At 39.4% G+C, this 66,244-nt stretch overlaps 3 protein-coding genes across 7 annotated transcripts in view; 1 reads left to right on the top strand and 2 right to left on the bottom strand.

The window, feature by feature from the left end:
- The window catches only part of SLC10A7 (solute carrier family 10 member 7), a 183,361-nt gene extending 177,734 nt beyond the window's left edge, over positions 1–5,627 (top strand). For both annotated transcript variants that reach the window (XM_073001590.2, XM_020783017.3), the window contains one exon: positions 2,353–5,627. In XM_073001590.2, coding sequence (XP_072857691.2) covers positions 2,353–2,397 — 45 coding nt within the window. In that variant the 3' untranslated portion in view covers positions 2,398–5,627. The remainder of the gene's footprint in view (positions 1–2,352) is intronic.
- A 19,504-nt stretch (positions 5,628–25,131) lies between these two features.
- Positions 25,132–44,714, bottom strand: REELD1 (reeler domain containing 1). Of its 3 annotated transcripts, none has more exons than XM_020782990.3 (7): positions 42,988–44,714; positions 41,728–41,944; positions 38,542–38,764; positions 34,557–34,729; positions 33,012–33,330; positions 32,348–32,411; positions 25,132–27,661 (listed from the first exon to the last, which is right to left on the bottom strand). In XM_020782990.3, exons 1-7 carry the CDS (start codon positions 42,997–42,999, stop codon positions 27,014–27,016), a joined length of 1,656 nt encoding a protein of 551 aa, XP_020638649.3. In that variant the 5' UTR covers positions 43,000–44,714; the 3' UTR covers positions 25,132–27,013. The 3 variants fall into 3 exon arrangements, with proteins under 3 accessions (XP_020638649.3, XP_072857699.2, XP_078250875.1); XM_073001598.2 differs by having other exon boundaries at positions 41,728–41,865; positions 42,988–44,487; XM_078394749.1 differs by lacking the exon at positions 42,988–44,714 and having other exon boundaries at positions 41,735–41,871.
- Positions 44,715–46,433: 1,719 nt separating this feature from the next.
- On the bottom strand, positions 46,434–57,334 carry LSM6 (LSM6 homolog, U6 small nuclear RNA and mRNA degradation associated). 2 transcript variants are annotated; one of them, XM_020782987.3, is made up of 4 exons: positions 57,198–57,334; positions 49,076–49,187; positions 48,636–48,749; positions 46,434–46,693 (listed from the first exon to the last, which is right to left on the bottom strand). In XM_020782987.3, exons 2-4 carry the CDS (start codon positions 49,167–49,169, stop codon positions 46,659–46,661), a joined length of 243 nt encoding a protein of 80 aa, XP_020638646.1. In that variant the 5' UTR covers positions 49,170–49,187; positions 57,198–57,334; the 3' UTR covers positions 46,434–46,658. The 2 variants fall into 2 exon arrangements, with proteins under 2 accessions (XP_020638646.1, XP_020638647.1); XM_020782988.3 differs by lacking the exon at positions 57,198–57,334 and adding an exon at positions 56,625–56,753.
- Positions 57,335–66,244: the final 8,910 nt, after the last annotated feature.

Raw genomic sequence — 66,244 nt, 5'->3', positions numbered from 1 at the left:
TCGGAAAGATTGTCTTTTTTTGTTCCATAGCAATAATTACAATAGATTTTGATGTTGTGCCTGGATAATGGTCTCCTGCTTTGAAAGTAAACATGTCATCTTCACCTTGATGTTTGTTTTCTATCAACACCTTGGCTTCCTTTTGGCATTTCTCTCATGGTGGAAAACTGTTATCCAGTCACTGTACTTCGCTCTGGTGACAACCTTGCTTAATTATGATACCAACATGTGATCTCTTCATGAAATCAAATTTAAATATTTAGAGGTTCCTTGACAAGAGGTAGTTCCTACTTGGAAGTAATGCAGCAGAACCCACCATGAAAGAGAGAAATGATTATATTTTTCCAAACAGTATCAGAAATCTTTATCTTTGTTCCTCATTTCGAGTACAATTAATCCCAGTGCTCAGATATAACAAAGACACTTCGCCATTTTTACAATGGCAATATTATCTGTTGTTTTGTCTTCTTTGTTTTGTATTTAAATTTGTTGAAGCATGTAGTTTACCAAATTTCTGAAATACACAATGGGCAATAAAAGGTAAGCTATATTCCTATACAGTACTTTGCTTCCAAATCTAGAGGCAGTTACCAACCAGTTTTCATTAACATCAAGGATTGCCTTGGAAATGCCAGAAACCTGAAGGCAATAACCAATTTCCTTATTTGTATACATAATTTGCATGATTACAGTTCGTTTGTTGCTTTGTTTGAAGAACAAGCAACTAAAAAAATATTTCCACTATAAATCCAACCAATCAAAGGTGTTTTGTTATGAGGATGTCTGTTAATATCAGAGTTACTGATGCTAAATTCCATTAGCAATCAACCAAGAAGGGACTTCAAGCAAAGTGTCTACTCAAGTTTAAACAAAATTACAATTCTAATTTTTAAACTTTTCACAAGGAAGCTTTCTCTGTCTACTGCTGTCGTAGCAAGTGTTTTTACCATCAATATCAAGTGCTCCCGTCTCTCTTATCCTTTTATAGGTACTGGAGGTGTGCATATCTCTGTATTTAGATTCTAACTCCCCAGATTTTAGGAGTTTTCAATTACATTAATCATGATAGCAACATGTGACCTCTTAATCCATTCAAATCTAAATATCTGCAGAAGCCTACCGTGGACATCAGGCATGCCACTCTGAAATATTTGTAATGGGAAATGTAATTTAGCAAGCTTCTTCAAATGCTATGTAAACATTACCACTCTTTCCCATCCATACTGTATCAGATATATGTGATTCCAATTCCTTGTCCAAAGGAATTTACTGTATAAGAATGAAAAAGGAGCCCAATGGTTGGTTAGTGGTACAAAAATAAGACAGTGTCATCTCTCAGAGTATGATGAAGGAATGGGAAGATGAAATATATATTGCAGATCAGATTGAGATGTGATGAATTCTGTATCTTATCCAACCATCCTATCTTTACACAATCTTAGGTCCTACCAGGGGAGAAAGATGGGATGAAATCATTTAAAGAAATAAATATTTACAGGACCACCAGGGTCTTCCAGTGTATCCACTGTGCTGCAGTTTCTACCTTGGCTACTTCTAAAAAATAATTTAATTAGAATTTTGCGATGCAGGTTTTTATTGTCCTCCCCAAATAGATATAATCACAATTATAGTGGTGCCTCGCTTGACAAGGATAATTCATTCCGTTGAAATCGCTATTAAGCGAAATCCTTGTCAAGCGAAACGAAAAAGCCCATTGAAATGCATTGAAAACCAGTTCAATACGTTCCAATGGGTTAAATACCTCAGCGTCCAGCAAAGATCCTCCATAGGGGCGGCCATTTTCGGTGCCTATAAAGCAAGGAATCTGTCCTAAAGCACAGTGGGGAGCTATTTTGCACAGTGGGCAGCCATTTTAGAGCCGCCGATCAGCTGTTTTAGAATCATCGTCCAGCAAAAAATCGGTTCCTGAAGCAGGGAACCGATCATTGTCAGGCGAAATTTCCCTATCAAAACATTGCTTTTGATCGCTGTTGCAATCGCAAAAACCTCATCGTAAAGCGGATTCATCATTTAACGAGGTAATCATTAAGCGAGGCACCACTGTATGTGGCTTTTGGAGCAAAGCTAAAATATTCTTGGACTCTTGCTAATCCTGCTACCCAGGAACAAAGATAAATGCTTTCTTGAGGGCTGTTTCATGGTGGTGGTGGAGGAAAGTAGCAAGATTAGAAAACCTTTGAAATTAGGCAAGATCCTCACCTGCGATGTGGCCAGATCACTTACATCTCTTACTCTGGGAAATCTAATGACAATGACCTTGAATATATATTATATTATTTTGTCATGCCTCTATGAATAGAAACAAACTAATGCTTTGTTTCTTGTTTTCAGGCGGTGAAATTAACAAAGCAACCCAAAGTGCCAGTGAAAGTATAACAATGGAAGAAGTCAAGTAACTGTATATATGTACTGTTTTGTACATACACAGAGACAATTCAGAAATGGGCATATGTGAATGTTGCTTCAGCACTTACTTTATTTTTATAGATACATACAGTATATATTTAAAATTCCTACAGAAGTGCCTTAAATATATTTTATAGAAGCATTGATTCCAAAATCAAATGGCTGGTTACTGTAAAAGATTTTGCGCAAATTGTAGGTGATTTTTTTTTCAACTGAGTGAATGAATTCTGACAATGAAAAACTGGGCATTCCAGCCCTGCACAATCCACAAACTGTTTCTCTTATACAAACTCAACTGAAGTGAATGAAGTCCAAACAGAAGCTGCGTTCAGTGCATTGTACTAATCATTCACAAGCTTATAAGATGGTTGGTCCTAAACAAAAAGGAACGAGGAACATTTCTCTTCTGGTTGATGGTTAAGAAGGCGGTTTCTGAACTTCTAGTCAAAATTAACTTGAATTTCTGTGTGATTCCGTAACCCTCCCTACTGGTATGGTTGTGACATGTCTTTTCCTTCTGAGTTTGTGTATACTCAGCATGGGGCCATCTATTTAAAAGGAACTGAAAAGCATAAATTATTTGCATTTGTTGACACAGTTGTCTAGACATTCCTTCAAAGCTAATGGTTTCTCAAGACAATTCTCTCAGTTCCATTTTTATGCTATTGTGGCACTGTTTGTCTTAAACACACTGTGAGATTTTCAAAGTGAGGGCCTGGTGTTTACAGTAGTAAGGAAAGATCTGCAATTCCAGGTACTGGATTTAAATATATATCTATATTGCTGTTAATATAAACTGAGGGAAAATATTTTTTCCTCAGATATGGTACACTATATCAGACAGTGACAGAAAAAATATCAAACTAATATTGCAACATCCAATTTCCTACTGTTTTCAGCTTTTATATAGTGGTGTTCTTCACTGCCTATGAGCAGCACACAAAAGCTAGTGAGGGTAGAAAACCCATGATTTATTTATTTTTTTCAGCAAGCAAGTATACTTGCATTATACGAATGTATAAAGCACAGGTATAAGGAAAGATTGTACTGTATTCTCAAAGGCTTTCACGGCCGGGATCTGATGGTTGTTGTGGGTTTTTCGGGCTCTTTGGCCATGTTCTGAAGGTTGTTCTTCCTAACGTTTCGCCAGTCTGTGTGGCCGGCATCTTCGGAGGATAGGAGTCAGAACCTGTCCTGTGAAGATGCCGGCCACAGAGACTGGCAAAATGTTAGGAAGAACAGCCTTCAGAACACGGCCAAAAAGCCCAAAAAACCCACAACAACCATAAGGAAAGATTATTTCTAGTTAATTTGACAATCAAATTTTGCTTGCTTGACGACTTTTTTAATGTACTACGTTCCATAAGAGGGATGAATAAATATTAGTGTATTAATGGATACTGAGTTAAGACTGAAAGAAGTATTCATTTAATGCTTTAATGAGCACCGCACCTTATTCAGAATAGCTGCCATTAGTCTTAACTGCATTCTGAGGAACAGATACACACTGTACCCTCATTGAGCAATGCTTTGCAGGCCTAGGAACTGATGGTACAAACCCCATCCAAAAAGTCCTTATACGCAGCCCTGTTTCATTTGTGCATATGGGGAAGCCTCTTTATGCAAAGTACATATGTATATTTGACTGTACATGGAGTTCTTAGCATGAGGGCACTGATTTGGGTCATCATTTCAGTGGAAAGAAATAATGGGTTATAAGGGATTAGAATCCAGCTTCAATATAATTTGCACCTGCGCACACAAATGCTTTGAAAGTCATTCCACTGCCCCTCTTCAACCCCAATGCAAAATACATTTTGGGGGATTAACTGTCTTGGCAGTTAATACTATTTGGTGCCAAGCTATGATGCCTTATATTTGTAACAAACTATATCAGATGGATTCTTTGTATTGTGGTTAAAATGGATAAACTACTTTTGTGAAACAAAGTGGTTAGTCCTAAATGATAAATTAGACTATCAAGAATTGAATTTAGCAAAATTAAACATGCCACCATTGAGGCTACTGTGTTCTTGCAGTTAGATATACCCAGTTATATCAAAGTTCAAACATGTTATAACCGTAAAACAGTTGTACAAAATAGATGCATCTAACAAATAGAATAAACCAGGTTCTCAGTTAAATATATCAAATATGTTTTTACAGACAAATCACAAATTCACCTCTTTTACTCATGAGGTGAATTTGAGTTAGTGTTGAGTTATCTTGAGCTAGAGGTTACAAACAGGCAAAATGTTAGGGGAAATGACACATGGTGCACTTTTTGTTTCCACAATTCCCTTTCTGAGGATCCAAAATGTATATTCCATGGCTCCCAAACCTTCTGGCTATAAGCAGGCAAATAAATTTAAAGAAGAAAACTTCCAAGAGTTTCATGGTTGGTGGCTCTAAAGCAAGTGTAGGTTTTGTTCTTGTGCAAAACGCAGTTCATTTTGATGTCTTGTGCACGTGAAACATTCCAGGCAGATGGTTCCTGCTGCTGTTAAGCTCGTATTTTTTCTTTTCTGTCATTTGTGTCAAGCCTTCTCTTGAACAGTCACTACACTGTTACAGTTCCAACTGATCTACCTCGAATTACAGCAACACCAGTAGTTCACGATTTTTAACTATGGAGATTTGTCACAGCAATTTCATTGTTATTTTACTATATTGAAGATTGTTCAGGGAGAGGCACTTTGGGTTGTAATTGTTTATGACTTGCAACAGCCTAAACATTCTTATGTTTCTTACTTTCTTTCATACATGAATGTTGAGTGGATTGTTCTGAAATGGTTGTAATACGAAAAATAAAATTCATCTTTAAAAGTCCATACTTCATAGAACATAATTATTCACATCCAGTTTGTTACATTATGTTTAAAGATTGTTAAATGTTCATTTCATGCCTTCAAGTATAAAAGAAGACAGAGTTCTAACTGCTGTCCTCTGAAGATGCCGGCCACAGAGACTGGTGAAACGTTAGGGAGAACAACTGTCAGAACACGGCCAAAGAGCCCGAAAAACCCACAACAACCATAAAAGAAGCTCATTGGGTGTTAGTTAGAAACAGGCAAAAAGGTCTCTGTAGTTTATTTTTTTAATATGGGTCCCTTTTTTTCCCTAGAATGAAAACTTCCTGTTTGTTTCTTTTTTAAACTTGCTTAAAACGTTTTTTAAAAATAAAAATATCTTATTACAAATTGGTTCTGTTTTTCTTGCTTACTTTAATTAAGTAGTAACAAGCAGGATGCATAGAAATGATGCACTACCTTAATTAATATTTCATATTTGGTGTAGTCTTTGTAGTGGACAACAATGGAAATCTTGTCCAACACTGGCATGCCAGATTTTATAGATTTTATATTTGTCTGATTTTATATTTTATACGACTTCTGGGAACTGTAGTCCAAGAATCCATAGGTCACTCAAAGTTGGAAACCACTGCTGTATACTATTAAATGTTTCATATACTACCTCAGTTTTGATTTTTTTCCCCCTGGACCTACATTTTCTTTGTTTGAGCACACAAGCTAATGCACACAAACATATATATTCTCACTAGTAGAGAAGAGTTTGGCATTCAGAAACACAATTCTAAGGGTCCCTTGAGGAAACGTAGCAGCACCATACTTTTCATAGAAACCCTTGTGAGGTTTTGGATCAGAATGTATTTCTATAGCATGTTACTTCCTGTTCCACTCAAAGACAAAAGGTGCGTAGCTAATAACAACAGTTGTAAATTGCCTCTGTAGTGCTGAAGAAATCATTCTGGTTTTACAACTGGTTTCCCAATACATAATGGAAATGATGCACTACCTTAATTAACGTTTCATATTTGGTGTAGTCTTTGTAATGTACACCAATGGAAATTTTGTCCAACTTTGGCATGGCAGATTTTATTGATTTTATATTTGCCCCATTGTATACTTTCAAATTTGAGCAAAGTTCCATCCATTATCATTGGCTCCTGTTATTGCACCTTTAAATAAAAAAAAAGTATAGGTCAAAATACTGGTCATATTTCGCACACACCCAAGAGGGATTACGTGTTTATGCACATTTGTAGATGTGTGATTTTAAATGCAGATTTAAAAAGGGAATCGGTACTCCAAATCTACACATGGAGGCACAAAGGAAAAAAAATTAAAGACACAATGGTGGTTGAAAGAAAAGAGAAGCAGGGAAGCGGCAAATGGAGCAGGGAAGGGATGGGCAAACAATTGGGAAAGAGGTGGTCCTATACCTCCTGAAATTGTGGGATATCCATCAAAAGAAAATAAACGAGCAGAAAAGAACTGGGTTGGGCATGACAGGATTCAATCCAATTTTTCTGCAGAGTGTAGTTTTGGCCACAGTGAGGGAGGTGGAGGCTCCTTTTGGTCTTTAGGTGGGAATGGCGAATGTGTCTCCATGTGTTGCAGGATTGTGATTCCCAGTACAGTTAAGCTACACTGGCTTGGGGTGATATGACTTTTAGACCAGTGACATCTGGAGGTCCACACATTCCCCAAATCAATCCTTCAGTACTTTTGGACTGTTTTTCTTTTTTGGGGAACTTCATGTTTTCAGATCTTTCTACTGTACTGTATTTCTAAGCTTTTAATTCTTTTTTTGGCCGGTAGTAATTCTGCTATCCCACCCCTGCCCCATCTTACACAATATATAAGATAAAAAATATGTCTGGGACAGAGGACCTAACTCTCCTCAGTTTCCTGGCATCCCTAGTACATCAAAATACTTTTGCCATCATCTTGCCCCTCCCATTAAAAAAAAAACCCAACTGCTAATATCTAGAGTAGACTCTATGCAGCATCCCAGCACCAACACCTGAAATGTGATCTGCTCCTCCAGCAGGTGGTATTTCTTAAAGGGGCGATTTCCTTTCTCTCAGTCTTCCTTGGCTTCTTTTTGTTGTTGGGAAAAGAGAACAATTGATGCTTCAAAAGGAAATTCAGTGCTTGGCTATCAGCTCCTGCTTGGAGATACCTTTGTCCACTGCCACCTGAATACATTTTCCTCTCCTTTCTCTGTGTGTTCCAGTGATGGCAGACATAATGCTGTTCAGATCAGAAGCAATATGTCTACCACAAGCATGGGACTCAGCAGACTCTGAAAAGCAACTTCGCAGAGCGAAAACAAGTTTCGCCATGAAATGAGACTCTTGTTGATTTTAGTATAAATTCCTCATTGAAGTAGATCTGCCTGCATTGATGCTGAGCATCAGTCATCACTGCAGAAGAAGCTGTTTTGTTCCCTAACACACATCTGAAGCTGTGAACTGTATTGTTCCTGAGAACTGGTTCCAATTGTAGTTCTCCCATTCCCATTTTCACAGATCAGCACCTACCAGCACATAGACACACCATTAAACAATGCAAAGAAGGATGTACAATAATTACATACGGCACTCCTTGTATAGTTTTCACAGTGAGTACTGCTGGCTTAAATTATAGTGCTGTTCCTCTGTCTCTGTTGATGCAGAGATCCAGATAGGGAATTCACGCACAGATTGCCCTGTTAAACGGAGATGGCTAGATCCAACAAGAGTACCATTTCCACATGGATCACCCTTGTTTAAATAGGCCCATAATGCATAAGATAGTCAAAGTGTAGAAAGCAGTCAAAGTTTAGAATTAATTGTATGTGAAGTAGTTGTTTGTAAAGATTAATCTCATCTACTTTTTCTGGTAACAGGACATGAACAAATTGTAACATATTTACTTCAGTGGTGCATGAAGTGACCTTTTTAGTTAACTTTATTACAATGGAGAACTGTGGAGATTACCTACAGTTTCCAATAGTTATCCAAGAGTGAGGGATTATAAGAGCTGCACTCCAAAAACATATGTAGGACTTGTAGTTGTCCACTCTGGCTTATAGCTCACATTTTTAGAAGTATTTTGGCATAAATTCTTCACATTTTATGTCATTCTTTTATCAATTCTATTTTTTTCGAAAAAAGAAACAAAGACAACAGAAAGGTAATGGGCTACACAACAAGCAATACAGCAAAAAATTTAAAAAGCCAAACATAATGTACAGTGGACCCTCTACTTACGGAATTAATCCGTATTGGAACGGTGGCTGCAGGTCGAAAAGTCTGTAGGTCGAGTCTCCATTGACCTACAATGCATTGAAAACCGATTAATCCCGTAACCAGCAGTTTTTGCTCCATTTTTGTTCCATTTTGGGGTTTTTTCTGGTCTGTAGGTCGATTCTCCGGCTGCAAGTCGAATCTAAATTTTGTGACCAGAGAAGTCTGTAACTCGAAATGTCTGTAAGTCGAGACATCTGTAAGTCGAGGGTCCACTGTAGTAACATCAATTTAATTTTCATTAGGTAACACAGCAATGACAGCAGATTACTTTTCAAAGACATTGAAAAACAACTGAATAAATTGTTCTTATGTGGCGACTCTTCAGTGTCTGATTACAACTGGGATAAAATCATTAAACCTTTAGTATACCTCACAAATGATATACTACACAGCTCTATGACTACACTGCCACAGTTTCCAAAGTTGACAAAAATAAAAGGATTTTTAAAAGCACAGGACAAAATGTTGTGGCACCTTATAGACAAACAGATTTGTTTCAGTGAGAGTTTTGTGGTTCTAAATCCACTTAGACACATGAATGCTCTACACCAGTGGTTCCCAAACTTGGGCAATCCATGTACTCCTGAACTGCAACTTCCAGAAGGACAAGTCAACACAACTGGTGGTGAAGGCTTCTGGGAACTGCAGTCCAAGAATCCCTGGGTCACCCAAAGTTGGGAACCACTGCTGTATACTATTAAATGTTTCATATACTACCTCAGTTTTGATTCCCCCCCCCCGGACCTACATTTTCTTTGTTTGAGCACACAAGCTAATGCACACAAACAGTTTGCTGTCCTGTGAAGATGCCGGCCACAGAGACTGGCAAAACGTTAGGAAGAACCACCTTCAGAACACGGCCAAGAAGCCCGAAAAACCCACAACAACCATATATATTCTCACTAGTAGAGAAGAGTTTGGCATTCAGAAACACAATTCTAAGGATCCCTTGAGGAGACCTAGCAGCACCATACTTTTCATAGAAACCCTTGTGAGGTTTTGGATCAGAATGTATTTCTATAGCATGTTACTTCCTGTTCCACTCAAAGACAAAAAGTGCGTAGCTAATAACAACAGTTGTAAATTGCCTCTGTAGTGCTGAAGAAATCATTCTGGTTTTACAGCTGGTTTCCCAATACATAATAAGATACCTCCCAAATGAACAATGCTGAATGTGTGACATGATTTCCAATACACAAAGATGTTTTTCATTCCAAGGGGTGTTAATTTGAGATGACTTCTCCTCTTCGGCTCAGCAATGAGAGAAGGAGAAATAATGACGACATGTCACTGTTGTAGTAGTTTTAGATTCTCATGTCCACAGTACCATAAGCAATCTGGGAGTGTGGGTTTGTTCCTTTGCCTGCTTGGTCCCTCCAGTTGTACTCAAAGGCGTAATGTCTGTGACTGGGAGACAGAGACCTTTCTCTGTTGCTGACAGTAGTGGCCCCTGACTGACTTTAAAAGACACACATTATACAGGTAACTCAAGCTTGTATGACAGAAAGCAAATAATTCAATTTGAGACCAACATCATGTCCACTCATTAAATATATATTAAAATATATATTAAAATATTATATATAAAAAAGGACAAGACATTGCCTGCGCCTTCCTCCAGCTGCGGAAACTGTACCAGCTACGGCCCTGGACGAGCGGAATCTCATGACAGTTACACATGCACTGGTAACATCCCGTATAGATTACTGCAATGCGCTTTACGTGGGGCTGCCTTTGAAGATGGTCCGGCGACTGCAACTGGTCCAGAATCAAGCGACGCGGCTGGTGAGTGGTGTGGCCGCCAGGGGACATATCAAGCCGATTCTGTATAAGTTACATTGGCTACCAGTTGCTGCCTGGGCCCAATTCAAAGTGCTTGTTTTGACATATAAAGCCTTAAACGGCTTGGGCCTTGGATACCTGAAGGACCGCCTCCTTCCATATGAGCCTACCCGGCAGTTAAGATCTAGCCAGGGGGCCCTTTTGAAAGAGCCATCCCTCAAGGAGGTAAGAGGGACGGCTTGTAGACAAAGGGCCTTTTCGGCAGCTGTCCCCAGACTATGGAATGCCCTCCCAACTGAGAATCGTCTGGCGCCAACACTGATGACATTTTGGTGCCAGGTCAAAACCTTCCTGTTCCAGAAGGCTTTTAACTGAAATAATATTAGCTGTGGGTCCAATGGCAATTTTATATATATATTAATTGTATTTTAATTGTTACATATCTTTATTGTATTTTAAATGCTGTAAGCCACCCAGAGACCTTTGGGTAGTGTGGGTGGCATATAAAATAAATAAATAAATAAATAAATAATAAATAATTATATGAATATTATATAATATTATATAATGTTCACAGCAGCCAATGTCTTGTTCTCCTGCTATCTTGGCAGTAAAAGAGGAAGATAAAAAGAGAGGAGAAGAACTGAGGTGTGTGTTAGTTTAGTGCTGGACTGAGGAGGAGAAGGATACTGGAAGCAGGTAGAGATTTTTTTTAAAAAAAGATCCATGAACAGAGGGATGGGTGCCTTTCAAAGTGGCTGAATGAGAGTGGGAGGAAAGACAAGTTCTCCTGAAAATATTACTGAAATATTTTCCCCCTAGTTTATACATGTGCTTTATTACACATCAGAAAATTAATGATTTATTTAGTATTCACGTACAGATTCACAAGAAGCAAGAGCAGGAAAAACATAAAGCAAGGAGTGTAATTAACATCTAATGCCCCATATATATATCAACTCACAATTTTGGTTTCACACATCAACTGCAATTGGTAAACTGCAATTTTGGAGTATTCCCACAAAGAGTGGATGAAAGTTTTAAAAGCAAATATTTTAATTTAAAAAGAATTTTAATATCAGTTTTTAAAATTTGTTATTGTTAAAATGCATTTTTTTCTTTGAAACAAAGTCCTGTATGGTGATTATTTTGCTTTAAATGTTGTAGATCATCTTTATTTTTAAAAAAGGTTTGTGAATAAGATCCATGTGTTCCTTGATTAGGGTCTCAATGCTATAAGTTCCATACCTTCTGTATACATGATTAAGGTTAATCTTTCTGGTTCCTTACATAGTCATAGTGAGGAGGGGGAAAGATAGCAGTTCTCAAACTGGCTTTGTGTATCCATATTTGTTCACAGCAATATATGGCTATTAAAAAAAAAGTAAAGCTGAGGGTGGGCCATCCATTTCACAAGAGGCAAAGGAACTGGTAACAGATGAGATAAACAAAACAAAAAAAAAACGGGAAGTATCTTTTTAAACAAAATGCGAGTGAAAAACTCAGGAAAGGAACAACCAGTAGGGACAGCTATTTTGGCAGTAAAAGAGGAACACAAAAAGAGAAGAGAACTGAGGAGTGTGTTAGTAAGACAAGTTAGTAAGCCTCCATACTTGGAAGAGAAGGTGGAGAGGGAGGCACCAAAGAAAGAGGAGCCAACAAGGAATCAACAACAGAGAGACAAAAAATGTTTCAACTTCCCTGGGATCAGTCATGAAGTAACCCAATTCCCATTCAAAGTCTGGAAAGATGTCAGGAAGAAGGTATCAGAGCCTAATTTGGGCTACGTGTTTCACCCGTAATTTCCCGTGAGCTTGTGCCTAACTTCTCCACTCCTGTCATTAATGACATGCTGTTCGAGAGCCTTGTGGCGCAGTGGTTAAAACGCTGTACTGCAGCTAAAACTGTGCTCACGACCTGGGGTTCAAATCCCAGGTAGCCGGCTCAAGGTTGACTCAGCCTTCTATCCTTCCGAGGTCGGTAAAATGAGTACCCAGCTCGCTGGGGGGGGGGGCAATGTGTAGCCTGCATAATTAAATTGTAAACCGCCCAGAGATTGCTTGAAGCACTATGGGGCGGTATATAAGCAGCACACTTTGCTTTTTGCTTTGCTTTGTTATCAGTTAGTTGTTTGGTTGAACTTGATGTTCAAGGAAAAAAGAATGTGGGACACGACTTATGGAATGCTAAAGATGAGGTATTGGACTTGAGCTTTGTTACAGGAGAAAGAGAATTGTTATCTGTTGTTTGAAATTAAACCGTTAAAGTAAAAATGGAATAGATAAAAACAAATAATTTAATAAAGATGGAGGGAGCCAGTATGAACATTACAATGGCAATGAGAAATAAGAGACTAGACCAGCCCTGTTTTTGCAACTTTATCTGAAGTTAATCATGGAGCTTTATGATTTTTCTCAACATTATATAATGTTGGAAATTCTATACGCTCTATAGTCTATTAGAATCTCTAAGGTTGCTTTCAATAGTATCTTTGAGTGATACTGATTCCTTTGGGGTGATAAGCCTAGCTCTTCCCCTTTGCAATTCTGTGTAAATAAAGTCCTTACCTTTCTCTCTGAAAGTACACACTTTGGCAGGGATCTGAGTGGCATGGATTTAATCATGTGATTTCCCCCTCTCCCCCCAAAATATGTGCCTCTGCTTGCTACACCTGTAGTATATATTTCAAAATACATATTTTTCACAATCTTCTTGTCCCATACACAGTCTCAGACATTGGAATTGTCAATGAATAGAGAGTTGTACTGGAGATGGAGTGAACCTGGACAAAGAGATTGTGGAAAATATGTAGTGTAAATGATATCATCATCATCATAGGCATCCTTCAGTCTCGAGAGACTATGGTAACATGCTCTGAATCGAGGAGTGTCCTCTCCAGAGCATGAACCCCGGGTAAGGTAATATGGAGGATAGGCTGTTATCCAAGCAGCAGATCCCCCCTCTCCACATTGCTGAAATGGTCCAATGGAAAGGCAAGAGCCAATACAACTGGTTCCAGCAATGTCGCAGGAGTTGGCAGAACGACACATGCTGCCTTCGGGACTCCAGCTCCGGATTTTGCCTCGAGGTTAACTCCTGAAGCCTTTTCCATGAGTGGATATAGCCACAAGGCAGTGGAGGTTTGAAATTGGAGTTTTCCTTCTCCTAGATGGGCTGCCTTCCAAGGCTGACGAGCCCCACCTACCCGGCCTGCTCTTTAATAGTGCAAAAGTATGATCTGATCCTTAAAATTTCCTGACTCCCTGGCTTATGCAAATCTAATATATATCATATATATATAAATGATATATATAAAGGATATACCAAGCAAGAGTATACCTTTTTACAGTGGGAATCACATGGTTAAACTGAGATATTCTGAGCACTGATTTAAATCACAATTTCAGTTGTTTGATTGCACCCTGTTCTCATGCATTAAGAGTAACAATTTATTTTTAGAAGATTTGAAAGGGATTAGACTTGCCCCGGGTCTTCTAACTATGCAAGTTGGCTCTTGGAGTGTGTGTGTGTGTGTGTGTGTGTGTGTGTGTATGTTTTCTTTTTTCTGAAGAGCCCCAGATATTTTATGTGACAATTCTATTTAGTTTCTCAAATGCATCTCCTGATTATTTTGAGATGTTTGTGGGTGGTTTTTTTTTTAGAACTTAACTTGCTATTCATGTTAAGTTCCCCCCCCCAAAAAAAACCAAAAACCCACAAACATCTCAAAATAATCAGGAGATGCATTTGAGAAACTGAATAGAATTGTCACATAAAATATCTGGGGCTCTGCAGAAAAAGAAAAAAAAAGAAAACACACACACTCCAAAATGTTTGCCAAACCCTTGGGCTGCTTAGAGGATAAGTCTTGCTAATTCTTTGCTTCAGGGGGTTATTGTCTCAGGTACAAAATGTTTGCTCAAAACTTAGAAAAGTGCCATTTTACACCCTGAAGGTAAACAAGATTTTATAACTGACAATTCATTTGGATGCTACGATGATCAGAAAAAAGAGTTAGTTTATTCATTTGGGATGCATTAAAAGAAGCTTGCAGTGAGAATGAAAAAATCTTTACAATTTAAAGTGCAACAACCTTTCTGCAATTCAAAGTGGTCTGAGCGTTGAGTGGTACTCAAGCAACCAAGTGGTTTCTACAGGTTCTCAGCTTGAATTTTTAAGTTGGGTTACAAAGTTAGAGTGAAACTGTACACCCAGCTCTTGGTAAATTTCAGAACTTTTGAGAAGTGGCTGAGTAAGATTTTCAGCAGACAGGGGCTAGGACTTCTTGCAAAAGCAGAATCATGTTTACCATACTATGCAAATCTTTCTTTGCAAAATTAATACAATGACAATGACAATGATGATCTGTTAAGCAGATTCTGATTTAAGCATCCCGTTCCCAGTTTTCTCCCATTACTCAGAAATGATCTACTGTTCCCTTCTCCTGAGGTGCTCTGGGACCATGTAATCTACCCAAATCCACCCAGGCTGGTTCTCCTCCTTCAAGGCACAGTAGGAAATCAAATTCCTGACCTCAGGCTCTGCACTGGGATGCCTCATCTCACTGAGTTATCTAGCCAGCATAACTTACACTATGACAGAATTCAACAAGAAATTGGAATCAAATCTGGTTTCCTTGTTATATAACTTTATTTTTAGGTAAGAAAAAAACCTATAAGAGATTTTAAAAACAAAGATCCACGGAGGATTCACTAATTGCAAGAGCTAAGGAGGAGATCTACACACACATATAATGGTTCTTAGCTAATTCTAGCTGAATTTGCTTTTTACTAATCTTCAGTCCTCAGATTTGACTTGAACAGATGAGCAGTGTGACATCTGCAGCCAAATCTGCATCCACATGAGGGCTGCCAGGTTGTGTGAGAGATCACAGTATACACTCAAACACTTGTTCTGCAGAGTCCATGAGGCCTGGCACCAAAGCAAAAAGCGTGCTGCTTATATACCGCCCCATAGCACTTCAAGCACTCTCTGGGCGGTTTACAAGTTAATTATGCAGGCTACACATTGCCAGTGGAATGCGTGGAGATAGGTACCCAGATTTTAAAGATACGGCACAAATAAAATCAAATTTCTGCCTCCTCCAGCTAAACTCCCAGCTTGGACACCACCATAGCACCATGAGATCTTGTGGCCTCAAACAACATCCATGTTAGCAGCTCTGGGTGGTCGCACTTTTATCTCCCTATAACAGCCTGGACATTGTATTCTTCTGGGACATTCTGAGAAATGTAAAACAAAAAATGAGCAAACAAATAAAAACCAGCAGTGCCTCTCTCTATTATGTCCTCATTTACTCCTCAAATGCCCAGACTGACACATTGCCTTGGGTAGCTGCCAGGTAGCTGCCAGGCCTCCAGATGTTACAGATGACAGCTCCCATCAGCTTTAGACAGCATGGATGATGCCCACTGGTGATGAGAGTCATAGTTTAAAACCTCTGATTCAATATTTGTAGGAAAACAAATGGTTACCCCCTATAAGTATCTGGTAGCTTAGAGGTTCTGTGACCACACAATTGCAGCATAAAATAAATAAACTTTTTTTAAAAAATGCAAGCAGATCTCAATAATAAAATGAACATATTTTTAACAAACAAGCAACAAAATAGATGTGATTTACTGAATGAGTAGCAAAAGAAAGGAAGCTTTAATAACTGAAGTGAGCCGGATAATAACATAATCTCTTACATATTCCTAAACCTCACAGCTTTCTCTGAGTTATTTTGATAGTTCTTCTAAACCATCACTCATGTGGCTGAGGGCTTCTGACTATAGTAAAATAAATGAGTTACCTGAGAGGTTCAGACTTTGTATATGATGGTGTATGCACTCTGTGGCCAAAGGAAGTAAGAACAGGCCTGCTTAATTATTTCAATTACAATCCACCCCTTCAGGAGTGGCTACAAAACACTGGTAAAGCCAAGTAGATGGGATCATGTTTCAAACGTTTGTGGTTTTAAAAGCTTCTAATTGAAAATGTGAAAGCATATAAATGGGCACTGCATCAGGTATTATACATTCTCTGCAAATATAATTTTAAAACAGGCAATGCATTTGGTGATTTCCAAAGAAGTAGCCACGTTAGTCAAAAGAAAAGAAGAAGGGGGAATCCCCAACATAATGTTTTAGCCACTTCTAAAACTTAAATTTTAATTCAATGTGAGGTTGATCAAGGCCTGCTTCCTCATTACAGGGGATGGGACTACAAGCAGTTAATTACTGCAATTAACAGGTCCTGGCTAGAGCAACGGCTGTCACACAAAGGAGAGGAGATGTTTCCGGAACAAAGATCAGAGTCTGTCAAGAAAGACAACTTTATATGAAGGTATTTGCCAGTACATTGGAGGCCTACCTACCTCTGGCCAAACATGTCACCAAAAAAAATGGAGGTGGGGAGAACAGATAGAAAGCAGCAGTATTTGACGGCCATACTTTGGTTGCTGTGTTAATGTATGCAAATAAAACTTAATTCTAATATGCTTTGAACTAAAACATTCTTTTCTTGAAAGAATTGCTGATTAAGATAATAAATTTACCAATGGTGCCCTCTAGTGGGCGAAGGCATGGCTGGCAGCAAAGAACCACAGAAAACGGTGAGCCGGATCACCAAACCACAAATCCTCTATTGCAGAGTTAAGAGAAGCTTAATCCTGTCAAAGAGTATCTCCAAGTGTCATCTTTCAGTTACCGTTTGCAACCATGGCAGCTCTGGGGTGGGGGGGTATGTCTTCGTTCTTGAGAAAGGTGGGCAAGAAGGCTACTTGAATCCGATCTGCAGTGAAAGGGTCAAAAGAGCGTAGTGACGGGTTTCAAGATGGCGGCAGGGAACGGCTCTCTGTTTTCCTCAGTCGCCAGCAAGGAGGGAGAGGAATCTCAGGTGGCCCTAGAGAAAGGGAAAGTCTGATTGCTGTATGTGAGGCAGCTTTAAAGTCAGGATGTACATCATCCATTCCTACTTGGTGCCAGGGCACAGTGTTTTAGCATAAATGTCATTCTGTGTGTCTTGGACTTGTGGAATCTCACCACAAGAAAAGCCAGAAGCGATAGCAGGCAACCGAGGAGAGAACTCGGGAGTGCCTACACCTGGGCCGATCATACAGTTGAGAGCAACACATGGACCGGAGTGTTTAGGGCCTTTCCCCAAAATTAGCGGGCCCTGAAGCAATTCCAGCCACCCTACCAGCCTGTGCCTGCCTTGCCGCTGTGAGGTTACAAAGACCCAAACCCTTGGGCTCAGGCTTTGGCCCTGAATGGAAAGGGAACAAGAAGCTGCCAAATGTGTTGTGCTTAACTTTAACACAACAGGATGTTTGTTCCTCTTACTGTCCAGGCTCAGAATGGACCAGTGAGCCTGGCTCTTACCAGAAAGCCAAAGTGGTAAAATAGATCACACGTGGACCATCCACCTACCTAAAACCACCACTAAAAATCAGCAGCAGCCACATGGCCACCTAAATTTAGTGGCAACGGCAGCAGATCTCTATTTTGCAAGAGAATGCCAGAGTACCCTCCTGCAACATAGGAACAGGACAGTGTGCACGCTGTCTTCTTCCCTTCGAGGTTTTTTGTTTTTGTTTAGCTCGCTACAGTAGTTGCATGGTTTGGTGCTGGCAGCAAATGCTGAGGGACAGGGAGCTCCAAAAACGGCTTGGGTTACACAAGGCTTGTCTTGTCAGGAACACCTGGCCACAAACTCTCACACAGGTATGAAATCCCCAGATTATAAATCAGGTACTTCCCATTGACCTAGTTCATCAAACAAGGTTGTTAGGAAGAGTACACAGCAGACCCATAGACTGGTCTTCTGTCAGAAAAAAGAGACACGGGCTCTCCTTCTTCCCAAAGTGCTGGACCGCTGCTCCAGGACTTTTGGATACTCCTATGGCAGGGGTGTGCAGAAGGCAGTAGACCAGGTTTTACAGAGACCTCTGTGTGACTTGTCATAGATTTCAGGCTCCCAACTGTTTTACAGTAGCAGCAATAAAGTGACTCTTTTCTCCATAAATGACATTACTGAAATAGATAACACTTGGGGTTACAGGAGCAGATTTTTGGGGAAGGACTGCGAGCTCAACTCTGTTCTAGACAGATATGCAAAAAAAAAATCTCCACAGTCCCTGATTTCTGTAATTCTAGATGTATGTCATTTCTATCAGGCTATATTTGGTGCACTTCAGAGTCATTAAAGAGAGAGAGAGACTGAGAGAGGGGAACACACATAAAAAATAAAATACTGAAGTCTGCCCACTCTTGTTCTAAGATGTTAGTAGGAGAGATGGATGTTGTCTCAGGATGGGCCTGTAAATCTATTTTCTTCGGGAGATGGGATAATGCTAAATATGTGCCCTCTCTTTATATAGAGAGGCACAAATGTAGTGGGAATACATAGGGATGATAATTCTCTTGAGCAATAAGAAATTGTTTACTTAGCTGGGTGTATGCCACCTCACATGAATGGGGTTCACTTTAGAGTAGACCTGTGTAAAATTACACAGCACTCCCCTTTCTGAGTTTAAAGTATGTGCAATAAATGCTAGCATGTACTGTACCATCTACATTTTCCTCCATACTAGCAATTATATGGCCTTAGCACCTAGACACCAGTACCTAATGTACATCAGCACAGATTAATAAACACTGATTCTGATCTTTGACATGCCCACAAAACAGCAACTGTTTGTAAAGAATCAATTATGTGCTGACATTAGAAGGAGCCAAGCTGTAATGGATAGTGCAGTTCCCAGAGTCAAAGAGGCCATCAGGGATCTTTGACCTTAGCCTGGAAAGTGGAAGTTCTTCTCCTTACTACTGTGTTAGTTATTAGTAGATCACCACCTTGAGAAGCTATTTTCTGACTGGAGTTGTTAAGCCCCTGCTGGAAAATAATAATTATCATAATAAAGTGCCATTAAGAAGGGCAGATGGAAAGGAGAACACATGGAAAGTATGCATGAAGCATTATCGCTCTGATAAGCAAACATGATGATAGAGTAGAACAGCTGCCCCCTCATGTGGTGCTCTGCCAATGTGTTGGATTACAAATCCCTCATTCCACAATCATCATAACAACTTATAGTCAAAAACATCTAGAGGACATTAAGTTGGGAGAGGCTAAAACAGAGGGAAAAAATCAGCTAGCTATATGAACACAAGAGGACATCCAGATGATTTGAAGATGATGTGTGAATCTGGCAGTGACAAGGAATTAGTGAGGCATTCAGTTTCTAAGTTGCCGCCCACAATGGGTAAGCCCAAGGTTTGATTTTCCAAAAACATATTAGCTGGCACAATACTGTCATGTGGGCAAATAACTTGTCCTATAAAGTGCCAGATCTCCATGTCTTGAGTGATCTAGCCAGAAAGTCAGTAAACTTGCAGAAGTTGTTAGACTAGGAATTGAGGGGAATGGGGTAAGGGTAAATACCAGATACATAATGTATCTACATTGCAGAATTATAGCAGTTTGATACCACTGTTGCTGTCATGGCTTCATCCTACAGAATTCTGAGATTTGTAATATGGTGAAATACTTAAAATTCTCTGTGAGAGAGTTCTCATGCAATAGTTCCTGGGAGAGCACACTTCCGCAGAGAATGTTAAACAATGACAACTTAATTAAAATGGTATAAAACTGTAGTGTAAATATACTCAGAAAAAAGAGACATTATTTTGTTGAAGCTGCAAGGGGTCGTGGAGAAATTTCAAGACTGACTACCAGCTTAACCCCGGCCTGCAGATAAATGCCAAAACATAGATAAGCAGGACCTCCTCCTTCTGAGGCCTTGTAAAGCACAACTATCAAGTAGGAAACTAATGCATCCTATGAGATAGCTCTCCTGGGCAACGGTCCTCACTGACAGGAGTGAACAACATGCTCTGAACCCAATTTTCATGTAGAATTAAACAGAACAGATGAAAAAGTGGAACACTTAATGATGGCAAAATAACCACACAGATGTGACGATTAGTCCTTTCATTTTATTGAGTCTCTCATATGTTTGCATCTATAGATCTGGATTTAACAACTGTTCTCTTCTGTCTTGGACCAGAATATTTCATGCCTGCAAAGGTCTCCATCTCCCCCATCTTTAATTTACTTTACATCACTGTACCCATTATTCTGTTTATTTTCTTCCTTAAAATGTCCTTGTCAATTAGGTCCTGGACTAATCCAAATGTGTTCTGTCTTCTTCTCTTCTTCATATTTCCCATCAATCCTTCTCCCTTGTCTCTCCAGCCCTTTCTAATATTTCTCCAATTATTTCCCTTCTAATCCACCTCATTTGACACATTCTTCTCTGACACATTTCAATTATCTCTAGTTTCATTTCTTTGATTTAACCTATCATCCATGTTTCGCATCTATGTGTTCTTTTCCAGAGGTAAACTAATTTCTCTTGACAACAGGCATCTCCTCTTATGAAATCTATGTTTCCATTTCTCCACACCTATTTTGTTCTCCACCCTGTGGCATTTTGTTTCTGAGTTATTTCAATATTGTTATTATATTTGGTCATTTTAATCTCTCTCACACAAACCCTTTGCTCTCTAGCCTGAATTGAGGAGGCCATAATGTCCAAAAAGACCTCAAAAATTGTTTTTGTTGGTGACATTTTACTTCTTTCACTACACCTCTTAGGGCAGAAATCATGTTAATACCATTAAAGGAAAGAGATTTCTTGTCATCATGGCTATGTGACTGAATCAATCAGAGATCATGTACCCAGTATGATAATGCCATGGTACTACATAGCTAGCGGGCGTGGTGGTGCTGTGGGCTAAACCGCAGAAGCCTGTGCTGCAGGGTCAGAAGACCAAGCAGTTGTAAGATCAAATCCACGTGACGGAGTGAGCGCCCGTCACTTGTCCCAGCTCCTCCCAACCCAGTGGTTCGAAAGCATGCAAATGCGAGTAGATTAATAGGGACCACCTCAGTGGGAAGGTAACAGCGTTCCGTGTCTAAGTCGCACTGGCCATGTGATCACGGAAGATTGTCTTCGGACAAAACACTGGCTCGATGGCTTGGAAACGGGGATGAGCACCGCCCCCTAGAGTCGAACACGACTGGACAAAAATTGTCAAGGGGAACCTTTACCTTTGCCTTTACTACATAGCTAGACAGATCTGGGTGCATGACAGATACTGTGACAATACACCAAACCCAATTCTTTGTGCAGCGGCTCTTCTTGAATCTGAGAATTTCTTTGTCCTCGTGTCATGGAAACTAATTGCTAATGGAAAGGTGGTCATTTTTTCACAGGAAATAATGTATTTGGAATGCCATCCGTTCCCTATTTCAGCAAAGCCTTCATATATTATTATATTATTGTTGTTATGTACCATCAAGTCACCTCTGACTTGCAGTATAGTGACCCTATCAATGAGAGATCTCCAAAATCTCCTGTTCTCAACAGCCCTGCTCAGCTCTTGTAAACAAGCCTGTGACTTCCTTTAGGGAATCAATTCATCTTATATTTGGTTTTCCTCTTTTCGTGCTGCCTTCCACTTTTCCCAGCATTATTGTTTTTTTCCAGAGAATCCTGCCTTCTCATGATGTGCCCAAAGTAAGACAGCCTAACTTTATTATATATTGTATACTTTATTATATATTATACATGTGGATTTATGTGAAATAGCCTCTCTCACACATACGCACACACTTATCATGAGTTGGTTGTTTTTTATTATTATTATTATTATTATTATTATTATTATTATTATTATTATTATTATTATTATTATTATTATTATTATTATTATTATTATCATGTACTTTCTTAGCTAGTGGTTATATTTTTGAAAGTTAGCTCTTTGTCCTGAAAAATGTCTCAGACCCTAAGAACCAGAAACACAAAATATTCCATGGAATTACTGGGTCCCCAGCTTAAATAACTGTGCTAATTATATCTCATAACAGGTTCCCCTAGAGCCTCAATTAGGCCCACTTTTAATTAGCTTTTAGTAGCGCCTGACAACAGGCATTTGTAGGACTCTTCTCTAAAGCATGCCAGATAAACTTTAACTACAAGATCATTGTCCTCTGGCTATTAACTAAGTAGTCATTCTAAAAAATATGTAGAAGTTTATGTACTTTTGTCTCGAAAGATTTTTGAGGCCATAAGAGTTAGAAAAGCATAAGTCTGCACAGATACCACTAGCGGCCCAGTTCAAATACCTGGATTGGTTCTACCTAAGGACTGGTTCCTCCAGAGCTGCAGATTTCCCTACGTATCTGCCAGTACAGCTTAAATTAAAACTTTAGTCACCCTCTGGTCTTCTAATTTCACATCAGAACTACATCAGATGGGAGACAACACACAGAGGATTACACTGATTCAAAAGAATATTTTGTTTTTTAAAATGTGTGCTCCCCTCCTCCAACTGGATTTACCAATAAATATTGTGCATCAGAGAATGCAGCTCAAGTGACAACGGTTGCTCTCATTGGACACCCAGCTGAGGCTTCCCTCTTTGCTCGGACTTTAGCTGCAGACCTTTTAGTCCCTGCACGGATGCTGGGTGGATTTCCCCATGAATTATATATTGCCGTGAGCTAGCCCTCCTGTGATGCGAAGTATTGTGGGATTACTTGATCTTGAAAGGGCAATAAAGGACCAACTGGCTTTGAAAGGCCCATTTATGGAAGAGATGTGGACTGTTTTGTTCCCTGGCACTAGGAAAAGAACTGTTGTACAATATTAGATTTGTGGTGTTATGCTGATTGGGAAGATATTGTGTCTATCTCCTTCTTTTTCTCATTCTATCAAAGTCGAACTTGAAGATACACTTAGCACATTTTTAGAAAAGATCCTCACTCAAGTGGTGAAAAACATCTGTTTTTTATAGCATGTCTTGCATTGAGTATGCTTTATTTTGTCATGCTGAAACCTATATTGTCCAGCCTCCAAGCAGCTGTTTCTTGGAACTAAGAGCTTGCACCGCTGAAGTTTGCCACTGGAACCATCTGTTGAAAGGATAAATTACTTGTTACTCAGTAGGCACCAAGAATATCCTGCACCTCATTATCTGGCAAATTTTAATATTGGGATTGTGCCCTGTCAAAATAAACTTTGCTAGTGGAATCCACTTTTTTGGCCAACACCTACACAAACCCAACATGTTAGTCATCTGTCTAAGGGTCATGGGTGTGGCCATTTCACTTCATACATAAAATGATTAGCTAATGTTGTATAAATAATAAATAACTAATATTTAAAAACACCCTATTTTATTAGCACTGCTATTGTTCCTTATGATGTCTCTTTCATAAAAAAAAGTTATTGAGAAAGAACATCTGCGTTTGCAGTCCATGTTTCAATAGCACTTCCAATTAGACAACTGATTTGATTCATGGTTTAAAATTAACTACTTATTTTTATTATAGTGTCTGCAGGTTGAAATTGTTGTTGTTGTTGTTGTTGTTGTTGTTGTTGTTGTTGATGATGATGATGATGATGATGATGATGATAATGATAATAATAATAATAATAATAATAATAATAATAATAATAATAATAATAATAATAATAATAATAATAATAATAATAATAATAATAATAATAATAATAATAATAATAATAATAATAATAATAATAATAATAATGCCTGATACTCTCCAGATAAGTAAAACCACAACTAATGCTTTTCTGAGCATCACACTGAGTTCACCCCCCCCAATTATTTATTTATTTCATTTCCTTTATGCCCTGTCTTTGTCCACTATGAGCTAGATAAGGTGCACTTAAACTTCCCAGGCACTGAATAGAAAAACGCATGCCAAGCTTATGCCAGGCTGTCTCACCCTATGAGTGCCTTCAGGCAGTGTCCCAAAGTAAGAAGGCTTTCCACATAAAGCAGGCCTCAATAAGGCACTCCAAAACCTCTTCTCTCCCCCCCCCCTCTAAGCAACAGAAGAGTTGTGTTTTGTCTCGCAAAAGAAGGAATAAAGAGATGCTTGCTTGGTTGGTGGATAAGTGGTGATGTTCACTGAGCAAAACCCAGAGATTAATTTTACCACATGTGAGATTCCCCAGTTGCTATCTAGCTCCATGTTTGCTCAACTTGGTTTTTACTGAATGATCTCTAGAGGTTAGCATGGTGTCATTGTTACTTAACAAATGGGACAAACCATGAGTAAAATCATCCTGATCTAGTCTATCTAGGCTTCAGGTTGCACATTTTTCCTCTTCTAATCAAGAGGGGAATAAGCAATGGTTTCTTTAAAGGAAAGAAAGAAACCGCATCCCAAGTTTTAACAGTCTAGTATTATTAAACACAGACAGTCAGAGAAATACTGTGGGAGGACATAAGAATTTGTAATTTATTCATAAACTGCTAAGCCATCATAGCAAACTTTTTAAATGAAATGTGATAGTCGTTTAAATATTTACTAGTTTGTTGACCTATTTTCTCAGTTAATTAGGGATTGCATTAACAATGTATTAAATATAGGCAGCTTTTAAAATTAAGCAGACTAACTATTGTGAGTTACAAAGTTTTTATGTTGTTCAATGAAGCCAGAGAAGGCAAGCTCAACCAAAACTAATCTCTCCCATTACCAAAAATTATGTTAAATATATATAACTGGATTTGTCACTTTTCTTATAAATCAAATTCAAATTATCTCACCATATTTCCATAATGGCTATTAGAGCAGGCATTTTGCAGTCTTTTCTGTTTTGGCAAGCTTTCTACTGAGTTCTGCTGCACAATACAGTACTAGGAATGGTTTGTTCGATAGCCGAATCATTTTCCAGTGAAATGTTCGCAAGAGCTGGTTGCTAATAAAAACAAACTAGTAACTTTATTAATTTCTGAAGAAGCATTTTTAATTACCATCTTTAAACTAAATCCTTTGCCATAATTGAAATCCATACTTAACATTATTCAAAATATTTTAGGAAACATAAACTGTATGGCCTGTCTTAAGAAGAGACTGTCAGACACTTGTGTTTTCCCTAACTTTCCCCTCACCAATATTTTGGTGCTATTAGCTGCTGCTTTGTGCTCTAAAAATGTATCTATTTTTAGTTGATTTGATTGTTAAAATATCAAATGTGTGGCCTGCTTTGACTTTCTCATATTGAGCGCAAAATATTGGATATAAGTATTTTCAATAAATTAAACCTTTCTGAGTAAGAAGGAGTATGCACATTGTATACTATATTGAAAAAGTTCCATGATCCTCTGTGGAAGTTTGCTTCACTGTAGGGAAAATGAAAATGAAATAAAATATGACATTGCAGTGTAGAATATTCCTGTTGTGACCCAGCCAAGCATCTGTGCCTTCTTCCACAGCATTCCTTCCCATTCCAACTCTTTGTGGCTTTTTAAAAAATGCCCCTTCCAGTAAACTGTAATCTACCATTCCATGGTCACTGTGCATGCTCATTCTTCACCGGACTGGCTGAAGGCATCATTTATGTTCACCTGGTTGTGTTTTCTAATGTTTTCGTTCTCTGAGTAACCTGCAAGGGATGTTGTCTTGTAGCTAAGCAGGCCAGATGCCTGGCTTTTCTGCTCTCTTTTGGGCATAGAACATGGCTCCCTTGGTTACAGTTGCTAGGAAATGCAGCTTCAAGCTGAGTTTGAAAGTGACTCCTTGGGAGAAGTTGCCATTATGGATCGGTCAGTGAAGCCAGAAAAGAAGATTAGCAGTTAAAAGTTCCAGAAAAGGCACCACTGTCCAGATTACTCTGAGCCAATGCCATTGAACTGGTTCCCGTAAATCTGGCATCAGCTTGTGTCAGAAGAAAGTTTCCTTGTGACATTAAGCATGCTTAAATGCTGCAAAAGTTGTGGTAAAAGCATCAATGGAGCTTCCTACAATGGGCTTCTACTCTTCAGTAAAATCCTGGTTCCAATGGCTGTATCAAACTGACCTGAAGGAGAAAAACAAAGCATGTGCCAGCTGCGGGGATTAAACCAAGCAGTTTATCAAGGTGCAAATGGCCAAAAGAAGCTCTCTCTCTCTCTCCATTTGCACCTGATGAGGAGCCATGTTTCTCTCCCACAAGGTGGCATTTGCTGTGTCTTTGTTTCCTTCCTGGAGATCAATTCACAATACAGTCAGCCAGTGCTTGCATGCCACAGATCAATTCTCTTAACTGCCAGTATTGCTCTGTTTTGTTTTTCTTGACAGGAAAGTTAGCTGAAGTGGCAAACATTTGACCGATTTGAGAAACATCACACACCAAAACAAAGGCATCACAACCTAAGTGAGAAGTGAAGTGAGGGCTTGTGTGTGCCTGAAAAGAACAACAGCAAAGGCAGAAACTTTGTTTCGGAGACTAAATGGGAGGCAAAACTCAACTGCCGAGAAAAGGATTTCTATTTCTGGTGGTACCTTAAGGCAACAAAGGAAATGTAATGGCTACTACAGCTCTGTTTAATGAGCAGGTATGCAATATTAATTGCACCAAGTGTAACACTTTGAACAAAATGTCTATTCACATTTTCATGATATCTGAAATTAAGATCATCTACATTTTACAACATCTGTAAAGGAGTTAAGCAGCTTATGTCCTGCAAGTAAAGCACTGAGTATATTTGCTTAGAGGGTCATTATATACCATTGTTGTATTCTCTGTGTTACTGCTAATTTTTACCAAAGGCTCATGGATGAAGTTACCCCTGTTATCTGGTAGCAGGGGGAGGGGACGCATCACATGAGTTAGCAGGCGTCCTACATAACAGCTTTTTTCCCATTCCCAGATGGGCTAATCCAGTTGTACTCTGCCTGGACCAGGACAAAGCTGTTTTCTCGTATCTTTCTGAAATGCATCATCTCTCCACTCTCTTGGAGTGCAATGACGTTGTTCTCTGGTTCACTAAAGGACACTTCCGTTCGCTTGTGACAATACTGGGAATGGATGCACCGTAAACCAATGGCTAGGACCATGCCGAAGACAGCCGAACATCCAAGGAGAACGCCCAGCTGAGCTGCTACAAGCTGGGACCCTTTCTGTGGCTTTTCTCCTCCTCCTCCTCCTCCTCTTCCAGAAACAGCAGGTTTGGGTATTGTCCTTGTTACCTTCATGAGAATGTTTCCAGAAATATCCTTTCCCCACCTTTTCTCCTGGCCAGCTGTTGTAACTTCTGCCTGGGGTAGGAAGTTTGCTGAAACATTCTGGGTCATGGACTGCTTCTCTGCCATCTGCATCGATGCTGCTGATAAACTTTGGTAGATATCAGTGTCTTCTTCTCTAGCTAAATGCTCTGGTCGTTTTCCCATTCCTGAAAACAGTGCTGGCTCCCAAAGATGGATCGGAATTGAAGCTGCAATGGGTGGTGTAGACTTGCTTACTGATGGATTAGAACTTGCAGAAACCACCTAAAAGCATAAAGAAATAAATATTTGGAACAGCGGGTCCTATTTTTCTGGGGATTTACAATTGTCCTTTAATTGTAGCCCACTGACACAAACCCATTTTTCACAGGACATATGGCAGTCATCACCATCTGACAAGAATAATCATTAACCTGGTAGAATTATAACCTTTTTGAAAGGGTAGTTTTTTCCTCCACAATCACAACTTTTTCCTTGAGAACTACTCAAAGGACAGAACCTGAAAAAGTTACTTCTTGGACAATAATTCCCAGAATCCCTGTTCTCTATGACCACTAGCCATGTAGGCTGGGTGATTCTGGGAGATTTTGCCCCTCAAAAGGTAAATTTTCCTGGCTCTGCACAGATCAACACTGAATGATATGGAAAGAAAGGTAGAAAATGTACTTTCTAATGTTACATTGATCAGCATTCAGCATTCTTGTTAGCAAGATATCTTAGCTCACTGAGATAATGGCAAGGTTATGTTGTGTCACCACATTAGTGACCTCCATAGCGAAGGATGATGTTTTCCTTATGACAAGGTCATTATTTTGGGCATTGGCTCAGAGTTTGTAAGATGGGATGTCACAGAATAATTCATTTACCCCACTTCTTTGCTCCCCCTTAATAAATGCCTGAAAGGTTTTACCGAGACATGAAGCAATTAGCCTGTTCGTCAGGCATGAACTAGAAAGTGACCTGGAATTACTTGATACTAAAGTACCCCATGCTCAACAGGGGAAACACAAATAATAATGGCTAGAATCACTTAAGTTGGATCATTTCCACACAAAAGCCTATTTGATTTCCTTATCAACTGTTTTAGGAATTGCATAATCTTGTTAATGTAGGGCAGTATGCAAAAGCCATATTTTACACAAACAAGCAAGGAAAATTAAGTTTTCCCCTCCTACATTTCCTTTTATTGCTTGCTTGCTTTCATTCATTTTTCCTTGCTTTCTATTTTAACTGCAAAATATCATAACATTTCTTCAAGCCTGCACAGACCTCCCTGTGAGGACACTGTGGGCCCCCGGGAGTCCACAGACCAAAGGTTGAGAACCTATGATCTAGTCTATAGATGATGGTAGTTTTATTGCTATTCATCTCCAGTCAGTGGACATGCAAACTCCCACACCCAGAGAGGAAGCTTTCACAGGAGGAATAAAACAAACTGTGATCCATAAATTATCTATAGGCAAGGCCCTCACCTTGGTTTGGAATGAAACAGATTTATCTCAATCTAATTATTTTGTTCAAAGTTAGAACCAACAAACTAATTGCTGCAAGGAATGGGTTTTAATGACAGAGCTGTTTTTAATCTTTTTAAGTGAATTTTGAAAATGTTTTAAGGTAATCTTATTTAATACTTTTAATGATTAATATATTTAATTATTTTTCATTGTTGCAATTTATCGGCTGAAACCCTGTTGCTTAGTGTAGTAAGTCACTACTACAGTAGGCCCATTGAATCAGTGGGGATTTGCTGAGTCAACTGCTCCATAGGTTCCCTTGATTTAACGAGCCTACTCTAGTTGTAATTTACTATGCTAAACAACAGGATTTCAGCCACTTATTTTTAATTGTTCCATTATTTATGTTTCTTTCAAGCTAAAATAGGTCCCTTTTGGGAGAAACATGAGAAATAAATTAAAGAAGGAAAGAAGTACAGTAAATAGGGACCAAAATTATTTGAGTTCAGCCTTATTCTGATGTTATATGGAATGCAATGGGACCTAGAGACCTCCGCTAATCCTCTCTGATTATATTGTAGCGTTTCCTGCTAGGCCTCTGCTGAACCATGGGCATCACTGTGCTGGCTTGCAGAAGCACACAGTTAGGGCAACTGGGAGTTATATGAACTACATATCCCATAGTTCCTGATGCGCATGGATGCATACTGGCATGTAAAAGTTGCAGCAGCATGAAGGTTAGTTCCAGCAGGAGCCTCCCTGCCAGTACCAGTTAAGAGAAAAGAAAACGAGACTACCAGAATATGAAACAACAGCTGTCTCCCTATATGGTACTACCTGAATTCCAAACACAGAACACAATAAACATGGGACACCTGCATGAGAAAGTACTACAAACCCGACAACAACACTCTGTGCACAGACTTCACTTCAAGTTTTCGGTTTTTAACTTCAAATGGATTTCAGAGCATCTACTGCCCTCTAACCGGAATTTGTGAGAACAGCAGTCAAGCCTCAAGATACCAAACTAAAAAAATCAGATGCTAACCAGTCAGCCTTCAGGCCTGTTCCACCTGCCACCAAGAACGCCGCAGCCCTGGGCTCACGTGGCGTGTTTCTGAGGAGATCCCTTCAGATTTTAGCTTTATACTACAGTGACCCTGTGATAGTGATGAATCCCAAAATCTGATATCCTTTTCAAACCTAAAACAATGTTTGTTTTTTGTAGGAGGAAGCCCACATTTTGCAGCACTACCCTCAACTCTTCTGTAGTCGTGGAAAAGCTACAAAACTTGGGCTTGAACAACAGAATGCAGGGAAACTATGGCTAAAATGCTGGCATCGCTTAGGGTTGAAAAGGACAAAGTTGTGTTTAAGAGCAGTTAAGAGGGACGTGGTGGCACTGCGGGTTAAACCGCTGAAGCCTCTGTGCTGCAAGGTCAGAAGACCTGCAGTCGTAAGATCAAATCCATGCAACAGAGTGAGCCCCTGTCGCTTGTCCCAGCTCCTGCTAACCTAGCTGTTCGAAAGCATGCAAAATGCAAAAATGCGAGTAGATAAATAGGTACCATCTCATTGGGAAGGTAAATGGCATTCTTTGTCTAGTCATGCTCGCCACATGACCACGGAGGATTGTCTGCAGACAAAACGCTAGCTCTATGGGTTGGAAATGGAGATGGGCACCGCCACCTAGAGTCGGACACGATTGGACAAATTGTCAAGGGGAACCTTTACCTTTAAGAGGTCAAGCAGCTCTGATTGATGTCAATTATACAGTGGTGGTCGGTGCAACAAAGTTCAGATTATACATTACAAAACACTTGAGGGGATACCACATTTTGCAATTTGTAGTTAATGAAGCCTTACACACAATCCTGAAGCAAAGAAAGTTCCCTCATACACTTCCTCCTGGTTGTGTCTGCTCTGTGGTCTGCATGATGTCTATGTCTGAAGACAGTCAGATAACTAATTGATCCAGTGTCATGCAAATCTTAACGCTAAGTAGATTGCTACTAATTAAACTCATCCATTTTGCCAATCTATACTTAATCAAGAGACTTTAAATTACTTTAAGTCTACTCATGCCAGACATTCCAGAAAGCTAAAATAGGGAACCTGTATCGGAGTCTCTGTTTCTATATGCTGGGTCAGGGAAGGCAGGTTTTTAAATAACAAAGGCCCAAATCCATTTAGTCTCCTTATGCTAGCATAGCATAAAGAGTGCAACTTTTGCAGGCAAATTGCCCCAAATTAAGAAATCATCATAGATGTTATTAGTTGCATATTAAATTGTAGGACACAGCATGTATCTGATAAATGTCTACAGTAATTTCTTAACTTGAGGAAATTTGCAGCCAAAATGTGAGTGACATTTGTGTTAGCTTAGAGGATTTTGATCAGAGAACACTTCTTCATTCAGATATAGACAAACCTTCTTTGCAGTTCAAAGGATGTCTATCTTGGCAAGGAGACTGAGCATTCCTATCGCCAATTATTTCAGCTACAAACAGCATTTCCCTTTAACAGGGACGGGCAAAGTGCAGCTCTCCAGATGCTGCCAAATGCCACGTCTCATGAGCCCCAGCAAGCTTGACCAATAGTGAGCCCTATGCAGAGCTGTAGTGCAGCAACATCTGGAGTGCTTGCATTTTCCTAGGATCTGGTAGCATATTTGAAACAGTGGCCTGAGTCAGTGTCTTACCTCTTATTTCCCTCCAAAACCAGAGAACAGATTTTTCCAGTCAAATTCTTGAGTAGGAAACACTTCTTTTTCAGTCAAGTAGTATAAACAAGAATTCTGTATAGCTCAAAAGGAGTCTATTCTGCTGGGACAAACAGCCGGGCCATTCCCTTTAACTAAATATTCCATAGACAAGAATCACATCATCTACAAGATTATTCAGCATTCACACACACACACACACACTCACACAAATAGACAAGGGAAAGTGTGTCCAAGCATCTTATGATTTGGAAGTCAATTCATTTTCCATAAAAGTGGCTGGCTGGAAAGAGAATGTGATTGTAGAATGTTTTCAAGCCCACACCATTGCACTCTTTACAATTTAAATACATATTACAGCATGATAGAAATTCTCATTGAGCTCAGTGACATTAGTATTGCATAGATACTTGTGATCCTTTCGTTATTCTCATGATAAGAAATGAAGTCATTATCATAGTCATTACTCTCCTGATAAGCAATAAAATGGTTCATAAGCCATTTGAATGTGCACACGATGACAGATTGTATTTATAGATATAGCAGGTTATATGTGCAGTTTAGCTCTGTGTTGGGTCACTGCAGCTGTTCTTATTATATTTTAAGACACACAACACTCTGAGTACAGCCTGACTTTAAATAAATATTTCTAACTTCATCACATTAGGGTTTCTGAAATGATGCTGAATACATAACGATTCTGTGGACACATTACTGTATGTTGCCAAAGGTCCTTCTCAAAAACACATTGAAAAGTGTGTCTCTAGGGCTTACCTCCACGCCTTCTTTACATATCAAACACACTTGTGACGTGGGAAGAGTTGAAGTATTTTCTGTCCTAAAATGTTGGGGAGGAAAGTGTCATTCAGTTAGGCATCGTACTATTCAGGTTGCATTCTACCTGCTCATTTCTGGCTGCCACTGGAAAACGTGTTCAAGTTTGGTTGAAGATACATGGAAGGTTCCCATATACTAGTGGTCCTTTCTATGTGTACTTCTCTGTTGGTGAGTTCTCGCCTACTCAATCCAAATTCAGGCCCTGAGTTGTAAGTTAGATGTAAGTATGCCCCACACTTTCACTCTATTCTTTTTGGGATTTGTATAGCCTCTGCTCTCCGTTAGACAAGATGCAGTAGCCATCTCTGGCACCAAATTATCACCAAATTGGCTTACAATTATTCTATTTTGGACCATGAATCACAGAATCTCTGATTTCTGGGAGGCACAGTCCAAACCCCCCCAAAACTTTTCCAAACTTCCAAGCTTAAATGGCTTATTTGCACACTTAACATAAAACATAAACATATGTAAGAGAAGAGAGTACAAGATTCAGCACACAGAACCTCATAGGGCTATGTCATGTTTGGCAAATTCCATCTTCTTAAACCTTAGTGAAAGAACTATGTGTATAACACAGAATTTGATGTCAACACAGTACCCATTGTAAGAGCTACGATGAGAGGAATAATCTCGTGCAGTGACGCTGAGGTTCTGGAACTGAAGTGAGGACTCCAGTGTGAGATTGTCATCTGTGCCACTTCCATTAACTTGTTTTTCTCCACTAGATCTGATGGCATGTGAAGTGACTGACTCTGTGAGGGATTCAGGCAAAAATCTTCCATTGTCACGGGGCTCAGACAAAGAGACTTGTCGTTCACCATAAGCTGGATCCGAAATCAATGTTGCTGCAATCCCAGACAGGCTGCTCAATGAAGATCTTTGAAACTGAGTTAAGAAGATGCCAGGTATAAAACTTTCTAGAGGGAGCAGAGCAAAATATGAAAAATGTAACACTGAGAATATGAGCAAAAAATTTTGAGAAGGTGGAAAGTGCTTATTTTACATAAATCTTTTACATCCCCAACCCATTATCATATTTGTTAGGAGGACACAAGCACTAACTTACTAGGTCAGAAATGCACACTTAAATGACTCTTCAGAAGCTCACAGACAGGGCATGATTATGATGCATTAATCATGTTACTGTACTAAAGCAAATAATTTCACTCTCTTCAAGCCACATTACTGCCTACAAGCAGTGCAATATGCCATATTCATGCCATCAGATCACTAGTCCATTTAAATCATTTAGCTGGTCCCAAATTGGTGAGTACTAGACGTATTGCACTACAGCTCACAAAATCCTCATGATGGGTGAGGCTCAAGCTGTTTAGTACAAAATCCAGTCTGGAAAAATTTCTTCCCCGCCCCCCCAGCTATAATGCCCAGAAACTCCCTGTTAGGCTTGTCAAAAAGTAACTTCTCCAGGGCCTGACTCAAACACACGCAGTGACCTCCGGAATCAGTAAAGGCCAAACGGGCATAGATAGCCACAGGGATTACAGGCTTTTGTCTACAAAGGAGGGAAAGACTGTAAACTGATACCTCGACATCTGACCATATTTTTGTACTTTAGCCCCAGATTTTGTACTATTAAAGTCAGAAGAAAAGTTCTGGAAAACTTGAAAGCTCGTCTTCTTTGTAATGTTTTGGCGATAGTAGTTTGTAGGCCCAAATTCTATTTCTACTTGTTATGAAGAAACAGAAGGATGGGAAGCCTTTCTCATTTGCCATTTGCACTGAAATATCCAAAAGAGAAGATTTCATACATCATAGCAGTAGTTTGGTCTGTGAAGTCCATTGTGGGACACTTTTATGCTTCACATTCAAGACCTGAGACGAACTTATCCCAAACTAATCAGTATTAAAAAAAATTGGTAACCTGATTGTTAAAATCCATTGACTTTACAGTAAAGTGTGAATTGAATCCTAAACACCCATCTTAGGATAAGTATTGGGACAATGCAGATCACTGATGTTGGTGGAACTTCCTTTTGAAGTCAATGAAGTTAGAATCCAATGTAAGAGGGAAGCCTTGTGGCTTTGATGAGGCACATGACAGATATGAAAATAGAAATGGGAATCAATGTAGAAAGGGGAGCACATGAATGACTGGAAAAAATGGCAGCAGAAAATAACCTACCTTTGTCTGAAGGAAATGATCCTTTTAAATCATTAAGTGTTTGAAGACGTGTTGGCTTTATAGTGATGGAAGCTACAGTACTTTCAGCAGTAGTTCTGTTTTGCGTTTGTTGAGACACAATAGAAGACTGAATCCTTGCCCAGTAAACAAAGTACGACTGGACGACTGATAAACTGTTTTTAAAAAGTATTTGAAACAAGGATTTAGTCATTCTGTACGATTAATAAATCATCAGAACATTTGGAAAATCAAAGGGAATTTTTAAAAAAATCTACAAACAGAATTAGCGCAAAGCACATTAAAGGATGAACCCACAACATGTTTTTATTTTGAAACTACAACCAATAAACTGAAACCTTAGTGAAAGGGCTGTAAGTAAAGTCACTAACAGTTATAGCTAATCAAAACACTGTTCAGGGAGCGTGCTCTCTTAATTTAATCAGCTTTTAAAAAATTAATGTTAGTTTTGACAAAAATAGTTCCATTTGGAAAACTTTAGTTAAGGCTGGAAGCCACAGTCAAGAATGATAAGGAAACCAAGTCTTCATATAATTTTTTTAAACTGAAACAAAGTATGTATACTTCATGTAAACCATGTACATTTTTTTTAGTCCACAGCCATCTGATACCAATTATCTTGTCTATTATGTAAGATATATCTCCTTACAAACAAGTCTGATTTTATAAAATAGGTAAAAGTAACCGAAATATTCTTGGAGGGTACTGAAGATGTCCGAATCTGTACATTTATATAATACACGGATGCTCTCTAGGGCAGCTAGGGGCAAGGATTATCAATTTCTCCTGTAGTTTGGCTTTTAAAAAAAAATATAGACCATATAGTCTTCGGATTACCAGAGCTATCTTGCCAAAAATAAGGTATCTCACCAAGAAAGAGAAGCCAAGATGGAAATATTCCCCCACCCCGTCAACATTGGCCACATTATCAAGTGAACACTGTATCAGAGATAGTTAATGCTTATTATATTGAACTGTATTTGACCAAACTCGGGAAGCAGTGGAAGATAGGAGGGCCTGGCGTGCTCTGGTCCATGGGGTCACAAAGAGTCGGACACGCCATAACAACTAAACAACAACAAAAAAATCATTTGAATTCCTGACTTAACTGAGATAAGGGTGATCACCTTTTTCTCTGGTAGGGCTCCTGTGTTTGCATGGAATGGTCAGTGGTAAGGCTCCACAACAGCCTCCCTGGTTATTTCAAAGTGAGGGCTTATCATATGGGCAGAAATATCATGACTTCATGCTCAAGCTGCATACAATTCAATCCTACATGAAAGTCAGCATGTTCAGTAGTGTTCAGTGCTGGTGCTCTATCAAGTGCATTCAGGATAACAACCTTATGGTATATTTACAAAAACAAAATAAAAGTCCTCCAGTTTTTTAAATGCTACTTTTGGCATGTATATTGACCAAATCAAAGCTGACAAATGTGTGAACCTATTCTTCCTCTCAGTTTGTATTTCCCCAATTTATACTTAAATTTTAAGAAAGTAAACATTTATACAGGTATAATACTTTTATATTCTTTTTTACTTAAGAAACTAAACAAAACCTAGTCTACAGGAATACAACAGCAATTCTGCATGGGGAAAAACAGTGAATTATTCAAAACCTAAGTACTGTACTGTTTGGTTATTATACAATGAAGCCTGGCAGCAGCAATTTCTATCAGCGTATTTATTATTCACATGCTCTTTACTTGCTAAGACAGTACATAGGATTTTAACTGCTTATAAAAACCTTCCTGGTATTGTTTCAATCACCCCCTCACTAATTCTTCTCTCTTTCTACAATTGTCCTCTGCAAGAAGATGTTTCCCCCCAAATAAATTATTTTTGATAGTGATATTGCTTCACAAGGGTGCAACAAAAGCTATTGTGTGGCAGCAGCATTGAGCATTCCATAACCTAACTCAACAAATAGGGGTGCCACAAATAAAAAAATATAACTATGAAACGGGATCTTGGATCAGTAACAAATCATGTATGCATGTATGCATGTACTGTATCAGAAAGTCTACTCTTGCTCTCTAACAAATTTGGGGACATATGGGCAGATTTTTCTAGTTATGATTTTTTTTAAGTAACACTGTTTTTTATCCCACGGAGAACCAAATGGCCTGGAACTAGCTGGTTTTAAACAGATCAAATACATTGATAAGACCAAATTTGCATGCCTGGAAAGAAAATGGCCCCTGACTCCTGCTTTTTGTTTTCTTTCCTTTCCTTTCCTTTTTTTTTTTTTGAGACAATTGAGTAATTCATGGTTCTAACTTACAGTTTCAAAGTAGTGATTTTAAAAGCAACATAACCTATGAGTTTACAGGCTTTCTCTTATAACTTGCCAACATTCTATATGGATTGAACTTTATACCCTGCCACTCAAAAGCCCATTCAACAGCTGTGAAAGAAAATAGTTAATTCCTTCCTGGCAAACATGTTTAACTCCATCCTGTGAAAATATTTAAATATTTAAAGAGGTATTTTTTAAAACAGAGAATAATATTCAGCAATTCACTCATTTAAGCTGTGAAATTACTGGGGGGGGCTGCTTTGTGGCTGGGAATGATCTCAAAGCAAGTTTTGCCTGGTTTACTCACAAGTAAGGAAACAGCAGCAACAGCAGCCAAGGACTGCTGCAGTGTGAGAGGAGATAATTGGGGTAAATGTTAAGGAGACAGAATGGAGGTAAAGCCCCCCTTTCTCACTCTACAGTATATCAATAACTGACTTACAAAATGTCCTATCATTAAGATCTCTGCTCAGCTCTTGCAAACCGAGGATATCTTGGTTGTCTTCTCTTCCTGCTTCCCCTTCCAAGCAATATTGTCTTTTCCATTAAGTTCTTGCAAACTAACAGCTGCGGCTTCCTTTACACTTTATTCTTCTGCTCACTACCATTCACACTTGTTGAAAAACAATCCAGACAATTGCTTTATGTTTGGATGAGAAGTGATTAGATGATGGAAAAAAGGAGTCAGCTTCTGTGACCTCCCCCCACTCCCGGTGTGGAGTCAGTTTGTGAATGGGAGTGAGCTGAAGAGCATTCCCTGTAGACCAGTGGTCCCCAACCTTGGGCCTCCAGATGTTCTTGGACTACAACTCCCAGAAATCCTTGCTAGCAGAGGTGGTGGTGAAGGCTTCTGGGAGTTGTAGTCCAAGAACATCTGTAGCCCCAAGGTTGGGGGCCACTGCTGTAGACCATCTTGGCTGCTGCTATTGATGTTTTCAACATTCAGACCGCCCTTTGCTGTGTAAAGCTTGGCCTGATTTTTCCTGCCGGCAACACAAGCACGATATATATGCAGTAATACTGGGCGATTTCCTGACTTTTTGGATCACGTGTACAGAAGCATATTCCATATTCATAAACTGAAGGTTTTTTGAATTATTGAATTATTTTAGTTTTATATTATTCCTGCTGTGGTTATACAATGTGATTGCTATTGCACAGAATCAGTTATCAGAAATGCATATGGAAAGCCAGTTTTGAACCAATTTGGAACCTAAGGGTTACTGGAACAATGATATAGCACAATCAGAAAAAAAATGGCCACAACTCGGGCTGGAACTCCCAGAACCCTGCTGGCTGCTTTTACAATCATCACTAGCCATGTTGGCTGGGGGTTCTGGCAACTGTAGTCCAACATCACCTTTTCAAGCTTTGCTCCTAATTAGCACTGGTGCAAGCCCATGTCAAGTTAATCAGGAGCTAATTTCCAGTTCATGAAGCTTCACTTACAGATGACCATGATCAAGTCAATAGCATGTGTGTTTGTATAAAACAAGCTTGCAGAGCTGTGATTTCGCATAGGGGAATCACGTCACACATTTACTTTCTTTCGCAGTTAATACTGCAAAGAACCAGCTAAGGATCTTCCATCGGCTGCCTTACGAGAAGACCTCCTTGGGAGAGAGAGCGGTGGGGAACACAGCAACACGAGCAATCAAAAGATTCTTACAAGAACCTGACGTCTCCAATGGGCTGATCCGGTGCTTTCCACACAAAGGACAAGTTTCTCTTCAGTGACTTATCTGAATGGGTGACAGTGTCACCATCTTCAAAACAAGTCAGTAGTTTGGAGCCAGGAGGGATGTATACAAAAGTGCCAGCAATTTGATCATTCGACACCCTGCGAGCTTGAAGCATAAAACCCATAAAATCACGTGTGCTCCGAACTGTGACTGGAAACAAAGAGAAAGAGGTACAGGTACATAAGCCTTTGGAAGGACATTTTAGCATGTGCACTGCAGACACTTTGCGTCTATATTCCATCATGGGAAATGTGACTGGTATTACATTTTCCATTTATAATTCTTGTTTTATATTAATGTATGCCTCCTGCGTTGTTTGCTTAATCCCTCCCTAACCAGCTCTGGTTCTACCTGCCCAAGGTAGATATAACACATTATATTGGTAACGAAGTTAAGATAAAAATTTAACAAGTTGGGGGAAACAAAGAGATTTTTAAAAATATGTACTTATGTGCAAATTGGTATGTTTCCAACAGAGTCATTATGCACGTCTCCCTCTTTCTGGGAGTTTTCTCAGTTGCCATAATAGCGTATCTGCAGCTATCTCACCCTACATGTATTAGCTGTTCCCTGTTAAGGAGCAACCAGCCTCTGATGTTACTCATCCAAGAGACCAGTCTTCTACCTCTTCCTTGTTTATGAACTTCAGATTTAATTACATGAAGCTTAAGCTTCAAACCAAGCACATTAAACTTATTTGTATGTACCATATTATCATAGAATTAAGCACTTAGGAGAAGATAGCTTTTGTTCTAGCCTGCATTTTTAGAGGAAAGATTAGGGGAAATGACCCATTTCATAGTTTGAGTACACTAGTAAAATTTTATAGATATATGTACTGTTTTCCCAGAGTTTTTTCAAGCCCTACACTGCTGCTGGGGTTTGTGGAAGTCTCAATGCTAGGCCATAAGAATCCCCGCCCCCCCCCCCAGGGCCTGTACTCCTACCGCCAGTCCTACTGCAACAAGAAGGCTCATGAATTGTAATCCTGGCACACCACTACCTACTTTTCTTCAAATGGCTCAATGCATACATTCCCTACTTCACTCCCCAACCCCATTATTTATTTCCTGGCTTTGACAAATGCTGATTATTTCTTTATTCATATCAGAGCATTGCACAATTTAAGATTATGAATATATATCAAAAATAAAGTTCAAATAAATTAGAAATCTTAAAATGATTATGTTTTTTTTACCAGAAGTAGGCTACCTCAATAGTGTTATCTTGGCCATTTACTAGATCTGCTTTAGTACAGGTGGTTCGGCATAAATTGCATGTATATAATTGCTGCATCGATTGAATTTCTCCACATTCACAGAAAGATTGTCCTGTATCCAAGTAGCTCCATTTAAAAGCATTGTTCTTTGACCTTCCTAGTGCACTTTGAAGTTTATTAAGGGACTTCCAGATGGTCCAGCCAGAATCTTGTCCTGGTGGAAAAAATACCCATCGGCATTCACCCATTTGGCAAGATGTGTTGTTTCCACTCTCCATAAATTTAACCTAGCCTCTTCTGGTTTGATATTCGGAATTTGAGATGTGTACAGAAAACTTTCCCTTGATTTTAGCCATCATTTAGGCCAAGCGGTGGCATTGATGAAGTTGATTTAGTGCTATATTACCTTATTTGGTGCTATATTATCTTATTGTGTCCATTATTGTTAGCACCTCTTGACATACTACTGAAGGGGGCAATGTAAGGTTTCAGTCAGTCAGTAATAATTCTGCATAAAGTGTTGCACTGGATGCCAATGCTGTACAGGCACCACACACATAGTACTACCTTCATGCCAAGCTGCTGAGTGCCCAGCCTTTAAAATTATCTCCCACACAAAAATTTATTTGTATATTTTCTATCCTACCTTTCTCCTCTTTCACGGACCCCAAAATGGCTTACAAAAGAAATGTTAAAATCCACAAATAATTAAAACTAATTAAAATTTTAAAAGAATGATGATTGTTTTTAAAATTATATAAAAACTATAAAACAGATTTTCAAAATACAACTTTCTCTTACATCAGAACCACTCATGCTGAGATTTGTTCCTCTGCTGGGAGAGACAAAGTAGTATAACAGTTTGCTGAGATTTCGGTCAGCTTCCCGACACCTAGCAACCCTAACGACAACCACAGAACAGAAGCAAATGGGCCTTTGTCCTTTGCTGAGCATGAAATAAGAAATCCAAACCTGTCTGGCTGCTAGAGAAAACTGTGGGCCATGATGCCCCATCAAGCATGATGGTCCCAGCTTACCACCTATGTAATGGCTTCTCATTCTTAACATTCAGTCATTGCTTGTACGTAAAAGAATGCCAATGTACTGTAAGTATGGTTGTTGTGGGTTTTTCGTGCTCTTTGGCCATGTTCTGAAGGTTGTTCTTCCTAACATTTTGCCAGTCTCTGTGGCCGGCATCTTCAGAGGACAGGAGTCGGAACTCTGTCTGCGCTCTACAGTATGTCTATTCCATCTGCTTCTCGGCTGTAAGCAGGTGGAGCAACTAGGATTTTGCCTCAAGGACCAAATGATAGAGATGCCAAAATCTAAACATTGCTGTAGTGGTGTTAGGAAAATAAAACAGCAACACTTCCAGCCCTATTCATCCCCCACCCCTTTTTCAAAGCATGGAGTTTCTCTTTATTTGGGGGAATGCTAGTTTTTTCTTTTCTTTTTTTCCTACAGGCTTGCACCCATGGCTCAGGAGTCAGGATAGCATGAGTGGGAGATGATGGTATGCTAGTTAGTTAAAGCTCTGCTGCTCATTACCTTTTATTCACTCCTCAGCTCATTCTGTTCTGATTTCCTACATTTGGAAAGCAAGGGGAACTCTGACACATGCCGGCTATCTTCCATAGCAGAAGACCTCGTTTCCCAGTACTAACATTAGCATAAATGATTAAGACACAGCCAATGCATGATGTAGAGCAGGCATCCCTTACCCTTGTTTCCCCTTAGTTCTATTAGGCTACAGATTCCGCTAGGATGGGATAAGAATTGTGGTTAGAGTGCAAAAAGGTAAGAAATGCTAGTCTATAACCTTGAAATAAACTGATACACAGCCCTCTGCATTTGCCCTCCCCCCCCCAAAAAAAAACCTGTAATTACTCTTTACCTGGTACCTTGTCACCTGGAAAAAAGGACATATTGGTGTGGATGGTAATATAGTTATTTTGTGGATTCTGAAGATGAGCCCTGATATGTTTCGGCCTCATGTCAGTACATGCTGAAAGACTGGCACCATGGGAAAATGCTGCAGTGTATGAAACCAAGCACAGGGTTATAAATGTCCACGCAACAAGCAGTGCCTGGACTTCCATCTCATCCTTTATCTGTCAGGGGGAAAAAAGCATTTAGACTAAAAAGACAGTAACAACTTCTACATTAAAAAAATGCAGTATGTATGAAGTGACACCAATGACATCTTTGAATTCCTGCTTTAGTTGAAACCCAAGTTTTTAAAAGATTTAGGCTGCTGGAAAGGACAGTTTAATCATCCATGTAGCATTGCCCTGGTTAGTTCACAAAATAAGACATTTTGAGAACAAAGCAGGCTTTGACTTATTCTGGAACAGTTTAGAAAAAAAAAGACAGACATCCTGGCAAGGTTATGACCTAAAATGCTGTGCCAGTGCACGTCTGGCTGACAGCAAGTAGGCAGTACATATACTGTCTGACTCTGTGGCTGTGTTGCAAAATGTGAGCTGGCAGTGGGCAGCAGAAGCTTCCAGATTCCCTGACTGTACAGAGAATGTTAACCTAGCTAATGCATCCCTTGAAAGAAAATAACATTTTCCTCAGCATTCAGTCCTTACCTCCTGGGAACTAATGTAAAACAAACAAAACAAAAGCTAGACCTACCTATCAGCCAAACTCACTTTCTATAGAAAGGGAAACGATTTTAGTAATATCTCTAGACACTCACAGTCATTTGCTATGTAAATTATGCTATCTAGCAATTTAAGTCATACCCAAAAATGTGTCTGTGGTCCAACCAGGCTACAAAATAGGGAATTGTTTCTTCGCTTCTTTATTTTAAATGGACAAAGACTAATGTTTAGACTAATGCAACTTCTCCAAATTCATTTCTGTAACCATTTACATTCTGAAGAGGTCATAAAAGGACTCCTCTTTGAAAGCCAAGCCAAAAATTAATACCAGGTTTGGACCGTGCTAACCCTCCTGCCCTTCAGTGTTATCCATGTTACAGCATTTCCTCTCCAAAAATTAAATATTTACATTCATCCAATTATCTGACTTATCAAGTGTACTTGATTTTGTCTCCCACTTCCTCCATTTTCCAAGTTAATTTCTGCCTTGCAAAATCTCCTCTTGGTATCAGGTACCTGTTTTGTTAACATTGCCCATCACTTACCTTGGAGCACATGTTCCTTCAGATACTCGGCACTTTTCTCCTTCAGAATGGCATGCAAACATCCTTTAAAGAAAAAAAAATCCTTGCCTCCTCCACTAATGGGAACCGCAGCAGCTGTTACTGCTAATACTTAATACCTACAGGAACTTTCTCAGTGTCTAAATCCAGTTTTAATCATGTTAGTTTTCCTCACACGCTACCCATTCTATTTAAAAACAGAACAAAACAGAGCAGGACCAGGTTTCTGAAATGAAAACAGAACATATTATCCCATCTTGTACAACACATTTACTGGGAAGTAAGCTCCCAAAGGTGCTTACATAAATTAACACAGTTAAAGGACCATGGAATCCAGGGTCTTTTCAGAAAATCTTAGGTAGAAGACGATTGTTTTTTCCCATCTCCAATCCAGTCTGTCACTTAAGAACAAAGACTGAACAGCTTCCTTCTGCACACCGGGGAGGATGTCCGGAAAACTTAATCTCTCAGGTTTGTATGGGAATGTTAGAATGAAAGCAGTAATCTGCAAAGGAACGGAATCTGGGAATAAGTATGTTTCACTCTGGTTCATATCCTGTTTGACAAGCAGAACTCCAGCTGAGGTTACTGCTGTCTATAAGAAGCATCGCCAAATGGCCTTGCAAAACTTATTTTAAAAAGAATTTTAAAAGTGTATTTTAAAGACACCATGTGAAGTACCGCAATGGTCAGAGCATTAGAAACATGAGGTTTTAATCAGTCACTCAGTTTTCTGGAAGACGGCCATCTTGATCTGCCATGTTTCACAGGTTTGGTGCCATCACAGAAACGTCCTTGTTCTGCAATGCTATTAACTGCACATCAGAGTTGGGGAGAAGGCAGCAAGGCCTCCAAGTGAGAGCTCAACATATTTAAAGTTCATTAAGCTGAAATTTCTAATGCTTACAAGGTCAGAAGGCTGTTCTATTTGGCTTTTAAATGTTTCAGCTCGAATATAAATATAGAATGATCATGTTGAAGAATTATTGTTCAGGGGAAAGACTGCTAGGATCTTCTAACAATGAGGCTAGATGTCTACTCTATACACCCCGGATAATTAACAAACATTACAAATTAATTCTCTCTCCACTGATTGCTAGGCAGAATAATCCAAAATATAGATTTTGGTAACTTCCATTTCTTTTCCTTTCCCCCCATCTTGTTTAGTTTACAAAGAGCCTTAAGGCATAGAATGAAAATGCGGAGTGAAAATTATCATCCCCCTAACTGTACAGGATTAAGTCTGTTGCTTATTTTTTTTTTCAATTCAAGAAAACATCACCCCTCCTGCTCAACCACAGACAACTATGAAGTTGAAGTTTACAATGGTACAAAGAACACTTTGGTGTAACACATCTGATATTACCTGTATTCACACTACATTTTGTATCTGACTGTGCTAGTCACACTGCAATGCAGATGGGAATGTGAATCCAGAGCTGCTATCTTTGGCTGTGCATGCAATGCAGTGTATATGCATATCTGGGTCATGGCTTTTGAAACAAGCTCTTCTTTATACTTGTGACAAGACTGAACCACCAGAGTAATACAATTGTGAAATGGAGCAGTGGGGGTGATGGATTTAGAAGAAACATTCTATTAACAGAGATGTTTTCAAACAAACTTATTAGCTCCTTCCAAGTGTCACTTTAGGATCTGAAGGCATGCAGTAACCTTGCTAGCCATATACATTTTTCACCACCTCCATAAAAAAACCCCTCACAAAACAATAATAAACACACTTGAAGGACATATTTTTCCCCAAAAAGTGGCCATTGATACAAGGCTGAACATGTGATTCCAAGTTTTGCAGACCTTTCCCAAGCCCTTGTCAAGGTTATAAATGACTGAAATGCACTATAAAACTGTATTCTTTTTGTATGTAGAGCAGAAATGTGTGAAATATTTAAAGTGAATCAGTTAATGATTATTAATTTCTTTTTGTCAAGTCTAGTTATTTCCTATGTTGATTAAGTCTTTTGGTATTTGAGATGGAACATGTTGTATTCACACAATTGTTAATGCTCATTCATGCACAGTACAGGTAACATTAGGGCAGTATTAAATTGCTCAAAGAACAACAAAATGGACAAAAATATCCCAAGCTGAGGTGTTTTTTTTTTGTTGTTGTTTAAAAAAAAGCTTGATATGTAAAAACATTAAACTCATATTATGGTCCCTTTCTGTTTTGGTTTAGCTACCCTAACAACACAATCCTATGCTTGATTTGTATTCCTGTACTGTATTGAGCAGAGGGTTGGACTTGATGGGCTTATAGGCCCCTTCCAACTTCACTATTTTACGATTCTATGATATCTACTTTAATATAGGTCCCATTGAGTTCAAGGGGAATTAGTGCTAAGCAAATTGTGAGTGCAGAATGGATGTATTTTAAGATGAACTTTTCTTTAATACATTTATGGTATTAATTTTTGTTGTTGCTCACCCATATTTTAAAACATGAACATATTTCTGCTGTAAAAATGTTTAAATCCCCCCCTTATACTTAAGAGATAGTAATCATATTCTTTGTTATTTACATATATGGGTCTAAATCTAATTACCAATCCCAACTAGCGCAGACCCATTGATCCCATGTGTTTTATATATGTGTTGACTTGCCATTCAGCAACTGATTCAAAGGGTCTGTTCTAGTGGAACTAGCAATTAGATTTAGTGACTAAGACTGCAAAAACTGGGCTTTTACTTATATTCCTAATATTAGGACATTTCTTGTTGTAATGTGTGGTCACATGAATCTTTAATAGTTATGCAACATGAACATGTAACCTTAGCTCTATATAGACTATTCTTACTTGTATTATATTAATCGCTATGAACTTATGTTCCAGCTGTAATATGTCAACTAGGAATCTGATCTTTTTTTTCTTTTTGAAAAACAAACATATGCTGAGTTTTACATTAGGTGCTACATCTTTCATCCTGTAGTATAATAGCACCCCTATAAACTTATGAAGCCTCCCAATCTATTGATGGGAGGGGAATAAAAGACAACATTAACATCAATTAGAATGAAGAGTTACTCGGACTTGGAGCAATGGCACACAAACAGAAAAGTTTATCATCAGTGATGTTTAATTCTAGGTGGACCAGTGCTACTTCCAACTGGTTTATATTGTTCAGTTGTCTCCTCTACACCACAAAGTAAACATCTTTGTTGCTTATCTTCAGTCAGCAACTAAACAAATATTTCACTCTCTTATGACAGCTGAAGAAATTAAGTGTGCTCTTTTTCAAAACGGGATGTGTAGCTTTTCCTACCTTCCTCATCATCCAATATACCTGAAAATCAGACTTTCATACTTTTGCAGCCCAAGAAAGCCTTCAGTGCAGTGTTATCTCCCAAACTGGAACTATCTATGTGAATACCAGATGTTGTTTACAATTACCTTTATACCATAAACAGATTATTTTCCATTTTTATTTCTTTTCAAAGTATAACAAAAATATACCAAACTGAGAAAAAAAATTCCACTTTGTTTTTACATATTAAAAGATATCTAGTCTTCTATACAGGTCATGTAACTTTACAGCACACTATAATAATCTTGTTTACTGAAATATTCAGCAACAAACAAAAGAATTTTAAGAAATAAAAGTTGCAGTACAAAATATTCCATCTTCAGGTAGGTTCACATTCTCCTCTTCTGTGTGCTTATATACAAAACTGTTTAAAGGAGATAAAAAAACAACAATTAGGAAGATTAGTACCATATGACAGACAATGGATATTATGCCAACTTCAGTCCACAAACTGTTTATTACTGCCAAAACTACTGATTAGAACTAAAGGATATATGAGAAAAATGAAACTTAAAAAGCAAATGAAACCTTTAAAAAATAATCTGCTGAAGATCTGAATCTCTTAGATAAGAACTACTATAGAACCAATCTATTACACACCACATCATCTTTTAAAAAGTTTGCACAATGGTCCTGGTGTCTATTTTCCCTCTAAATTACTTGTGCTGGTAGGTTTGGAAATATGAGAATGTTAATGGTATGAAAAACTCAATTCTGTTATAAACTGAAACACATGATCCAGTAAAAGCTAAGCAATTATAACTCAGTTACAAGATGAGACACTTTAGTCCTTTTGAGTAATTCTTTGCAGAATTCACACAGAACCGGACCTAACCAGGTCTAGTCAACCGAACAGCTGTAAATAACACCAGCTTTCACTAACTTACAGTGTACAGGTTTTGTTTGTGCTGTTATAGATAATTCTTGGGACAAGAATTATCATGGGAAATCCACTGTGTCTTGCCACCGAGTGTTTTTTGGCCTTAGGCAATATAATGTGTTGGGACAAATAAGTTCTGTGTCATTTCAGCGCTAACAATGATGCTCAGAAGCAAAAGCAATATAACATGGCTGTTAGTAGGCTGACCCAATTCAGGGGCACACTGGAATTCTCCGTGGGTTTTGGAAAAAGTAGTTGTACATGAAAATCACCCTCTAACCCTGACCTTAAGATTGCTTAAATCAGTCTTAATGCTAATTGTCGATAATTCAAATTCCAGGATCAAAAAATACCACAGAAGTCAATCAACGCAAGTTTTCTGTTTGTTTTTGCTCCATCCTCAAGTATCAGGAATAATAATAAAAGTATGCCATCATGCCATCAAGTCAATCCTGACTTATGATGACCCCTTCCAGAGTTTTCTAGGTATAGGCTACTTAGAAGTTGTCTAACAATCCTTGTTGTGTGGACATCCTGAGGCTGTGCAGGTTGCCCGAGGCTACACAAATTGGCTCTTCCTCCAAAAGGCACTTTCAGGAACCAAACTCCCAAACTCTGGCTCCACAACCAGATACTTAACTCACTGACTTATCAGCCAGCAATCAATGGGAAGTATACCTAATTATGCTTGCAGCATTTTGTTTCTTTTTTGTTATTAAATACATGAAGATGCCCTTGAAATATTAATCTCAAGAAGACAGCTGCCATACTAAAGAATGTCCTCTCTGATGGAATGCATCTGTTTACTGCAAGTGTTCCTGTACTGTGAAGTATTTTATTCATTTAAATGTTCCCACCAAACTGCACCTCCATTTACCTTTTCTTATCACTGACTGAAAATAAGTGAGTAGGAAGAAGTTCTACCCTTTGCATTTCCAGGACTGAAAAACTGGTGCAAACTTCCATATAATCCTTACAAAATTAATACTACCACAGAGCCAGGAGTGGGATGGGTAAAAAGCCAGATGTTTTCTAATATCAGGATCAACACTGGAATATGAATTTAAAATAAAACAACATATAATTTCCTTGCACGATTTCCAGACAGATTTGAGCCCATTTTTTGACTTTTCTCTGTGAGGGTGATTTGCTTTAATTCTTCTCTTCTGTCAAACCCTAACAGAAGCTGAAGTATGACCCTGGCCTTCCCTAAAGACCTCTTATGTGTGCCTGAAGATCTGGAGGGATATGAGTGGAAAGTGCTGGGTCTTCTGTCATTCACCATGGGGCTTCCACAGAAGCATGTTTGCTACAACTATTTCACCACAAGCAAAGCAGCTGCCTATGTGTATTCTTCACACATTCTTCTTTGAAAGATTTTGAATACTAAGCCAAAATCAAGTGTTTTCTAGTTAAACACAGTTACCATTGTTTCCTCTGATGAAAGCATCTCCATATTTATTCTTCAATTGTCCATTTACATATTCCTCTGTCTGTTCTAGAGCTATATTCATGTAACCATCCAAGCACGCCAGCACACCTAGAAAAATAAAATAAGGACTACTGTGATTTCAGTGCTACATTTTCGTAATCCAACATTGCACTGAAACTGAGTATAAATATATCATGAAGTGAAGGTGGGTAGATAAAAACAAATAGACAAATCCAGGAAGCTTGGCTGGACTGGCTAAATGTTTAGATATTTAGTTAATTTCGCATGCAGTATTCCCACCTTTATTTAAATAACCTATGAAAGCAGAGTTTAATTTTGTGCAGAACTCTCAAAATATTACACAAATTATATCAGCCCCTTTCTCTCTACCAGAATATATCAAGATGACTGGAAATAATACAGGAAGAGCGTACCTCGATAATCAACTCCAGAATTTAATTTTACAACGACTGGCCTTCCTATGATTTGTTTCAAGAAATCACTTGGGGTTTGTTTCCGTAGACTCATTGTTCCAGATCTCGAAAGCTACATGAAGAAATAGGAGAATGATTAAAGTCAGAACTCAAAAGTGATCACAAATGCTCAACATACAGAGACTGTGTGGTGACTCTAAGAAGTGTTCACTAGGGAAATAAATATCAAAGAGAAAGAAAGTATGACATCTCTTTTGAAAAGACTTTAAAACAGCAGGTCTATGTTCATTACATAAAACTACCAATTAAAGAATCTGATCTTTTTTATCAAGAACGTGTGTACAGCATTATTTAAAACATCTGTTTCCCACACACCCTTACTTAAAAACATTCAAAGAGTTCAACACTGCTGTTTGTATTATATATAGTTTTCCACATCAATTCAGTGCTGATGAATCAAGACTGATTTTACATATGATTTTACATATGAAAGGACTACTGTGATTTCAGTACTACATTTTCGTAATCCAACAAATTGCCAACTTAGGAAAACATATATACAGTCATGGCCAAAAATATTGGCACCCCTGCAATTCCGTCAGAAAATGCAACCTTTCTCTCATAAAATTGTTGCAATTGCAAATGTTTTGGTACTCACATTTCATTTCTTTGGTTTGCGTTGGAACAACACAAAATAAACAAAGAAAAGTAAAATCTGATACAGTCCCACACAGAAACCCAAAAATGCAGTGGCCAAAATTATTGGCACCCTGCCTAAATTGTAAGAAATAATTGCTTGACAAGCATGTGATGCTCTTTTAATTTGTATTTAGACACCTGTCACAAGTAAGAGGTGTGGGCAATATAGTAATCACACTTGCAACCAGTTGAGAAAAGTTGACTCAACCTTTGTGTTGTGTGTGACACTGAGCATGGAGAAAAAAATGAAGTGTAAAGAGTTGTCTATGGATTTGAGAGAAAAGATTGTGGAAAAACATCGACAATCTCAAGGCTATAAGTCCATCTCCAGAGATCTTAATGTTCCTGTGTGCAATATCATCAAGAGGTTTACAGCCCATGGCACTGTAGCTAACCTCCCTGGACGTGGACGGAAGAGCAAAATTACTGAAAAATTACAATGAAGGGTGGTTTGAACGTTGGATACAGAACCCAGATTAACTTCCCAAAAATTCAAGCTGATCTGCAGACACAGGGTACAACAATGTCAGCTCGCACTATCTGTCGCCATCTGAATGAAAAGGGACGCTATGGTAGGAGACCCAGGACGACACCACTGCTGACACAAAGGCATTAAAAAGCAAGACTGGAGTATGCCAAAACCTATGTGACAAAACCACAATTCTTCTGGGAGAATGTACTGTGGACAGATGAGACAAAAGGAGAGCTTTTTGGTCAAAGACATCATGGCACTGTTTGCAGAAAAAGAAATTAGGCATTCAGAGAAAAGAACATAGTCACTACAGTCAAACATAGTGGAGGTTGAAAGATGTTTCGGGGTTGCTTTGCTGCTTCCGGCACTGGATGCCTTGACTGTGTGAACGGTATCATGAAATCTGATGATTACCAAATAATTTGGGGGCGCAACATAATGGCCAGTGTCAGAAAGCTGCATCTCCACCAGAGGTCATGGATCTTCTGACAATGACCCGAAACACACTTCAAAAAAGGTTCAGAAATGGTTACAAACGAAGCGCTGGAGAGTTCTGAAATGGCCAGCAATGAGTCCAGATCTGAATCCGCATAGAACACCTATGGAGAGATCTCAAAATAGCAGTTGGGAGAAGGCATCCTTCAAATCTGAAGGCCCAGGAGCAGTTTGCAAAAGAAGAGTGGTCCAAAATTCCAATAGAGAGGTGTTCATTTATGGTTACAGGAAGCCATTGATTTCAGTTATTTTTTCTAAAGTGGGTGCTACCAAATATTAAGTTAAGGGTGTGAATAATTTTGGCCAGTGCATTTTTGGGTTTCTGTGTGGAACTGTATCAGATTTGACTTTTCTTCTCTGTTTTTTTGTGTTCTTCCAATGCAAACCAAAGAAATGAATATGTAAGTACCAAAACATTTGCAACTGCAACAATTTTCTGTGAGAAGGGCTGCATTTTCTGACAGAATTGCAAGGGTGCCAATATTTTTGGCCACAACTGTGTAAGTACAGTCATTCAATGCCAATAATATTTAGAACTTTCCTCAGTGACTGGTGGGTTGAATCCAAACATAGGAAACTGAATCAGCAAAGTTGTAGTGCAAGACTAATTTATTAGATCTGCTTCTAAACAAAATACAGTAAATAATTATCTGAGCTCTAGAGAATTTAGTGAAAGCACTACCCATAATTCCTAAAACCTCAGCTCCATTAAGCACCTTGTTGCTTTTGAAATTGTCTGGACAGCATATTCTGAAAGCAATACTTATTCTTGATTGTGTTTCTTCAAATATCACAATTAATATGAGCCATTATGAGCCATTCTGCATAAATTTGAAGGCTCTAAAGACATGATCCTACAAACATGGAACCTGTAAGTACAAGTCTTTTTGAACCTAGATGTACTGCACTGGAAATGTTGTAAATATTTCAATTAAGAATATAACTATGTCCATTTCACAATCTCTACAAAAAAACTGTGTCCAATCCTGTATTTGTCCATTCAGAAGCAAGCCCCTATGAATTCAGTGGGGCATCCAGGCAAGTGTAGACAGAACTGTAATTATAAAGTCTGTGAAGAAAGTACCTTGACATGTGGCAGAATGTATATTACATGCATACATTTATGTTAGCTAGAGAAAATAAGCACTAATGCAATCAAACCACTGAAGCACTTTAAACTGAGGCTTATGTGTGGCTGAAATTCAGGCCTGGATCTAGAGCCGGCCCTACCATTTGCTGTAATAAAGTAACTGCCTCAGGTGACAAGCATAAATGCAGTTGCCACCTAAGGACTAGGCCCTGCTCTAGGTGAGCAAAATATAGGTGCCTGAAGGTGTGGCTTTGTGGGCTGGAACTCCCAGAATTCTGCCTAGAAAATCCCAGAAAATGATGAGATTTTGGAGTCCAAAAAATCTGAATGGAACACTCAACTGTTTGACTCCTGCTATCTCAACTTCTTTAGCCAGCCGCAGAAAGAATCAAATTGTAGAAATTTGACTGGAGAGTTTCAAGCATTTCCCAAGAACTGACAGATGTAGACTGTCCATCAAAATAGTATTAGAATACAGACATTTTAAATCTGATTACACACTGGCTGGCATGACACATAAAAGATGGTGACAAGAGACCAATCAGTGGGAAGACTCCTAAATAAAGAATTGAACTGAAGACTAAAGGAAACCATGACTGGACAACAATAAAACCCGAGTACAAGTGAAGATGCAGAGTTAAGGAGGCCCTTCATAGAACATAGAAGTGAAGACTCCTGCACTGGAGGTACACCTCAAGTCTGCTGGAAGCCTGCGAGTTTAGTGGAGTGTGTGCTACCTCCTGGACAAGAGAACAAAGTTCCAGAAGAAACATCAACATTTAGGGATCCCAGTTTCTTTGTTTTTTGAGAAACTGGTAAAGATAATAGATATTGGAACTTTAGCCTATTCACCATCCTAGGTAGCAGAAAGGAACAGTATTGGTATTTATTATTATATTAGGGATACAGGCAACTAAATGAACAATTAAGTTAATGTATTATTGCTTGTTTAAATTAATAATATCTCTATGTTTTGGGCAATAGCTACACCTAGCTACTTAAGACATAGCTAGTGACTATTATGGTACAAGGGGGTGCTGATATGTACTGAGCCTTTCCCAGAAAAAAAAACTGAGCTAGGGAGCTGTAAATTGCAGGCTGTATTGGCCAATTTGTCTGTATTCAATGGTGCAAAAATCGACTACCTATGATTTTAACTTCTCTTTCATGTTCAGGTCCAAAGTGAACATGGCAGCACCTCCAGAAAAGTTCAATGTGGAAGAGCATAGGGCCATAATCAAGTTCCTGTTTCTCCAAGGGAAAGGTGAAAAGCAGATCCATGATGAAATGTCACAAACTATGGGTGACAGTGGCCCTTCATATGCAACAATTAAACGTTGGGTTGTCAATTTTAAAACTGGCCATTTCGGTGTTGAAAGTGAGAAACCCAGTGGAAGGACTGTTTGTCTCTGTGCCTGCCAATGTGAAAGCTATCCATGACATGATCATGGAGGACCACTGAATACAGTGGTACCTCGCTAGATGACGACCTCATAAAACGATGAATCCGCATGACGATGAGGTTTTGTGATTGCTATAGTGATTCGCAAGACAATCATTCCTATGGGGGATTTTCGCTGGACGGTGATATGGTCTGTGCTTCACGGACTGTTTGTTCACAAGACGATAATTTTCACAGCTGATTGGTGGCTCCGCAAAATGGCTTCCCCGTGTTTTCTGGACCCATGCTTCGCAGAACAGCCATTTTAACAGGTGATCGGCGCTCGCAAAATTGCCTATCGGCAATCTTCGCTGGACAACGACTATTTTCCCCATTGGAACGCTTTTAACGGGTTTCAATGCATTCCAATGGAGAATCACATTTCGCATGACGATGATTTCGCTAAACAGTGATTTCTATGGAATGGATTATCATCATCATGCAGGCCACCACTGTATCAGCCAAAAGTATTGCTACACATCTGAGAATATCACGTGAGAGAGTTGGTGCCATTATCCACAACGACTTGGAAATGAGAAAGCTGGCAGCAAAGTAGATCCCCAAACTTTTGACAACTGAACAAAAGAGGAAACGTGTGGAATCGTCGGTGACTGTTTTGGAATATTTTGCAAGAAATGAGTCAGATTTCCTGGGCAAACTGGTAACTGGGGATGAGATGGATCTACTGTTATGATCCTGAGACAAAGGAACAGTCTAAGGAATGGAGGCACAGTGATTCCCTCAGGCCAAAGAAGTTCCGAGTGCAAAGGTCGGTGCAGAAGCAAATAGCAACAGTTTTTTTGGATAAGAAGGGAGTTCTGCTGCTGGACTACCTCCAACAGGGTTCAACCATCAATGCAAAATATTACTGTGCTTTATTGACAAAGTTGAGGCAAAACATCAAGGAAAAACGTTGAGGAAAGCTCTCTAAAGGTGTCATCCTGTTGCATGACAACACGTCACACACTGCAGGTGAAACAATGACAAAACCGACGTCCTTAGGCTTTCAAGTGATGCCCTATCCACCCTATTCTCTCGATCTGGCTCCTTCTAACTATTATCTGTTCCCCAAAATCAAAAAACACCTAAAGGGACAACAATTTGGGAGTGTTCTGGAGGCATCTAATGCTGCAAATGAGTGGTTACACCATCTAATGCTGCAAATGAGTGGTTACACCAGCAATCAGAAGAATTTTATTTGCTGGGACTTAAGAAGCTGCAGGACAGATGTTGCAAGTGCATTCACTTCCTGGGGGAATATGTAGAATAGTGTGGCAATTACAGCTTCCTAGCTCATTTTTTTCTGGGAAAGGCTCAATACTTATCAGCACCCCCTTATAGCAACAATGTTATTATAAACAATGGGCTGAGTCAAATATGCATCATAGTATCCTAGAAAGTTACCTGGGACAACTGATATAGTAAATAATTTTATATTTAAACCACTTATCAACGTAAGAGGAGGTATTCAGCAGAAGACTTTCCTCATTTAAGTAACTATGAAATAATTCTCTAATAAAATACTACTTCTATCTAGTACTTGTATTCTTATTTTTCTTTTCATCATCCTTCCCCATATTGTTCCCTAGGATTTTATCCATCAAGTTCTTACAAGTGTATCTAGTAATTTAATTCCTCATCTGCCCTTTCATCTCCTCTTCTTCTTAGTTCACCTGTTTTCCTGATATAAATGAGGCAGTGATTGGTTTACAAATAGTTGGACAGCCTATATAAGTAAACATAAGACCAAATATGGAAGAAGACAGATTTTAGAAGACTTAATTATTTCCACAACAGGTAAAAACATTATTGCTGCAATATTGTTATCTGCAACAGATCTAAAAAATATGTTGACATATAATACAGCATGTTAAGTATTTTCTAAAATGCAGAGCACCCTACATGTCTGAAATTGAATCTTTCACAGGCTCACCAACAACGCATTATGAAATTCACAAGAAAATTCAATAAGGCAGAAGAACCAAGGAACATTCCAATTCAATATTTAGCATTCTCAGAACTACTGTTTCTGAATATCCTTGGACTATGAGTCATCAGACTTGGCTTTCCATTTTAAGATTTTTACAAATCACCTGTATGAGCATGCAAAGGACTGGCTTATAAAATCTCCAGGGAACATAAAGCTAAGAGCAGTAACATCTTGTGGAAAAGGAACAGATTCTAAAAGACTACTGATTACAATCTGAGGTGCAGCTAACAATGTGAAATTTAGCAAAGATAAATATTGTGCATTTAGGAACTAAAGATAGAAGCATATGATGAGGGAGATGTAACAGCAGTACTCTACATGTGAAAAGCATATAGGCATCTCTGTGGATTACATGTACAAGTCAGTGCTGTGATGCAGTTGGTTTAACTAATATGATCATTAACCATATTAACAGAGGAATAGCGCTGGATGAAAAGAATAGTGCCCTGTAGATAGAGACAGCAGAAATAAATGTTACAAGTGGAAGATGCAGGATTTTACCTGAAAGTCTACAAAACTTTCCTAGATATGAGTCACTGGTGCTTCCCCAGACTCAGCAAATTTCCTTTTAGTAGAGCAGTGTTTCCCAGCTTGGGGACAGTAATCACAAGGGGGGTTGAAAAGTGTTTTCTGGGCTGTCGAAGGCCATTTCAGACTGGTGAATGTATGTATAAGAAACAGGCCCTTTTGAGGGGAGAAAGAAGCCTCTACTTTCTGAGAAAAGACACTGATGTTGGGAAAGAGTGAAGGCAAGAGAAGAGGACAACAGAGGAGGAGATGGCTGGACAGTGTCATCGAAGCGACCAACATGACTTTGACCAAATTCCGGGAGGCAGTGGAAGACAGGAGGGCCTGGCGTGCTCTGGTCCATGGGGTCACGAAGAGTCAGACACGACTGAACGACTAAACAACAACTTTCTAAGAAGGGATGACTTCCCCTCATTAAAAATGCTTTTATGCAAACATGGCAGCGAGGGTCGCATATTACTCGACTATTATAAAAGGGGAGCCCAACTGGAAAAGGTTGGGAACAACTGTACAGCAGAGACTTCACTGCCATCTATTAGGGTTGCTGTAATGAAAAGCTTACAAGGAGCAGGTTAGACCGAATGATCTTTAACATCCGTTCCAAACTCATGATTCTACACTTCCCGAAGGAAAAGGAACCCTAACATTCTAAATTATATTGCAATGTGAATACACCTAAGTTCTCAGAACACAGACAAAATTAAGACTGCGCTACCTGAATTATTTTACCAGCCAGTTCCAACAGAACAGTCCCTCAGATATATCTGTTCTAAAAAACAAGGACTCCCACCCATCTTTATTCCATTTCACTGCCAGTGTGCTTGCTAAACCTACATTAAAAGCTTAAAAGGCGTGGGCAACGTGATCGTTAGGGCTACTCGAAATCGGGGACACCTGGATTCAAATTCACTCATAGGAAGAATGCGTTTCAGGACGAAACTGAACGTAGCTACTTCCACCAAACATGGAAACAGGGACTATTCGCAGCCACCCATTCTGCTAAAGCTACAGACGATTGCAGGGCCTTAGAGGGACGCCGTTCCCGGAGACTGCTTGGGCGGGCGCCTTTTCTACGGGCACAGCCAGCCGTGGGGCGGAAGGGGGGGGGGAGAAGAAAAGAAAAAAGAGCAGCCACGCTTCGGCGGCCTCACGCTAGGCTGCTCTCCCGCCTTCGCCACCGCTGGCCTAAGGCAAGCCGAGTTCGAGGCAGCGGCAGTCGCTTGCTTCGTTCACTTAATCGTGAGGCGACTCAGCCAGGTGGCGAGAGGGAACCGGAAAGCAGCATTTGGCCCTTTCCCTGAGTCCGGCCCCACGTAACGGCTCGCCTTCAATAAAACCGCCGCCGGCCGGAAAGGCCGCTCGCGCCCCACCTCCCCTCAACCGCCGCTACCTCCCCGAGTCACTCACCCCGCACCTCTTCGCCTTAGTTAACAACCTCGGGCGGTCTCTGGAACGAAGAATGATGGACTCGAAGGGTCACCAATCAGCGATCCTCCTCCGCGCTCTGCTGCTACGGTGGCTGGGCCAGGCCAAACTTGTGCGACTCTATTCGTTAAAACGAGGGGGAGCATCCTCCTCCCCACCCGCGACTGCTCTTTGAAGCGATTTCCTAAATCTTCCCTTACTAGGGAGTGGCCGACTTCCGGGAAAAAAAACCACCCCTCCCCAAAAAACAGGCAGGCTTAAAATTGGTCCGGATGACTCCTTTTTTCGGAAGAAAGACGAAAGTTCATAAGTGGCCCCTCTTTTTATGTAGCTGTATCAGCTAATGACTTGTGTCTAGAAAAAAAAATAAGTTTTCCTTTGTTTCCTTTGAGATCGTTGTTGGTGTCAGCTCAGATACTCCGAACTGTGATAACCACTTTAAAGAGCGGGGATAGTCTCAACTTATATGTCTGAGGAGGTGGACTTGCCTAGGAAACCACAAACTACTTTTTTGTGTTCTTTATTTTTTTTATTTTTATTTTATTTTGGCCTGATAAATTTTAAGGAAATGTCAGAAATAAGTACAGAGTTGTATATTGCATGAAAACGTCTTGATGTTTTAGGAAGCAAGTTGCAGTTAAGACCCTGAGATGTGCTCTTATGTTCTTTACCAAGAATTCTCCCTCCCCTGTATTGCTTGTATTCAGCTGGAACTTACTTCACAATCACTTGTTGAGAACTTCCCTTTTGTCTTTTCTCTAAACCTGACACAAATATCATATTGATTTTGCATAATTTAGCTATAAGAAAAGATGCATAGATGATTTGCTCAGAAGTAAAGCCTGCTGGATCAATAGGTGGCAAAAGCTGTCATGAAAGAGTAGCAGATGAAGACTGAAATCAAATTGGGACAATTTGGCCATGCACACCCAGCAGGAAGCATCCATGGTGGCTATGTGTGTGACATCCAAATAGTTAGGAAGCCTAGAGGATAAAATTGCTTCTAATACTGTAGTACGTATGACTGAAAACAGCAGTGCTTTTGTAAAATCCAAAAGGTGCAAATGGTAGTAGTTTCTTTATGAAACTAGTATGCCCTGAAAGCATGTGAGACCAAGTACTTGTGTGTGTTAATATAGAAAAGAAGCAGTAAAAAGCATGAGTAAATGTTATGCAAAAATGCAGGTAGTTTGGTAGAAAATCCATATTTATCAGAACCATTTCAGTGTTAATACAAATATTGTATAATATTTATATATTTATCCTATAATGTTATTTTTATACATATTTTTATTTTCATGCCATTTTTCAAAAAAAGGAGTGACTGCGTAGAGAAAGAAGAGACTGAAAACAACAGCTGGTTAGTGCCCTTGCTTTTTTGCCTTCCACCCTAGAAACAACTGAGAAAAACTTTTATAGGAAATGTGATAGATGTCCTAGTTCTACCTAGCTAAGTTTGAGACGTCTGGAGCCATAGCTGCTCCTTTCATCTCTAGAAACAAAGTTCTCCTTGAAGGAACAAAAAGGAGCTGTGAGAAGGAAGGAAGTGACATCAACAACAATGAGAATAGCAATTGAAGTTGGAAGGAAGATCAGCACAGTAGATTAAGAGCAGTCTAGGAAATCTCTACTCTTCTTCATGCAAAGATGTGTATCTTCTTGAGTTGCACCCAATCATTTCCAACACCCCTTCTCAATAAGGTTTGCACTCAGTATACAAGTTTTATCTTGCTTAGCAACTTCATGTGTTGGATCTTTTCGAATGGTTTGGTGGATCTATCAACTGTCACCTCTTCAGTAAGGCACTACTCCAGATTTAAGAGACTCTTGCTCTGTATTGTTTCATATCAGTGTGCTTTGTGCATGAGTCCTCTGCTTAAGCCAGTGTGAGTTTAATACATCCTTGACTGTCTTCAAGTGTCTTCGTGGGTTCCAGATCAGTTTGCCTAAGTGCAGTAGCAACCGATGTAGGCATAATACTGTTTGCATACTTCACAGACTAGTACATATTCTGCCTCTGTGGAAGATAACACTATCCTTACCCTTCTTTCTAATACCAATACCAGACCTGCCTTTGACTTTTCACTTGACTATTAAGGCAATGGTCTCTTTAAATCACCACTGGACTAAATATGTTTCCTTTAATAATTTCCACTTATATCCTCTCTTCCTCTTTTGCATACTCTGCAATTTTAGGATCTTTCTTTGTTGGCAGTGTTAGTTTCAGATGTGCAGTGACTTTTAGATAATTTTTCACTCTTTCAACTGTTTCCCAGTCTTTCTTGCTTGTCAAACTAGGCTTTCTACTAATCATCTCACATCGGACCTTGTAAAAGTGCTTAAGAATAACAGCTTTTCATCTGGTTCTCTGTACTTCATGAGACCATGGTTGTTTATTGTGCTCTGGCTTAAGGCATCTTCTTCCATTGATGTAATTGCTGGGGAGTCATCCTTTAGGCCTAGACTTTCAAGATGGTCTTCACATCAGCTATCCCAGCATCTGCTGGCACTCCACATCCGGAACTTCACCTTGCCTAAGGTAGAGTTCACCATGGATTGAGGCTGGAGGAGAAAACTAGAGGTAGCTGGATCATCCAGGTGTCCAGAAATACAGAGGGAATCCTGGAGAGGCAACCTGTAGTTAATGCTCAGTCATTGATGTAGCCTTTGGTCTCTGTTACATAACTGTCTATCTCTTGATACATTGTCTGAAAGTCTTTCTTGTTTAGTGTTAACTTTCCATTTTTGTAAGATGTTCTTTTCTTGGCAAAAAAGAAGAAGTACACTCTGAGTACTAGAAGGGTTGAAGCTAGGTTCTCCAGAGGACTAATCTTGAAGCACTAAACACTGTAATGAGGCACAGAGTTTCATATCTGGCCAAAAGAGGAATCAGAGACAATGACTTGGTATTTCTGAAATGGTTTCGAAAGAAAATTGGTCTTCATACATAAGGTACAAATGGCCAGGAATGCTATCTCCATAGGTCTGCTCTTGAAAACAGTAAAGAAGCTTCAGCAGATCCAAAATGTGGCAGCCAGACTGATTACCAGGACTAGTAAATTTTATCATATATCCCTAGACTTGGCGCATCATTATTGGCTCCCTGTCAGTTTCTATGCTCAATTCAAGGTGCTCTCAAGCCCTTAACAGTTTAGGAACTCAATACTTGTCAGGGCACCTTTTCCAGAAATCAGATATCCATTCCACCTGTTCATGTCAATTTATGCAGTTAAAAAGTGGCCACACCAAGGGAAGCCAAAAAGGTGAATAGAAGGAATCATATTTTTTTGGTCGTGGTCCCTTGTCTCTGAAACGACACACCGACAGAGATACATAACACACCTTCCCTCCTTATCTTTAGGAAAATGGTAAAGACTAAATTATTTAAAACTAACTTTAATGCCTGGATGCTGTCAATCTCCCCAACTAATTTTAGGGTTTCAGGATTATTTATATTTATGATTGAATTATTATCTGTGTATCATATTGTTTTTTAATTTACTTTTGGTATGTGTTTTTTAAGCAGTTCTATATTTTAATTTGTAAACCTCCTGGTGTAGTGCTTGCACTAATGGAGCAGTGTGTGTGTATTTGTGTGTGTAGATATATATATAAGATAAACACACAGAGAGAGAGAGACACACATACATAAATGTACATACACACCTGGCTGCAGTCTACCCATGGTCACCATTTTGTCCCAGGCAAAATTAAAATATCTCTGGCACTCTCTTTTATGCAGAATACATTTTCTTGCCAGTGGACAGAGCTTAAAATAAATTTTAGATAACCCCAGGCCTTTATTGTCAGAGTCCAATAAGCACTTTGTTGCCTATAAAAAGACTTTCTTTGACAACAGGACATGTTACTAAAAGAGGAAAACCAACAATACATCCATCCCCATAGTGCCTCAAACTTGCATAGAAAGGACTGTAATCTTCTGCATCCCTTCATCCTTTCTTTTAGAAAGCAGGGTGTCTTTTTTTTTTTTTAAAAAAAAAAACTGTTTCACAATATTTGTAATAGTGCTTTTAGTGCTGACATTTGCAAGTAGCAGATCCTTTTATAATGCTTTGCTGAAGATGAATGTTTATCACCGGAAAGGGCAAAGGAATACCATATTCTGAACTGTAACTTCACGCAGCAAGCTTGCTCCCACCAATTTGTGTCAAAGCTACCTAATCAAAATCTCGGATAATTTCAGCTCAACAGGAAAGCTATCATTAATATATGTATAAGAAACTACAGCTCATTTGCACATCATGTAAACTTACAGTGAGTTGGGTTTTTTATTTTTATTTTTTGAAATCTGATTTGTTGTGATGTGTGAATTCATTTCTGTGAACAAGCCACAGTTTCTTAACACAAATAATTGCTTACCATGATATGCAAACTTTTACACACTTTTATGTAGCAATTTAAAATCTGACGCATAATTCTTCTATGTGTTTCTGTACTGTATTTTGTGTGTAATATATGAGACATATCCTTCTAGTATAACCATGGACAAAGTACTGCAATTTTATAACTCTTATATGAAACTATGTTCTGAATCGTCCACCCCAAGTGTCCAATTCGTCTTTGAAGCCTTTGATCTAAAATGTCCTTACCTTTTCAGAGAAACAAATTTATGTATGAAATCTATATGGAGAGCAAAAATGAAAAATCTTATTGAACAGTTTCCCTTACTGAAAGGAGAATAAAAAGGGAAAATGAAAAATTGGCAACAAATGCAGGAAAGTGATGTTCAAAAAACGTAACTTCTAAGTTATCTTAGGTTATTAGTAAAACAGAGGTATGATGTACGAGTTTGTTACAAACACCAATCTATTCAGGATGGTTAAAAGGATAGTGAAAACCGAAAGATATCTCAAAATTAAGGGAAGAGGCATTCAAATGGCAAGCACAATTCAGTGTTGCCACACATAAAGTGATACATATTTGGGCAACACACCCTTGTCTTTGTATATACGCTGCAACAGACTGTCCATAAACGAATCTTGGGACTGTGGTCACTAGCTTAATAAAAATGAATTTAGTATGTAATGACTATGAAAAGGCAAACTCCCTGTTGAGGATCATTAAGAAAGGAGCCAAAATCAAACTCTCAGTATTGTATAACCTTTGAATAAATCTATGCACTTGGGATGCTGTGTATAGTTCTGGCCACCAGACTGACCCCACCCCAGTAAGGGATATGCAGGCCACAAAAGGGGACAACTCCCATGAAAGGAAAGATTACTTTAGGAATTTTTTTTTAGCTTGGGGAAGAAAGGATGAGGTTGCAAATACACTGCAGTTTACCCACAGATTGTGCCTATGTTGGCATGAATAATTCAGTGTATTTGCTGTCGACTGCACGATGTACAACTAATGAAAAGCCTGGCCTTGTTTCATAGGCATTTGTTGCTTTTTGCTCAGCCAGCAGAGGCTAGTAATTTTAATAGAAATTCTGCCATTCTCTCTTTTTTTGAAAGTTTTTGGCATGTATAATCAACTGTCTCAGTCCAAATGGGCAGTGTTGGGTGTGTCCTAGGGTTACATTTATGATGGGGACTAATTTTTTTCTTAATCTGAGGGAAGTGATACTAAATTGATATAACTACTTGTGAAACTGCAGCGTTTGTCTGACAGAGCACTACGTATACTGAAAAAGCATAAATTTAAAAGATTTTCAGAGAAGGGATGAGAGGCACTCCCTTGAGGAAGATGTTCCCACTGTACTGGCATATAATTCATTGTGGCGTAATATGCCAGTACAGTGAGAACATCTTCCCCAAAAGAGTGCCTCTCATCCCTTCTCTGAACAATTTTTTAAATTATGCTCTTTCAGTATAGTATTATTCCTTCAACAAATAATTTAGTATGCCTGTCTAGTACAAGTGCTATATCAGGTAAGTACTGCAGTTGCACAAGTTGTTATATCAATTCAGCATTCTATCACTTGTAAAAAGAATTTTTTAAAAGAGGTATGTGAAGAGTTACAGAAAAATATCTACTTCTGCATCATTGACTACGCAAAAGCCTTTGACTGTGTGGACCACAGCAAACTATGGCAGGTCCTTAAAGAAATGGGAGTGCCTCATCACCTTATCTGTCTCCTGAGAAATGAATACGTGGGACAGGAAGCAACAGTTAGAACTGGATATAGAACAACTGATTGGTTCAAAATGGGGAAAGGAGTATGACAAGGCTATATATTGTCCCCCTGCTTATTTAACTTATATGCAGAATTACATCATGTGAAAGACTGAACTGGAGGAATCCCAAGATGGAATTAAGACTGCCGGAAGAAATATCAACAACCTCCAATATGCAGATGATACCACTCTGATGGCAGAAGTGAGGAGGAATTAAGGAACCTTGTAATGAGGGTGAAAGAGGAGTGCAAAAAATGGTCTGAAGCTCAACATAAAAAAAAAAAACTAAGATAATGGCCACTGGTCCCATCACCTCCTGGCAAATAGAAGAGGAAGATATGGAGGCAGTGACAGATTTTATTTTCCTGGGCTCCATGATCACTGCAGATGGTGACACCAGCCACAAAATTAAAAGACACCTGCTTCTTAGGAGGAAAGTGATGACAACCTAGACAGCATCCTAAAAAGTAGACATCACCTTGCTGACAAAGGTCTGCATAGTCAAAGCTATGGTTTTTCCAGTAGTGATGTATGGAAGTGAGAGCTGGACCATAAAAAAGGCTGACTGCTGAAAAATTGATGTTTTTGAATTGTGGTGCTGGAGGAGGCACCTGAGAGTCCCCTGGACTGCAAGGAGAACAAACCTATCCATTCTGAAGGAAATCAACCCTGAGTGCTCACTGGAAGGACAGATCCTGAAGCTGAGGCTCCAATACTTTGGCTATCTCATGAGAAGAGAAGACTCCTTGGAGAACATCCTGATGAAAGTGTAAAGGCAAGAGGAGAAGGGGACGACAGAGGACGAGATGGTTGGACAGTGTCATTGAAATTACCAACATGAATTTGACCAAACTCTGGTAAGTAACTTGAGAATAGCATTGAGAATAGTCATTTGAGATGCATTGTGGACTCCTGCTCTGAAAATTGCCCAAGGTAATTAAACATTCTTTATGAAAGACAACAGTTATTTAATTGCCAAAGGAAACTTTGAATCAACCCAAGGCAGTCTCTCTCTCCAGCCACACTCTGAGTTGGGTGAACACGGCACAGGTTTATGCAATTTTAGTGGGAAATTCAGGATGGATAAATGGAATTACTTTTTCACACCGTACTCAATTGAAATATGTAATTTGTTATAGAGAATGTAATGACAGTTGCCAACTTGGATAACAATCATGGTTTATGTGGCTGTGCCTCTACAGTAAATGCCAGCAGAGGGTGGTCATATTGCCCTCATGGGGATCTAGTAAGATGATCCGCCCTCAGAGACTAATGGATCCAGATGGTTTCCTGAATGCTCTGGGGGATTATCCGTCTGACATGGTTGGCGCTCCTGTTGAAGCTCAGGTCACCCTATGGAATAGGGAGATGACCTGGGCGGTTGACATGATTGCGCATAAGCGCCCTCTCCCTGCACACAGAGCCCAAATGGATCCTTGGTATATATCTGAACTGTGGGCGATGAAGCGAGAGGGGAGATGGTTGGAGTGCAGGTGGAGGAAATCCCACTGGGAGTCCAATTGAACACGACTTAGAACCCATTATTGGGCCTATTTCGTGGCAATACGGCTGGCAAAATGGCAATATTTCTCCATATTGCTTCCTCAGAATGTCGTCCAGCAGAGCTGTTTTGGGTGGTCCGGAATCTTCTTCAACCGGGAAATCTGGTGGAGGTCCCGGACTGCTCATCAGCTCACTGTGATGAGTTTGCCATTCATTTTGAGGGGAAAATCGCTCAGATTCGCAGTGGGTTGGACTCCACCGTTACTGCAGAATCAGAGGATGTGTCCAGTGTGCCGTGCTTAGGTCAAGTGTTAATGGATGAGTTTCAATTGTTGAGACCTGAGGATGTGGACAGGGTGCTTGGATCTGTCCGTTCTACCACCACTCCACTAGACCCTTGCCCATCTTGGCTAATTGGAAGATCTGCCAGGGGGGTTCGCACTTGGGTTCAGGAGGCAGTGGATGCTTCTTTGAGAGAGGGAGTGGTCCCTAGCACCTTGAAAGAGGCGGTAATTTGGCCACTCCTAAAAAAGGCTAACCCGGACCCAAGGCTGGTGATTAACTGCCGACCAGTGGCATGGTGCGCGCTGCGGGCTAAACCGCAGAAGCCTGTGCTGCAGGGTCAGAAGACCAAGCAGTCGTAAGATCGAATCCACGTGACGGAGTGAGCGCCTGTCGCTTGTCCCAGCTCCCGCCAACCTAGCAGTTCGAAAGCATGCAAATGCAAGTAGATAAATAGGGACCACCTTGGTGGGAAGGTAACAGCATTCCGTGTCTAAATCGCACTGGCCATGTGGCCACGGAAGATTGTCTTCGGACAAACGCTGGCTCTATGGCTTGGAAATGGGGATGAGCACCGCCCCCTAGAGTCGAACACGACTGGACAAAAATTGTCAAGGGGAACCTTTACCTTACCTAGTGGCAAACCTCCCTTATTTGGGCAAAGTGTTGGAGCGAGTTGTGGCCGGGCAACTCCAGGCACTGCTGGATGAAATGGATTTTTTGGATCCATTTCAATGGGGTTTCAGCCCGGGTTTTGGTATGGAGACTGCTTTGGTTGCCTTGTACGATGACCTTTGCTGGGAGAGAGACAGGGGGAGTGTGACCCTGTTGATACTCCTGGACCTCTCAGCAGCTTTCGACACCATCGACCATGGTGTCCTTCTGGATAGGCTGGCTGGGTTGGGAGTTGGGGGCACCGCTGACTGGGTCCAGAGGGTGGTGCTGGGGGACAGTTCCTCTGTCCCATAGCATTTATGTCATGGAGTTCCTCAGGGCTCGATACTGTCCCCCATGATGTTTTACATCTACATGAAACCGCTGGGAGAGGTCATCAGGAGGTTTGGGCTGAGGAGTCAGCAATATGCTGACGATACTCAGCTCTAC

The sequence above is a fragment of the Pogona vitticeps genome, chromosome 5 (assembly GCF_051106095.1).
Source record: "Pogona vitticeps strain Pit_001003342236 chromosome 5, PviZW2.1, whole genome shotgun sequence".
Lineage (NCBI taxonomy): Eukaryota > Metazoa > Chordata > Lepidosauria > Squamata > Agamidae > Pogona > Pogona vitticeps.
Note: the sequence above shows the minus strand (reverse complement) of the source record. Positions and strands in the feature narration are given on the sequence as shown.

Coding starts and splice junctions, on each gene's coding strand:
- REELD1 (XM_020782990.3), bottom strand. Junction 34,730..38,541: donor ATTGGAGACGTCAGGTTCTT/GTAAGAATCTTT, acceptor TTTTAAAAACAG/TTTATCAGTCGTCCAGTCGT. Junction 32,412..33,011: donor CATCGTAGCTCTTACAATGG/GTACTGTGTTGA, acceptor CCAACATTTTAG/GACAGAAAATACTTCAACTC.
- LSM6 (XM_020782987.3), bottom strand. CDS start 49,169: ATGAGTCTACGGAAACAAACCCCAAGTGATTTCTTGAAACAAATCATA. Junction 48,750..49,075: donor TTCTGGAGTTGATTATCGAG/GTACGCTCTTCC, acceptor TTATTTTTCTAG/GTGTGCTGGCGTGCTTGGAT. Junction 46,694..48,635: donor TTTCATCAGAGGAAACAATG/GTAACTGTGTTT, acceptor TCCTTTAAACAG/TTTTGTATATAAGCACACAG.